The sequence below is a fragment of the Zea mays genome, chromosome 1, assembly GCF_902167145.1.
Source record: "Zea mays cultivar B73 chromosome 1, Zm-B73-REFERENCE-NAM-5.0, whole genome shotgun sequence".
Classification (NCBI taxonomy): Eukaryota; Viridiplantae; Streptophyta; class Magnoliopsida; order Poales; family Poaceae; genus Zea; species Zea mays.
Window position 1 is genome coordinate 23,595,633 of NC_050096.1, and position 72,089 is coordinate 23,667,721.

Genomic DNA, 72,089 nt, shown 5'->3' on the forward strand with positions numbered 1-72,089 from the left:
GGGATGGTGCTTCGTTTCGGGAGTCTCGAGTTCATGTCCCTCGACGGCAGCTACGACATGATACTCCTTCCACCGCCGTGCGACAACAACAGTGGCGGCCGACAACCCGCCTGCCGGCGGCGGAATCGGCGACGTCTTCCCCGCATGGTGGGAGAGCAACCTTCAAGCTCACCCCGTCCTCTCCCCCGCCGACGGAGGAGGAGGCGGGGCAACCAAGGCCAAGCAGGAGACAGCGCCTCGTCGGCTGTCGAGCGAGTCGACGGCCCCGGCACCCCAACGGGGGGCGCACCGGGCGTCGACCTCGCGTTTGAGACGAAGGCGAGCGCCGTCTCCCCACGACATGCCAATCCCGAGCAAGCGGACGAAGCCAGCACGCTCGCGAAAAGCTTGCTGGACGTCACCCTCGTACCTGAGACGACGGCGCAGTCAGTCCCCGACGCGACCTTATCGCCGCCCGTCGACCTAAAGGTACCGATCGGTTCCCATCCCGCGTCTTTCGGATTCAGCCTCAACCCGTCTAGCGACTTCGCTTTGGCGGGCGCTCTCGTAGAGGCAAATCCAGACCCTCTGGGGTTTCGTGTGCGGTCATCTTGGGACCGGCTGACGGACGTCTCGACCCATTTCGAGGAAGACGACGAACCCAGCATCTGTTGGGATTTCTCTGGACTTGGCAACCCCAGTGCCATGTGGGACTTCATGACCGCATGCGACTACTGCCTTTCCGACTATTCCGACGGTAGCCGTAGCCTCGGCGACGAGGACAGCGGCCCAAGTCGCGAATGCTTCCACGTCGATCTAGGGGGTCCCCCCGAAGGCAACCATCTCGGCATGCCGGAGGACGGTGACCTCCCTAGGCCGGTGCCTCGCGTTGACATCCCACGGGAGCTAGCTATGGTCCCCATTCAGGCGGGGGGTCATGACCCACAGCTCGAGCAAATCCGCGGGGTGCAGGCTAGGCTCGACGAGGGAGCAGGAGCGCTTGAGCCGATCCGTCGGGACGTCGGGCAGGCATGGGCGGGCCAACCTCCGGCTGGAGAAATACGTCATCTACCCCAGGGCTTCCAGCACCGCATCACCGACGACGTCAGGGTCAGGCCACCGCCCGCATCCAGTGGGGTCGGCCAGAACCTGGCGGCAGCAGCAATGCTTCTTCGCGCGATGCCGGAGCCATCAACCACCGAGGGGCGGAGAATCCAGGGAGAGCTCAAGAATCTCCTGGAAGGCGCCGCGGTCCGACGGGCCGAGAGCTCCGCCTCCCGAAGGCAGGGGTACCCCTCAGAACCTCACGCCGCGACTTCCCGATTCATGCGGGAAGCCTCGGTCTACACCGGGCGCACGCGCAACACCGCGCCTGCGGCCCCGGGTCGCCTCGGCAACGAGCACCATCACCGCGACCGACGGGCCCACCTCGATGAGAGGGTGCGCCGAGGCTACCACCCCAGGCGTGGGGGACGCTACGACAGCGGGGAGGATCGGAGTCCCTCGTCCAAACCACCCGGTCCGCAAGCCTTCAGCCGAGCCATCCGACGGGCGCCGTTCCTGACCCGGTTCCGACCCCCGACTACTATCACAAAGTACTCGGGGGAGACGAGACCGGAACTGTGGCTCGCGGACTACCGTCTGGCCTGCCAACTGGGTGGAACGGACGATGACAACCTCATCATCCGCAACCTCCCCCTGTTCCTCTCCGACTTCGCTCGCGCCTGGTTGGAGCACCTGCCTCCGGGGCAGATCTCCAACTGGGACGACCTAGTCCAAGCTTTCGCCGGCAATTTCCAGGGCACGTATGTGCGCCCCGGGAATTCCTGGGACCTCCGAAGCTGCCGACAGCAGCCGAGAGAGTCTCTCCGAGACTACATCCGGCGATTCTCGAAGCAGCGCACCGAGCTGCCCAACATCACCGACTCGGATGTCATCGGCGCGTTCCTCGCTGGCACCACCTGCCGCGACCTGGTGAGCAAGCTGGGCCGCAAGACCCCCACCAGGGCGAGCGAGCTGATGGACATCGCCACCAAGTTCGCCTCCGGCCAGGAGGCGGTCGAGGCTATCTTCCGAAAGGACAAGCAGCCCCAGGGCCGCCCATCGGACGGTACTCCCGAGGCGTCAACTCAGCACGGCGCCAAGAAGAAGGGCAACAAGAAGTCGCAAGCGAAACGTGACGCCACCGACGCGGACCTTGTCGCCGCCGCCGAGTACAAGAACCCTCGGAAGCCCCCCGGAGGTGCCAACCTCTTCGACAAGATGCTCAAGAAGTCGTGCCCCTATCACCAGGGACCCGTCAAGCACACCCTTGAGGAGTGTGTCATGCTTCGGCGCCACTTCCACAGGGCCGGGCCACCCGCGGAGGGTGGCAAGGCCCGCAACGACGACAAGAAGGAAGATCACCAGGCAGGAGAGTTCCCCGAGGTCCGCGACTACTTCATGATCTATGGTGGGCAAGCGGCGAACGCCTCGGCTCGGCACCGCAAGTAAGAGCGCCGGGAGGTCTGCTCGGTCAAGGTGGTGGCGCCAGTCTATCTAGACTGGTCCGACAAGCCCATCACCTTCGACCGAGACGATCACCCCGACCATGTGCCAAGCCCGGGGAAATACCCGCTCGTCGTCGACCCCGTCATCGGCGACGTCAGGCTCACCAAGGTCCTCATGGACGGAGGCAGCAGCCTCAACATCATCTACGCCGAGACCCTCAGGCTCCTGTGTGTTGATCTGTCCTCTGTCCGGGCAGGCGCGGCGCCCTTCCATGGGATCATCCCCGGGAAGCGCGTCCGACCCCTCGGACAGCTCGACCTTCCCGTCTGCTTCGAAACACCCTCCAACTTCCAAAGGGAGACCCTGATGTTCGAGGTGGTCGGGTTCCGAGGAACCTACCACGCGGTACTAGGGAGGCCATGCTACGCGAAGTTCATGGTCGTCCCCAACTACACTTACCTGAAGCTCAAGATGCCGGGCCCCAACGGGGTCATCACCGTCGGCCCTACGTACAAACACGCGTTCGAATGCGACGTGGAGTGCGTGGAGTCCGCCGAGGCCCTCGCTGAGTCCGAGGCCATCATCGCCGACCTGGAGAGCCTCTCTAAGGAGGTGACAGACGTGAAGCGTCACGTCGGCAATTTTGAGCCAGCGGAGACGGTTAAGTCCGTCCCCCTCGACCCCAGCGGCGACACCTCCAAGCAGATCCGGATCAGCTCCGGGTTCGATCCCAAATAGGAAGCAGTGCTCGTCGACTTTCTCCGCGCGAACGCCGATGTCTTCGCGTGAAGTCCCTCGGACATGCCTGGCATACCGAGGGATGTCGCCGAGCACTCCCTGGACATCCGAGCTGGAGCCCGACCCGTCAAGTAGCCGCTGTGCCGATTCGACGAGGGGAAGCGCAGAGCCATAGGCGAGGAGATCCACAAGCTAATGGCGGCAGGGTTCATCAAAGAGGTATTCCATCCCGAATGGCTTGCCAACCCTGTGCTTGTGAGAAAGAAAGGGGGGAAATGGCGGATGTGTGTAGACTACACTGGTCTCAACAAAGCATGTCCGAAGGTTCCCTACCCTCTGCCTCGCATCGACCAAATCGTGGATTCCACTGCTGGGTGCGAAACCCTATCTTTCCTCGATGCCTACTCAGGGTATCATCAAATCAGGATGAAAGAGTCCGACCAGCTCGCGACTTCTTTCATCACACCCTTCGGCATGTACTGCTATGTCACCAAGCCGTTCAGTTTGAGGAATGCGGGCGCGACGTACCAGCGGTGCATGAACCATGTGTTCTGCAAACGCATTGGCCGCACGGTCGAGGCCTACATCGATGACATTGTAGTCAAGACAAGGAAAGCCTCCGACCTCCTTTCCGACCTTGGAGCGACATTCCGATGTCTCAAGGCGAAAGGCGTCAAGCTCAATCCCGAAAAGTGTGTCTTCGGGGTGCCCCGAGGCATGCTCTTGGGGTTCATCGTCTCCGAGCGTGGCATCGAAGCCAACCCGGAGAAGATCGCAGCCATTACCAGCATGGGGCCCATCAAGAACTTGAAAGGCGTACAGAGGGTCATGGGATGCCTCGCGGCTTTGAGCCGCTTCGTCTCACGCCTCGGCGAAAGAGGTCTACCTCTGTACCGCCTCTTAAGGAAGGCCGAGTGCTTCACTTGGACCCCTGAGGCCGAGGAAGCCCTCGGGAACCTGAAGGCGCTCCTCACAAAGGCGCCTATCTTGGTGCCCCCAGCTGCCGGAGAAGCCCTCCTGGTCTATGTCGCCGCGACCACTCAGGTGGTTAGCGCCGCAATTGTGGTCAAGATGCAAGAAGAGGGGCATACGTTGCCTGTTCAAAGGCCAGTCTACTTCGTCAGCGAGGTACTGTCCGAAACCAAGATCCGCTACCCACAAGTTCAGAAGCTGCTGTACACAGTGATCCTAACGCGACAGAAGCTGCGACACTACTTCGAGTCTCATCCGGTAACTGTGGTGTCATCCTTCCCCCTGGGAGAGATCATCCAGTGCCGAGAGGCCTCGGGTAGGATTGCAAAGTGGGCGGTGGAGATCATGGGCGAGACAATCTCGTTCGCTCCCCGGAAAGCCATTAAGTCCCAGGTCTTGGCGGACTTCGTGGCTGAATGGGTCGACACCCAGCTACCGACGGCTCCGATCCAACCGAAGCTCTGGACCATGTTCTTCGACGGGTCGCTGATGAAGACAGGAGCCGGCGCAGGCCTACTCTTCATCTCACCCCTCGGAAAGCATCTACGCTACGTGCTACGCCTCCACTTCCCGGCGTCCAACAATGTGGCCGAATATGAGGCTCTGGTCAACGGGTTGCGGATCGCCATCGAGCTAGGGGTCCGACGCCTCGACGCTCGCGGCGACTCGCAGCTCGTCATCGACCAAGTCATGAAGAACTCCCATTGCCGCGACCCGAAGATGGAGGCCTACTGTGATGAGGTTCGGCGCCTGGAAGACAAGTTCTACGGGCTCGAGCTCAACCACATCGCTCGGCGCTACAACGAGACTGTGGACGAACTGGCTAAAATAGCCTCGGGGCGAACGACGGTTCCCTCGGACGTCTTCTCCCGAGACCTGCATCAACCCTCCGTCAAGATCGACGACACGCCCGAGCCCGAGGCACCCTCGGCCCAGCCCAAGGCACCCTCGGTCCAGCCTGAGGCACCCTCGGCCCAGCCCGAGGCACCCTCGGATCAGCCCGAGGCAACCTCGGATCATCCCGAGGCATCCTCGGCTCGGTCCGAGGCATCCTCGACTCAGTCCGAGGTACCCTCGGCCCCCGAGGGTGAGGCACTGCGCGTCGAGGAGGAGCGAAGCGGGGTCGCGCCTAATCGAAACTGGCAGACCCCGTACCTGCAATATCTCCACCGAGGAGAGCTACCCCTCGACCGAGCCGAGGCTCGGCGGGTGGCGCGGCGCGCCAAGTCGTTCGTCTTGCTGGGAGATGAGAAGGAGCTCTACCACCGCAGCCCCTCAGGCAGCCTCCAGCGATGCATCTCCATCGCCGAAGGTCAGGAACTCCTGCGAGAGATACACTCGGGGGCTTGTGGCCATCACGCAGCGCCTCGAGCCCTTGTCGGGAACGCTTTCCGGCAAGGCTTCTACTGGCCGACGGTGGTGGCCGACGCTACCAGAATCGTCCGCACCTACGAAGGGTGCCAGTTCTACGCAAGGCAGACCCACCTGCCCGATCAGGCTCTGCAGACGATACCCATCACCTGGCCTTTTGCTGTGTGGGGTCTGGACCTCGTCGGCCCCTTGCAGAAGGCACCCGGGGGCTACACGCACCTGTTGGTCGCCATCGACAAAATCTCCAAGTGGATCGAGGTCTGACCCCTGAACAGCATCAGGTCCGAGCAGGCGGTGGCATTCTTCACCAACATCATCCATCGCTTCGGAGTCCCGAACTCCATCATCACCGACAACGGCACCCAGTTCACCGGTAGAAAGTTCCTGGACTTCTGCGAGGATCATCACATTCGGGTGGACTAGGCCGCCGTGGCTCACCCCATGTCAAATGGGCAAGTAGAGCGTGCCAACGGCATGATTCTACAAGGGCTCAAGCCTCGGATCTATAACGACCTCAACAAGTTCGGCAAGCGATGGATGAAGGAACTCCCCTCGGTGGTCTGGAGTCTGAGGACAACGCCAAGCCAAGCCACGGGCTTCACGCCATTCTTCCTAGTCTACGGGGTCGAGGCCGTCTTGCCCACAGACCTGGAATACGGCTCCCCGAGGGCGAGGGCCTACACCGACCAAAGCAACCAAGTCAGCCGAGAAAACTCGCTGGACCAGCTGGAGGAGGCTCGGGACCAGGCCTTGCTACACTCGGCGCGGTACCAGCAGTCCCTGCGACGCTACCACGCCCGAGGGGTTCGGTCCCGAGACCTCCAGGTGGGCAACCTGGTGCTTCGGCTGCGGCAAGACGCCCGAGGGCGGCACAAGCTCATGCCTCCCTGAGAGGGGCCATTTGTCATCGCCAAGGTTCTGAAGCCCGGAACATACAAGCTGGCCAACTGTCAAGGCGAGGTCTACGGCAACGCCTGGAACATCCAACAGCTACGTCGCTTCTACCCTTAAGATGTTTTCAAGTTGGTCATATACCTCGCACCCACGCAAAGTTTAGTCATCAAGGAAGGGTCGGCCTCGCCTCGGCAAAGCCCGACCCTCCCTCGGGGGCTAAAAGGGGGGGGAACCCCCTCTGCGTCCAAATTTTCCTCGAAAAAAGATCTTTTCTGCCAGAATGTCTTTCGCGCTTTTTGGCTACTTCGAAAGTGGATCCTAAAAACGACGGAGTACACGTAAGCAGTCAAGGCTGACCGAGCCGAGGGACTCCTACGCCTCCGGGATACGGATACCTCACTCGTCACCTTCTGCGATAAGTAACTCACGTTCGGATAAGTGATTCTGCGGACCGAACAAGTCTTCACGTTCGAAAGCTCTTCTACCGAAGCGATCCTTCGAGCCTTCTCGACTGCGTCGGTGACAGAGCCCCATGGACGGGTAAGAGTGCGTGTAAGCGGCAAGGCCGACCGAGCCGAGGGACTCCTACGCCTCCGGGATACGGATACCTCACTCATCACCTTCTGCAAGAAGCAACTCTTGCTCGCACAAACATTTCTGTTACCGACAAAAAAAGTCCAGATACTCGAAACGAAAGGAAAAGAGACGCAGCTTTACAACACGGCGAGGGTGTGTTTAGGCCCCGGCGGTCGCAGGAAACACACACTACAAGACAATCCGATCCTGCAGGCTCGGATCTTGACGGCTGAAGGGAGCAGCAGCACCCTCGGCATCGACGACACCTTCGGCAAGGGCCGACCTAGCCTCGAACGGCGACGTGGTCCGAGGATCTCCACTCTGGAGGACGATGTCATCACCACGCCCGGGCCATCGCTGCCAGGGTCTTCTCCGGGAATCCGGCCCGAGCAGGCGGCTCGGCCGGTCACCCCGGGGCCTCGGCCAGCTGCCCTCCAAGGACGTCAGCCCGACCCGAGGCCTCGGCTGGTCAATTCCGGCGTCGGTCCCGCTAACGGACGACCCGGCCAGGCTCCGGCCAACCAGGTTTTCTTTTCGAGCCAACTCTGCCTCTGTCCATGTTGACGCCGCTACCCCTGGCCTCGGCTCATCGAAGAGCGGCCGAGGGGTTCCTTAACTAAGTGAGAGAAGCCTCGGACAACAAGGTCGACCGAGCCGAGGGACTCCTACGCCTCCGGGATACGGATACCTCACTCGTCACCTGTACACGGGGCGACTCACGCTTGGTGAAGCGGTTCAGACAACCAACAGGCGAGTCTTAGTGCTCGAAAAGGAGGAAAAAACACGGCTCCGTGCCGAAATCACATACATGTTCAGGCCCCGACAGCCACAATGAACAAAAACACTGGCATCCAAGGTGCCATTACAAACGGAACCCCGTTTCCGTCTCCGCGGGTACGAACAACCCCACAAGATTGGGGAACCCGCGGGGCGATCGCGGGCCGACGGGCGGCTCGCCGCCGCCCGATCCGGCAACAGCGACAACAACCCCCGTCCCGGGCGACGAAGCAACTTCAGCAGCGGCTTCGGGGCGGGCGCTACGGCAGAAGGACTCTCACCCACCGAGGACGAGAGCCAGCCATTCAGGCCGGGAGACGGAGACCCAGGGCTACTGGCGGAGTTGGCAATCTCATCGGTAGAGAAGCCATCTCCGGCTGCCGACGCCTCGAAGTGCGCCGGCAGGTCTTCGCCCTTGCCAGAACCGCCCAGAACATGGGCGCCGCCCTCGCGGTACGCGGTGCAACCGTCGTCCGGACGGAGGACGTAATGCTGCGCCCTGGCTGAGTGGCGGCGGTCCGCCTTTCCCGGCATGGCTGGAGGAAGCCTCCGCGAGGCTGGAGGGTGCCCTTCTCCCCCAGACGCCAGGGGAAGAAAAGGGTAACCGACCCACGCGGAGGCAGCCCCCCGACTCGCCTCATCCTCCACCTCAGTCTAGATGACGAAAATCCTTGAGGCTGAGGCAGGGGCAGAGGCCGCGGCCCGGCTCGCTTCCCCCCACCATCAAGCTGGAGGTCACCGTCTTGGGTGACCGCCGGCGGAGGGGTGCAGCCGGGCTGCATGATGAAAATCCTTGAAGCCGAACGATGGCTGAAAGGTACCAACTCCCGCAGAGTTGCGTTCCCCCAACGACGAGGCGGAAAGACGGCGGATCTCCCCCATCTGGGGGCTTGGAAGGTGGAAAGACACGACGCATAAGGGAGCGCGAAGACACGGTCGCCTTCCAAGGGGGTCACCCTCCTTTTAAGGGCGGTTCTCCCTACTCGCGTCCCCAGCCGTCACGGGTTGAGTCTTCTTCACACACTCCAAGGTCCTCCCCTGCGGCACGGGGGCTGGGTCCCACACGTCATGCAAGCCGGCTCAGAGCAGAAGAAGCCAAACCACCGCGCGCGGTGCGCACAACCGCCCAGCGATTACAGGCGACCCTCCACTTTTGCCCAGACCAGCGGGCGAAAGGGTGGGCGGCCATGCAGGCGGCATGCAACCGCGCCAGGTGGGTGCGCTTCTCCGACTCCCAACACGCCCGGCATGGAGGCCCACGCGTCATGCAACCGGCGCGCCGAATGCTTCGTGCATGCAACTGCACCGCCACTTGCGCCACTACCGCGCCTCCTCGACTGCGGAACCAATACCACGATTCGAGGCCACCCAGCGCACGGCCCAGCGGCTCCAGCCTGGCGCGACGGTCAATATGGCCGAAGACGGGCCGGCAGTAATGGCGGCGGCAGGTGAGCAGGTGCAGCGGTCACGTCGTCAGCCAAGCTCACGTCCCATCCGGGGGCAGCGAGAGAACCCTCTCCCACGGCGTGAAGACAACGCGCCCGTGATCCGTTCCTCGAACGGCTCGCGCACGCGCAACGGTCGCCCCTCCAACCACTCGCCCCGTCGCATTAACTCCGCGGCGGGACACGCGGCGCCTCTGGCAGGAGAAGCGGGCGACGCTTCGCCTTCGCCATAATGACCGCGTCCAAAAAGGTACGCCGCGTCGTTCGATTTCGTATCCTTTTCCATTTTTCCTCTTTCTCTCCCTTGCAACAGGGACCGAGAAAGGGGGATACCCCGAAAAGGATCCTTCCCCGGGAAGGAACCAGGCCCCGAGCCCCCTACTGATCAGAGGTTCGAAGGCTAGCCCCCTGGAAGGGTTCAACAGCCGCCTCAGATCGCGTGGGCCTACACCCACTACTGGTCAGAGGTTCAAAGGTCAGCCCCTCGAAAGGGTTCAACGACCGCCTCAGGCTACTCGGGCTCCGAGCCCCCCTACTAATCAGAGGTTCGAAGGCTGGCCCCCCGGAAGGGTTTAACAGCCGCCTCAGATCGCGTGGGCCCTACACCCACTACTGGTCAGAGGTTCGAAGGCCGGCCCCTCGAAAGGGTTCAACGACCGCCTCAGGCTACTCGGGCTCCGCGCCCAATACTGATCAGGGGTTCAAAGGCTGGCCCCCGAAGGGTTCACAGCCGCCTCAGACACCGAGCGAGGGATGACCATGGGTACGTTTGATACATAACCAAGGCTCGGGTTGCGCTCCCGAGGTACCCTAGGACATTTCCGAGACCGGCGGGAACGATCTTGTAACAGAATCCCATCAGAGGGAGGCATCGAGCCCTCGGACCCCATCGCCAGGGGACCGGGTCTGGCAGATCACCCGCAGGTACTTTTGGGCGTGCCTCTGGACCCCTAGCCGACCCCTAACGAATGGGGCACGGACGTCCACTCGGATCACCCGCTTGCAGCTCAACGGAGACACCATGTTCGATGCTCATCGAGGGCAACATGGCGCTTTCCCCCCCCTCCTCCTTGCGGAAAGGCGACGCAGGGGCGTATGTAAAAAAGCTGAGTCTGTCCCTGATCGCCCTCTCGCCCTGTGCAGAGGCTCGGGGGCTGCTCTCGCAAACCCGGCTCCGGCCGAACCGTTGACAGCGTCAACATACCAGCCCGAGAACTTGGGACCCGACCGTACACCCGGGCTACGGCCAGCTCGCATGAGGGAACGACCAGACCAGCCGAAGCATTACACGAGGCATTAAGACCTCGAAGGAGTGAAACCACTCCTCCGAGGCCTCGGGGGCTACACCCGGCGGGTGCGCTCGCGCACACCCACCGGAACAAAACGCAACCGAGAAAGGCTGGTCCCCTTGCAAAAAAGTGCGACGAAAGCCTCCAAGCGAGTGCAAACACTCCCTTCGAGGCTCGGGAGCTACTGTCGGGGACCATAATTAGGGGTACCCTCAAGGCTCCTAATTCTCAGCTGGTAACCCCCATCAGCACAAAGCTGCAAAGGCCTGATGGGTGCGATTAAGTCAGGGATCAGTCCATTCGAGGGACACGATCACGCCTCGCCCGAGCCTAGCCTCGGACAAGGGCAGCCGACCCCGGAGGATTTCCGCCTCGCCCAAGGCCCCCCTTCAGCGGCGAACATATTCCCGGCTCGCCCGAGGCCCTGCCTTCGCTAAGAAGCAACCCTGACCAAATCGCCGCACCGACTGACCAAGTCGCAGGAGCATTAAATGCAAAGGTGGCCTGACACCCTTATCCTGACGCGTGCCCCCCAGCCGGCAGAGCCGAAGTGACCGCCGTCACTTCGCCGCTCCACTGACCGGCCTGACAGAAGGACAGCGCCGCCTGCGCCACTCCGACTGCAGTGCCACTTGACAAAGTAAGACTAACAGGCAGTCAGGCCCTGCCGGAGGCACCATAGGAAGCTCCGCTTCGCCCGACCCAGGGCTCGGACTCGGGCTAAGTCCCGGAAGACGACGAACTCCGCTCCGCCCGACCTAGGGCTCGGACTCGGGCTAAGTCCCGGAAGACGGCGAACTCCGCCCGACCCAGGGCTCGGACTCGGGCTAAGTCCCGGAAGACGGCGAACTCCGCTCCGCCCGACCCAGGGCTCGGACTCGGGCTAAGTCCCGGAAGACGGCGAACTCCGCCCGACCCAGGGCTCGGACTCGGGCTAAGTCCCGGAAGACGGCGAACTCCGCCCGACCCAAGGCTCGGACTTGGGCTCGGCCCCAGAAGACGACGATCTCCGCCTCGCCCGACCCAGGGCTCGGACTTGGGCTCGGCCCCGGAAGACGGCGAACTCCGCCCGACCCAGGGCTCGGACTTGGGCTCGGCCCCAGAAGACGACGATCTCCGCCTCGCCCGACCCAGGGCTCGGACTTGGGCTCGGCCCCAGAAGACGACGAACTCCGCTTCGCCCGACCCCAGGGCTCGGACTCCGCCTCGGCACCAGCCGGCAATCTCCGCCTCGCCCGACCCAGGGGCTCGGACTCGACCTCGGCTTCGGAGGAGCTTCCACATCGCCCAACCTAGGGCGCAGACCAGCCACGTCAACAGGAGGCGCCATCATCACCCTACCCCGAGCTGACTCGGGCCGCCGGGAACAAGATCGGCGTCCCATCTGGCTCGCTCCGCCAGATAGGCAATGATGGTGCCCCGCATGCTCTGTGACGACGACGGCTCTCAGCCCCCTTACGGAAGCAAGAGGACGTCAGCAAGGACTCAACCGCTCCGACAGCTGTCCCTCCGCCAAGCTCCATCGCTGGGTGCCAAGACCTCTCCGGCTGGGTGCCACGACATCACACCAGCTGGGTGCCAAGACCTCTCCGGCTGGGTGCCAAGACCTCTCCGGCTGCCACAACGGCATGTACCTAGGGCGCTAGCTCACCTCCGCTAGACACGTAGCACTCTGCTACACCCCCCATTGTACACCTGGATCCTCTCCTTACGCCTATAAAAGGGAGGACCAGGGCCCTCTTAGAGAGGGTTGGCCGCGCGGGGACGAGGACGAGAATAGGCGCCCGCTTGGAGCCGCTCGCTCCCTCTCCCGCGTGGACGCTTGTAACCCCCTACTGCAAGCGCACCCGACCTGGGCGCGGGACGAACACGAAGGCCGCGGGATTCCCACCTCTCTCACGCCGGTCTCCGGCCGCCTCGCTCTCGCCCCTTCGCGCTCGCCCTCGCGCTCGACCCATCTGGGCTGGGGCACGCGGCGACATTCACTCGTCGGCCCAGGGACCCCCCGGTCTCGGAACGCCGACAAATATAAACTATCATTTTAGTTTACAAAACAAATAAGACTAATTAATCCATTTTAACACTTATTTTAGGAAAAAGCCCTATATTACTTTTAAACATTGTGACACGTAATATATCATCATTTATAAGAACTTGAATGTAAGGCTAAATCAAATTTTATGGGGAATATAATTAGACATATATTTATCTTTTATTTGTATTAAGAAACATATGGTGTACAATTTCTTTTAAATTTATATTTAAAAAGGCTATACTTAGATAACTATGTTAAACAATATTAAATTATCAAAACATGATATCTATTGCAAACGTCCTTTTATATTTATTTTATGTTCCTTATTTACAAAACTACACCTAATTAATTATAACAAACATAATACAAATTAATTTAAAACATATGTAAATTGTTGCAACTATCAATTAAAACTGATTAGTGCACTAACACAAAGCTATCTAAATACTATTTAATTTATTTGGATATTGAATACGTATAAATCGATTGTAGCAAACATAATTCAAATTTATTTGTGAAAACATGTAAATTATTGGACATGTAAATCAGTGTAAATCGGTGTAAATTTACAATGTTAACAAATTAATATTTAATTTATTTGAGTCTCACATGCGCATTAAAATAGGAAAAATTGTAGTAGTGGTCAGCTCAAAATTAAACGTAGACGATAGGGGGTAGCGTGTAAAAATTGGACCTTTCTTCTACCTTCGGATGACACACGAAGAGAGCAAAACACGGGATCGACTGGGACGTGACGATGCTTTGATGACGGTGAGCTGGTGAGACGATAGTGGGCACAGAACAGCACACGCATAGTGTCGGGGACCATAATTAGGGGTACCCCCAAGACCCCTAAATCTCAGCTGGTAACCCCCATCAGCACAAAGCTGCAAAGGCCTGATGGGTGCGATTAAGTCAAGGATCGGTCCATTCAAGGGACATGATCGTGCCTCGCCCGAGCCTAGCCTCGGGCAAGGGAAGCCGGCCCCAGAGAACCTATGTCTCGCCCGAGGACCCCCCCCTCCAGCAACGGGCACACTGTCAGCTCGCCCGAGGCCCAGTCTTCACCAAGAAGCAACCTTGGCCATATCGCCACACCGACCGACCAAATCGCAGGGGCATTTAATGCAAAGGTGGCCTGACACCTTTATCCTGACGCACGCCCACCAGTCGACGGCGCCGAAGTGACCGCAGTCACTTCGCCGCTCTACTGACCGGACTGATTAGAGGACAACGCCGCCTGCGCCGCTCCGGCTGCTGAGCCACCCGACAGAGTGAGGCTGACAGCAGCCAAGGTCGGCCTCGGGCGTCTTAGGAAACTCCGCCTCGCCCGACCCAGGGCTCGGACTCGGGCTCAGCCCCGGAAGACGGCGAACTCTGCTCCGCCCGACCCAGGGCTCGGACTCGGACTCAGCCCCGGAAGACGGCGAACTCCGCTCCGCCCGACCCAGGGCTCGGACTCGGGCTCAGCCCCGGAAGACGGCGAACTCCGCTCCGCCCGACCCAGGGCTCGGACTCGGGCTCAGCCCGGAAGACGGCGAACTCCGCTCCGCCCAACCCAGGGCTCGGACTCGGGCTTAGCCCCGGAAGACGGCGAACTCCGCTCCGCCCGACCCAGGGCTCGGACTCAGGCTCAGCCCCGGAAGACGGCGAACTCCGCTCCGCCCGACCCAGGGCTCGGACTCGGGCTTAGCCCCGGAAGACGGCGAACTCCGCTCCGCCCGACCCAGGGCTCAGACTCGGGCTCAGCCCCGGAAGACGGCGAACTCCGCTCCGCCCGACCCAGGGCTCGGACTCGGGCTTAGCCCCGGAAGACGGCAAACTCCGCCTCACCCGACCCCAGGGCTCGGACTCGGGCTCAGCCCCGGAAGACGGCAAACTCCGCCTCGCCCGACCCCAGGGCTCGGACATGGGCTCAGCCCCGGAAGACGACGAACTTCGCCTCGCCCGACCCGGGGGCTTGGCCTCGACCTCGACCTCGGAGGAGCCTCCACCTCGCCCAGCCTAGGGCATGGACCGACCACGTCAACAGGAAGCGCCATCATTACCCTACCCCGAGCTGACTCGGGCTACGGGGAACCAGACCGGTGTCCCATCTGGCTCGCTCCACCATGCGAGTAATGATGGCGTCCTGCATGCCCTGTGACGACGGCGGCTCTCAGCCCCCTTACGGAAGCAAGAGGACGTCAGCAAGGACTCGACAGCCCCAACAGCTGTCCTCTCGCCAGGCTCCAGCACTCCTCCGATGGCCACGACACCACGCGAACTGGGCGCCAAGACCTCTCCGGCTGCCACGATGGCATGTACTTAGGGCGCTAGCTCACCACCGCTAGACACGTTAGCACATTGCTACACTCCCCATTGTACACCTGGATCCTCTCCTTACGCCTATAAAAGGAAGGACCAGGGCCCTCTTACAGAAGGTTGGTCGGCCCGCGCGGAGAAGGACGGGACGGCGCTCGCGCAAGGCCGCTCGCTCCCGCTCCAGCGTGGACGCTTGTATCCCCCTACTGCAAGCGCACCCGACTCAGGCGTGGGGCTAACACGAAGGCCGCGGGATCCACTCTCTCACGCCTGCCTCCCTCCGGCTGCATCCTTTCCCCCCTTCGCGTTCCGCCTCGCGTCGACCCATCTGGGCTGGGGCACGCGGCGACGATTCACTCGTCGGTCTAGGGACCCCCCGGGTTTCGAAACGCCGACACATAGGGACTTCAGCGCGACAACGGTGTGGCCACCGACCAGCACAGCAGCTCGGCACGACGACGACGGGTAATCAAACACGGTTGCTGGCGTTGAGGGGCAGGTCTCCACCAACAGATGGAACGATCAGGCCTTGGCGACGAGCGTGTGGTGCTGCGAACTCCACGGCCACGTTTCGACGAAGCTCCGGCGGCCGACGAGGAACTGGCATGCGACGCAGGTGGCAGACATAGAGTTGGCAGTAACGGTTCCTCGCGGGGGCAGCAGACTTGAGGCGTGGGAGAGGGAAGGCTGGGATGGGTCGGCGTGGCGCGGGAACGATGATTTATAGGGGCGAGGAGAGAGCGAGCCGGGGGAAGAAGAAACGGTGGCTGGTCTTCATCAATGGCCATCAATGGCGGCCGTTACCTCCATTGAAGGAGAGAGGACGTGGGGAGGGAAAAGGGGAGAAGAAACGGCAGCCGTTTCCGGCTTGGGGACTCGGGTCGCGGTCGGTGCGCTGCTCGACGGGGCATCGGGATGGCGGGGTCCTTGCTCGGCTCCTGGGCTGCTGCGCGGTCGCGGCAAGGTCTTCGGGTCGCGTCGTCCTGGGTGCGGTCAGGCAGGGGCGCGCGCAGCTCAGTCTTCGGCAGGGCTGCTCGGCATCGGTCTGAGCGGGCGTGGGCAGGGACGCTGGTGCGCAGGGCGACGACGGCCTGGGCGCGGGAGAGAGAAGCGAGGAGATGCGGCGGCTGCTCGGGAGATTGAGGAGGCAGCGCAGCTGTCCAAGATACGTATTGCAGAAGAAAAGGTGGGATGGGAGAGAGAAGGCGGGTCCCACTCGTCATTCAAACCAAAGGGGAAACAGTTCTAGGCTGAGTCTGCATGGGCCAAAGTGGCCAGCGGCCGAGCGTTCGTTTGTTGTTTTTTTTATTTTTTTTTAATTTCGAAATTCATTTTATTTTATTTTTTAGAATAGGTTATTCATTAATAAATATATTTTAGTTATTTCAAAAGTATAATAAATCTAATAATAATATTTTAATAAATGAAATTCATAATATATAATCTGTCAGCAATTGCTATTATTTAAATGAATTGGGCCTCACAAAAGAAAATAAATTAAAATAAATTTCTTGCAATTCATTAACAAACAAAGAAATCATGCACTGATAATGAATGCATCAAACGTTTGGCAAATTTTTATCTTATCAAGAAATTGTTTGATTTGTTTATATCACCATTTTTATTATTTATAAACATATTTTTTTTGTTTCTATTGAAAACTAATACAACAAACTGGGTTGTTTTCATTTGACGGATTTAGGGTGTTACAGGGAGGTGACGGGACAAACCCGAAAGTCGTTCTTCCGCCACGTGAGGAAGACGTCGTCGATTCCGCCGCCGGCGGGCGGGTTGTCGACCGCCATTGTCGCTGTCGCGCGGTGGGGGAAGGAGTATCATATCGTAGCTGTCGTCGAGGGACATGAACTCAAGACTCCCGAAACGGAGCACCGTCCCGGGCTGGAAAGGTTGCTGGAGACTACCCATCTGGAGCTTGACGGGAAGCTGTTCGTCAACACGCAGCAGGCCCCTACCTGGCGCGCCAACTGTCGGCGTTTCGACCCCGGGGGGTCCCTGGACCGATGAGTAAATTGTCGCCGTGTGCCCCAGCCCAGATGGGTCGGTGAGAGACGGAGCGCGAAGGGGGGAAAAAGCCGGAGGAAGACAGGCGTAAAAGGGGAACCCGCGGCCTTCGTGTTTGTCCCGCGCCCAGGTCGGGTGCGCTTGCAGTAGGGGGTTACAAGCGTCCACGCGGGAGGGAGCGAGAGGCTTACGCGAGCGTCGTCCCGTCCTTCCCCGCGCGGCCAACCCTCTGTAAGAGGGCCCTGGACCTTCCTTTTATAGGCGTAAGGAGGGGTCCAGGTGTACAATTGGGAGGTGTAGCAGTGTGCTAACGTGTCTAGCAGAGAGAAGCTAGTGCCCTAAGTACATGCCGTCGTGGCAGCCGGAGAGGATTTGGCACCCTGTTCGTGTGATGTCGTGGCCGTCGGAGGAGCGCTGGAGCCTGGCGGAAAGACAGCTATTGGGGCTGTCGAGTCCTTGCTGACGTCTCCTTGCTTCCGTAAGAGGGCTGAGAGCCGCCGTCGTCATGGAGCATGCGGGGCGCCATCATTACTTGTTTACCGGGGCGAGCTAGATGGAACGCCGGTCTTGTTCCTCGTAGCCTGAGCTAGCTAGGGGTAGGGTAATGATGGCCCCTCCTGTGACGTGGTCGGTCCGAGCCCTGGGTTGGGCGAGGCGGAGGCTCCTCCGAGGTCGAGGTCGAGTCTGTCTTCCGAGGTCGGGGTCGAGTCCGAGCCCTTGGGTCGGGCGAGACGGAGACCGTCGGCTGAGGCCGAGGTCGAGTCCGAGCCCTGGGTCGGGCGAGGCGGAGTTCGTCGTCTTCCGGGGCCGAGGCCGAGTCCGAGCCCTGGGTCGGGCGAGGCGGAGTTCGTTGTCTTCCGGGGCCGAGCCCGAGTCCGAGCCCTGGGTCGGGCGAGGCGGAGTTCGTCGTCTTCCGGGGCCGCGCCCGAGTCCGAGCCCTGGGTCGGGCGAGGCGGAGTTCGTCGTCTTCCGGGGCCGAGCCCGAGTCCGAGCCCTGGGTCGGGCGAGGCAGAGTTCGTCGTCTTCCGGGACCGAGCCCGAGTCCGAGCCCTGGGTCGGGCAAGGCAGAGTTTCTTATGGCGCCCGAGGCCAGACTTGGCTGCTGTCAGCCTCACTTTGTCGAGTGGCACAGCAGTCGGAGTGGCGTAGGCGGCGCTAACCTCTTGTCAGGCCGGTCAGTGGAGCGGCGAAGTGACTGCGGTCACTTCGGCTCTGTCGGCTGAAGGGTGCGCGTCAGGATAAAGTGTCTGGCCACCTTTGCATTAAATGTTCCTGCGATACGGTCGGTCGGCGTGGTGACTTGGCCAAGGTTGCTTCTTGGCGAAGACTGGGCCTCGGGCGAGCCGAAGGTGTGTCCGTTGCTTGAGGGGGTCCTCGGGCGAGACGTGAATCCTCCGGGGTCGGCTGCCCTTGCCCGAGGCTGGGCTCGGGCGAGTCGAGATCGTGTCTCTTGAGTGGACCGAGCCTTGACTTAATTGTACCCATCAGGCCTTTGCAGCTTTGTGCTGATGGGGGTTACCAGCTGAGATTAGGAGTCTTGAGGATACCCCTAATTATGGTCCCCGACACATAGTGAAAATATATCTTCTCCACAGACTTATGGAGTCTAAAAAAGTTGCTGAAGCACAAAAAGTCGTTTCTAAGAGAACGCGCGGCTTAAAAATTACATCACAAGTATCTCCGAAGCTACAAAAAGTCGTTCTACGGAACGCAGTGTAAGTTTGCCGAAGCTACAAAAAGTCGTTCCTAAGGGAGCGCAGTGTAAGTTTTCTGCTCAAAAGTCGTTCCAAAGGGAATGCAGAGCCAAATACCGCCGAAATATAAGGCGAAGCGCGAAAAATCAACGTGAATACCGCCGAAATAGAAGGCGAAGAAGTTCAAAAGACGTTCCTAAGGGAATGCAGAACTTACAGCGAAAAGTCAGCGCTGATACACCGAAAAATAAGCGGTGAAGCCGAAAAATAAACGACAAAGAAATTATATATTCCACTATGGGGATATGTGTGTGTCTTCGGCACAAATATCATTTTGCATAGCATAACATCATCACATCATTTTGTATAACATAACATCATACATCATATTGCATCAATGGCACAAGAAGGGGATACAATGTTGACCTTCGGAGAATGCTTTGAAAAAGTGAAATTGTGCTAAGGCACAAAATAAGTTTTGAAGAGATACAGCTTCATTAGTTCTGATATGGAGGGAAAAATCTATTGTTGACGAAGCATTAATGTTTTGGCAACGCTTGGACGACTTTTTATTATGAAGTACTCTGATGAGGAGGAAAAAATCCATAATTGACGAAGCATTAATGAATTTGCGACGATTGGAGGATTTCTCACGAAACATAAAAGATCTTCTTTACGAAGCATGAAAAGAAGGGAAGGTGTTTTTCGCCGAAGGCTCAAAAACGGTATGTACATAAAAGTTTCATGCATCGTAAAGAAATAAATTACAAAACTATTCATATATTACATTCAAAACCCATGAGCACCAAATATTACAAACATAGTTCAGCAAATATTACATTAATATTCTAGCAATGTTTTTACAATAGCTATTTTTATTCTCTCAAAACTTTATCTGCAGCTTCGGTCAGTAGTTGGGTAACAACTTCGTCTACAATAGTTTCAGCCATGCTAATAATTTCTGCTGATTCCTTTGCCTCTGGGTCGGCCAATGACTCGAAGGGCTCGGGAGGAGGAGATAGTTCAGCTGCGGTAGAAAACGTAAATCAGTTCGAAGTCAGAAAAATAAACAATAAAGTTAAAACCCATTAAGCAATACCTATCCGCCTTTCGAGTTCCGCAGCCTTTTCAGCTGCCTTCGTTGCTTCCCTAGTGTCATGAGTATCTTTTTCGCTCTTCTTTAATATTTCATGGGCCATCCCTCGGCCGCTATTTTCCCAGATGTCAGTAAAAAAATTTCCGCCTACTAAGCTTGCTTCGGCCAAGGGGTCCTTCGTATTGTCAACCGATAAAGCAGCTTCGGCTTGGGCCAAAGTTTTCACATGACCGCAACCTGACTTCTCCAAAATAGCTGCAATTCCCCTCGCACTAGAGAAGGCACATACGTCCCCACGGTCACTCAAAATCTCCTCAAAGGCTTCGGCCTCGCTGCTGATCCATTCAATTGGGCCTTCGGGATCGCCCCATATGAAGTTATCTTCGCTTGAATATGCGCCAACGTTGGCGAAGCTAGTTTTTATCTTCTTCACACATTCCATAGATTTTTCATAACATCTTTCTTTTGATGAGCGAAGTTCTGCAACTGTTTTCTCCCAATAATTTTTCCAGTAATCACTGACATCTCGGTCAGCTTCGGCAATAGCGCATTTCAATTTGGCTTCGGCCAGTTGCTTTTGGAGGTTTTCAATCTCGTTCCTTTGGATTTCAGATTGGGTCTTGTAGTTAGCTTCATCCTCCTTTACCTTGTCTACCAATGTAAGTAGAATTTTATCTTTTTCCAAAGCTTCGTTCCTCAGCTTAATAACCTCTATTCGAAGGTTGTTGAGAGCAATAGTGCAGCTCTCGTCTTCGGCATTCTTTTGCGCCCTTAAGGTGTTACTAAGTATTAAACCCTATATGAAAAGAATTAGTATAAGAGCAAAAGAGTAATTCGAAATTCATAAACTTCCAAATATACAATTTTTGTACCTTCAGACTGTTATATGCGAGGCTATCTGCAAGATCGTCCTTCGTCATGGCGCAGAGGCCAGCTTCAAGCTTCGGGAACCCCATACTTCTGGCCATCTCCCGGCAGACAGATAATTCTTTGTTGTCTGGGAGGCAGTATAAGAAGTCATCTTCGTTTGTGCCATTGAACACTAAGGCCCCTTTCGGATACTTCAGTTCTCGGGCATAGTGTTTAGCTTCAAAAATCTCTTCATCAGATAATCTTTTTCCCAAAGCGTGACGTATAATATAATCAAGAACTTCGAAAGGTGCTTCAGGAATAGGAGTGGCAGCTTTTTCAGGTAGAATTTGTTCTACAGCTTCTTTTTCCGCTGCCTTTTCTCTGGTTTCCAAGGATTTCTCCTTGGCGGGCTTTGAAGGCCCAGCTTTGGTCTCGGCCTGGCTCTTTGTAGCTTCGGTTTCGGTCAGCTTTGTCTCAGTCCGTGCTTTTGAAGCCTCGGCAGTTTTCCCTGGAGTAGAGCTTGAAGTTTTTATCGTCTCCAGCACATCTAGTACACTGGCCATCCTTTTCCTCTTGGGGGTCGTTGTAAGACCTTTTTGTGCCTTCGACACTGTCACTTCTGCCGAAGGGCTTAGAACTTCTAATATTTTCGTCCCCTCGACTCATGTCTCTTCAATATTATCGGCCTTCGGCTCAGCTAATTTGGCTAAGGATGCCTTCGGCATTGCAGCCGGCTCTTCAATCTTTTGCGTGGGAGGAGCAGGCTCTTTCGCTTCAGTAGCTGAAGAGGTCTCACCGCCAAATTTGGGCACGGTGGCCAGTTCAATGTAGCGCGGTCGGTGGGTAAGGACCTTCAGCTTTTTCCTCTTCGGCGTAGGCTCGCTTGGAGTAGCCGAAGCAGTAGTCTTCCCAGAAGTTGTACCCTTTCTTTTCTGCCCCCGCGGTGGGTAGTGGTAATCAGGGTACACAAATCCAATAGCATCAAAAACTCTATTTAGCCTTTTCTTTTTTCGGCTCCCAAAGGCCGCTGATAGTATTTTCAACCACACTTCAGCCAGTCGTCGTCTGGTTCGATAAATTGGTCTCTAAACCTGAAGGTATATTTCAATCGAACCAAACCACCTTCGCTAGAGTTAGTAATGGTTTCCTTTGGCATTTCCCAGCTGTCTATCAGTGGCCATATTCTGTAGGCCATGTGCTCTTGGACTAAGTCCCTTGTCCCAATAAATGCGCAGACTGTGCTGAAGGCCCTTTGGCATGCTTCGGCTACCTCATCAATCTCTACCTTCGATTTTTGGAGGCCGAAGCGCGACCAGATGGGGTGCATGATGATTTCTTTAATATCTTCTCTTGCTTTTAAATCATTCTTCACGTAAAACCACTCCTCCATCCAGGCTACAGGCCATCTCTTCCGAAAGGTAGGTACTGGGTAGCTTGACCCAGAACGAGCAACGAAGCTATAGCAACCAAAATCGTTATGATACTGTTCCTTACCCCAGGGCTTCGTCTCATATGAAAGTTCGTGCATGCTGCAGAAACATTTTGCACTTGGCTCCAAACCTTGACTCCTCACGGCCAAGACGAAGATCCCCATTCTGATAATTGCTTCGGGGGTAATCTGGTGAAGGAAAATCTCATATATCTTTAAAACTTCAACCACAAATCTGCTTAAGGGGAACCGAAGCCCAGCCTTGAAGAAGCTTCGGTAGATTACGGCTTCATTTTCTTCAGGAACAGGAACAGTCCTGTCTCCGTTGTCAGCCCTCACAATAGATATATCTCGAAATTACCTTCCTCTCATGTTATCAAGATGACTCTGTCTAATAGTTGATTTCCCAAAGACTGCGTGACTTGGTCGCCAGGGCCGATCTTCGGAGTCTTCGTCCCCACTTTCCGCATCATAACTGTCGCTGTCATCGGTATCTTCAGATAAGCCCTCTAGAATTTATTTTGTAATCTTTTCTGTATTTGTCTTTGCAATTGACTCAATGAATCCAGCAATCTTTTCCTCAAGAAGCTTCTCCTCTTTGGTTAGCTTCGTTTCAGCAACTGTCTTCTTGTCTTGAGACATCTTCTCTTCGGAAATGGTAAAAATGTGTTCTTAAAGCCGAAGCTTAGAAAATCTAAAAAACCAAGCAAGCGTTGGTAGGCAAGAGCTAAGAAATTGAGCAAACAAAACAGGCGGCAAGTAGCGTAGCAAATGTGCTCGGGGTGAGTTCTTATTTATATGCCCAGCGCGCTACAAGTTGGAGGGCCTCGTCTGTCATTGACTGTTGCTATTCTAGCAAAGGGAAGATGTTTTTTCGGACCTTCGGCTTAGGGCCTTCGTCTATATCGTAATCTGAATTCGTTATTCTAACAAATTAACCTTGCGAGGGGCTACTGTTGGGGGCCTTCGTCTTCCGAAGGTCCTCAAAAACATGGTTTAACAATGTTTCTGGAGTATAATATATGAACAGGTACCTTCGGACTCGGATCAGAACCACAATATGAAGAAGTACAAAAAAAGCGAAGGTTGGCGCAGAGCCGAAGCTGTGCGCAGGGGAGCTTCAGCATGATAGCAGAAAGGGGAACCGACTTAAAAGGGAAAAGGCTATTTAGACCTCGATGGATTACTATAGAGTCATTAGCAAATGTAAAGGGCATGAGTGTAATTTTACATGGGCTGCGTCCCGTGCCTATAAATAGGTGAACAGTGCTCCTGTACTGTTCACGCTGACTTGGCATTTGCTTTTGCGTCACGCTTGTACTTTTGCCTTCTTTCAAGCTGAAGGTACATTTATAACTTGATATCATTTCTATTTTTCCATGATAATAAAATAGAAATAAGCTGATAATGATACATAAATGTTCATGTTATCTTTCACATTTCGTGTGATTCTCTTTTCATTATCGTATGTTGTAATGATGAAGGTATGTCATTCATGACCTTCGTCCGAAGATCATTATATCCCAAGGGAAATAATGCTTCGATGGACGAATGGCATTAACGTTTAATGTTCTTTGTGTTGCCTTGTTCTTAACTCATAGCATTTGAGAACAAGTCTCGAACAAATATGATGCCAACTAGTGTGTAGGACATCCAAGAGCTAAGAAACAAGTCATACATGCTAGAGTAGCAACTTCAAGTGATCAAAGTGTCCCAAGTGCCACAAATCGAGTAGTGAGCTTTGAGATAGCCATTCCTTATGGGAATGTGATAGTGCATTTGGGTTTGAGTTGCAAGAGGAGTGTATTGTAATCTTGAGCCTTGGAGCAAAGCCCTTGTAAAGCGGACAAGAGCCTCCAAGTTGTGGAGAGCCTAGCGGAGACTTTGTCTCAATCTAGCAAAGTGAAAGGGGACTCAAGTTTGATTTTGGTGACCACTTGAGTGTGGAAAGGGTTAAAATAGACCTAGTTCTTAGTGGACTCCTCAATAGAGACATAGGTTTCATTTGAAAACCAAACTCCGGTAAACAAATTATTGTGCCTCTTTGTGTCTTGCTTTTGCAATTTGTTGTCTTTCTTCCCTAAGCTCTACGTGCCTTAAGCTTTATACTGTTGCTAAGATCTTTCCGCTCTTATATTTGTTAGCAACATATTGCACTTGAACTTATCACAGACTACCCTTTGTCCTAACACTCAGAATTACATATATCAAATCAAGTTTTGGTTGTTTTGAGTTAAATTTCAGATTTCGCTTATTCACTCCTCTTTAGGTGACTTTCAGCTCCTAGTCACAAGCACTATATTAAAGAGAATAAAGCCGACACACTCGTACTTCCGCAAAACCCTACTTACCAAACTCAGAAGGGACTAGATCTCGCATCTAGCGCCCTAGTGATCGAAAATCGTTTAACCTACATGTGGCTTCTGTAGATCTTAACATTTTTACGTCGTCGACTATCAATGCTCTGCTTAGACTCTAATGCCCAAGGAAGAGAAGGAGTGACGAGCCAACTCGAAGGTGCACAACGTTATGATCTCATCTCACCCACTGCGACCCTAACTACCATCAAGATCCACCTCTGGTTCGAAGGTATGGTACTCTCTCTCCCTCGTCTACCTCACTAATATATGAACTATAATCTTCGAGCTATGAATTAGATGGTTAAAGTGGAGAATCAACTAAATCCTTATGACGTGAGGTCTATCATAGCGATTCAAATATTCGATTTTTTTTAGAATGTTTCAAAAGAGCCAGAGTACTTTAAATATACAATTTATTTAGTGCGGCTTGTTTCGACTTTAATCCAACTCGTTTTTTATAGTATTTTGCCTATATGTACAGCGATTGCGAGGCAGCCGAACAATAAACCCCGCCGAGACCCAACCCCCTATTTACACCTCGTCACTTGCCAAGTTGACATCGCCTCCGGGCAAGGCCCATCAAGCTTCGTCGCTCCTCCGTTACTTCCGCCCATGGCCAAGCGACTCTTCCACTCCTGCCGCTCGCCGTCTGCCGCAGCCGCGGTCAGCCCCACGACGACACTCCTCCCGACAGCTCACCCGCCCGTTGTTCCGGCTCCATCGGGCGGTGCGTGCTGCCCGCGCCGCGTGCCTCGGCGGGGGCGGGCCCAGACACCTGCAGCCTGTGGCGCCGGGGGCTGCACCGTCGACTACGGCGCCGACGACCTCCCTCCGGCGCGTGGAACGCCAGCGTACCGCTGGCTGAAGAGCTCCCGATGGCACGTCATCGAGGCCGCCAACGCGTACGCCTCCGACGGCGACGGCGACGACACGCCCCGCCTGAAGATCGACGCGCGGCGCCGGGTGCGGCACTCGCGCCGCCGCCGCCGCCGCAGGGTGCTCCACCGGAGGCTGGCAGGCCCGGCGAGCTGGTCGTCGGGCGACAGCGGGTGGTTCAGCAGCGACGACGACGAGCCGTTCGGCGCGGGGTCGGCGCTGCACGTGGCGGCGTCGTCGAGCACCACAACGGAGTCCTCGTCGACGGGCGCGAGACAGAACAGCGCCGGCGCCGCGAGGGGGGAGGGGGAGGCTGCGGCCGCGTCGCTGGCCGGGGGCTTCGCGGTGGTGAAGCGCTCCGACGACCCGCGCGCCGACTTCCGGCGGTCCATGGCGGAGATGGTCGTGGGCCGCGGCATCTACGACGCCGACGGCCTCGAGCGCCTGCTCCGCTGCTTCCTGGCGCTCAACGACCGACGCCACCGTCCCGACATCGTGGCGGCGTTCGGCGACGTGTGGGAGGCCGTCTTATCCGACCTGCCGTCGCAGTCCCACTCCCACGGCACCGCTGCCGCTGCCACCTCCGCCATGTCTCACCCCTAGAGGCCTAGACTAGCGTGCTCATCGACATCATCGTCATTGCGCTCGCGCGCACGTAGGTCTATTCCATTAGGTGAAGCAACTACTCTATTATATGTAAAAAAATGCGATTATAATGTTCACGTAATGCGGCTGTAAATTAAGCTTTCTTGTGCGGGTTTGCGGCACCGGCTCCTTTCGGCCTTCTCCTGCTGCATGTTTCAGTTCACCTGTGGAAAATCTGTGTCAACACGACACGACCCTGGTGTCTGAGACTGACCTGATGTGATGTGACCTGGAGTGAGTGTATGACACTATTTCTCGATCCCAATCCACCTCTGCTTTCTCCTTTCACTGAATTTTATTTTTTGCGTACACATTTCGTGCAGGCTGACCGCGGCGCAGACACAGAAATCTATCTACTCGACCTCAGCTGCTGGTGTACTTCACTACTTTGTTGGACAAACGCAAACCCCTACCCCAGGCACAGTCAGAAGGCAGCCATGGCCCAAACCACCCCCAACATGGACATGGATGTGACGCGCACTCGCGCGCAAGCTTCCATTTGGTGCGTGGAGTTGGCTTGGCGCTTGGCTCCATATTTTGGCGGTGGGGGGACAGAGTAATTTGTTCACTCTTTGGTGATTTGCTGTATTGTATTCCTGCCAGCACATTCGGTTAAACGTTCTTAGGATTATGACATGTAAGAGTTCATTAAGAGACTGCATAAATATTGACATGTCTTTAAAATCAATTGGAGTCTCGTTCTACAGAAAACACTCACTTCTCACACGTCCGGGCATCATTCACTTGCCGGAAAAGAAAACGCTGTGCGGAAAGAAAGCAAACAGTTGACGCGATGTGATTTGATGCGGCATACTCCACATTTTACTGATAGCTAGGCTAGGACGTACAGTACGTACTACTCCCCCCTCCCCGGCACTTTGTGAGTGAAATTGGATTCGAAGATCTCAAAGCGTCTTTATTCACGCGAGCCTTGACCTGGCGGAGCTCGGATTCTCCTGCACAGCTTTTGAGCTAGGTTTGTTCGGTTCCTTTCAGCGCCCAGATAAACACCGTGGATGATCTATAGCTAAATCCCTACTACATATAGAGTGAGGAAGCAGTGCAGTGCTAGTTGTTTTCCCAAAAACGAGGAAGAATTAGTGAATTCTTGCTGCACTGAATCGGTGCTAGTAGAGCTCAGTATTTATTCGGTCTGTCCTCGCCTACTAGTAGAAGTTTTGTACAGCCAATGCTCATCACCTGAAGAGGCTGATGCAGTGATGCAGTAATAAATGGATGACCGGAATGTTTTGCACCAACGGCCAAATGCATGTTAGTTTCGAATTTCGAATTTTTGTTTGTTATGTCGGCAGTTGACTTTGCTCCATGCATTTATGCACTCGCACCGTCCCTGAAGTAGCTGAAGGACACGAGGAGTGCACGTCTGGTTGTTTTTTTAAAAGAAGTAAATAAATAAATGTAACTAAATCTAAAAGAAGAAGTACCAAAATAAATACTACTGTTAGGTTTTAATTATTAACTTATCTGGGAACGTGAGTATAGATATTAGTTTTACAACTTAATCGAATTTGAAATCAAAGAGTTTGTTTTTTTTTTAAAAAAAAGCGGCACGTACTATTTTTTGGACTGAGGCACTGAGGGACAGACCAGGATCCACTGATCCAGGACTGACTGAGGTTCCCCCGTTGTACAGTACGTTCCCACGAATATATTCCAGCTCGACCATGATCCCATCCAGTCGTCCTGGATGCTCGATCCAGTTCTGTACAGTCTCTAGCCGATACTCTACGACGCGTGTTCTGGACTCCGCGTATTGGCACGCGCCTGGCTCTGGAGCAGTATTTTGGTTTGGTTCTGCAAAATTTATTGCTGGTGTGACAGGGCAGACAGCCCTACTACCATCTTGCCAACGCCAGACTGAAATGTCCATACTAAAACGTACTCTGCTTGTTACTAGGACCATCTCATCTTGAATCACCGCATATATTAACTTTATTTAAGATTATATTTAGTTGCTTATATGTAAGAGTCACAACTCACAACCGGCATAAGTGGATGCAAAATAAATTATTTTAATACTACTTCCTACGTTTCTTTTTAGTTGTCGCTGGATAGTTCAATTTTGCATTATCCAGTGACAACTAAAACGAAACGGAGAGAGTGTTAACCTGCATCCACACATACACTTAAAATTATCGTATATGCCTGGCCAGGGCAGCGCCAGCCTGCGTATGGACGCGCAGCCATCTAATCAGGTGTATTGAAAATCCAAATAGTGTAGTTTACAAAAACAGAGTTTTAGATGACCATATAACTATATAAGTGAATTCTCTGTAGCTGTATTTACTGAGCCGCGACCGGAGCTGCAGCACCGGCCACATATCCGCCCCTGCATGTAACTATATAAACTATGGTAGCCCCCTTCCATCCCTTTTTGTATTGTGGTGTTTACATCACCACCAAAAATTACTCTATTGTTTACCTCGCCCAGTTGCCCTCACGTGACTCTTATCTTAATACTAGTCGGTTGCCCGTGCGTTGCGACGGCTTACAACAATACTCACGTAAACTATCCACCAAAAAAAATTCAAGATTTTTTATTGATTGTCTCCGCTCTCCGTATAATATTTTTTGATTGACTAACTGATGTTATTGTTTACTCCATATAATATATCATGGTACAACACGACCAATGAAGTGAGCGTTATAAGAGAGTTCACAACGACTGACTGAACGAACAGAGATTATAAAATGACATAATTCCACCATACAGAGACCAAATAAGAGAAAGTTTGTGAGCTCAAGTTTCTAAAATAAGTCACATGAACTCAAACTTATAAAAAAGATAGATCGAAATATGGAGTGATTGCTAAAGTCAGGCATCAATAAAAACCAGATGTGCTCCATATAAATTATGCTACTTCGTAGCAATTACTAACGTTTAAAACCAACAAATAACCTTTTATTTTACTGTTAGTGTGACAAATCATTGTTGATCCATCCAATTCATCAACCTCAAACACCATGGAGTCCATTGCACCAATGTGGTCTCAGAAACAACCTAATGCTTGCAAGAGCCAAAAACATTGTGTCGTGCTTGGGCTGTAGCCTCGACCCGTAGTGCTGGCCCAGCCCGACACGATTATATTTTTTATTTAAAAAACGTATATACATATATACAATTTATACTCAATATTAAAAACATCTGAGCAGGATGTTCTACTGGTTAGACAGCTTCACCTAGTGTTTTCGCCCTTGTTCTATCAGGGCACGGGTTCCGAACCCCACCTCATGCACCGCTTTTTAATATTTTACGCTAATTTAATCAAATGGGCCGACAGACTGGTCCGTCACAGTCAGCAGAGCAGACCAGCATGACGTGCATGGGCCAGAGTTGTGGCCCGCGAGCGTCTGGCCCATGCTGGGCCGCCGTTTGGCCATAGATAGGCGTGCAACAAATTAATTTGAAATAACTGTGAGAGATTATTTATAAAAAGATGACGCATGACGACCGTTGAAACTGGTGCTTTAAGTATAGTATAGACTATAGAAAATGTGGTCGTCTCCTTCCATCACTCCTTATACATTTAACTAAACACACCCTAATTCAACTGCTGCAGACGGGTAAGTAGGTACACAGTACAGTGATACACTGGCATCGGCAACGCGGTTCCATTTGTCCAGCAGGCGGGAACGGCCGGCCTTCCTTTACGTACGTACGTGATTGCTCAGGTCGACCAAAACTCAAAAGATGTTGGCGGTGTGACCACTGACCACCACAGGGCAGCACAACAAGCCACAGCGGCCGTGCATGAGGAGGGCCCCAAGCCACGCGTTGGATTAGACCAAATCGTCGCTGCTATAGGTCCCTCGAGGCCTTCCATATTTTAGGACAGGTTTGGTGATCATAGATCAAGAGAAGATCTATGTAGATGAATTCCTTTGATATTCAAAAATAAATAACAAGATGATTTCTTTCTATAAATCCTTCCGCGATCACTAGTCACATCATGTAGAAAACCGTTGGCGATGCGAGTGCCCTCCCCCTGTTTTTGAGGGGCTCGTTCAGGATGGGGTGCCATCAAGCATCATGGTGCGGCTAGTTCGACATCGCTTCCGAAGCGGATACTAGTACTAACTAAACTTACTAGGAGAAGTATTATGGCGACGCTAGCGTCGGATATGGGATTTTGTTATAGTTATAGGGCATGCCAAGTTAAAAAAACATGTATAATTCAGTAATATACATTTAGAAATTCAATAAGGAATGATAAGATGGGTGCTATAATTTGGTATTCAATGTAAACTAGAATAAAAATAATTCTTATATTTACAAATTAGATTCGTCACTTGTATGGATAGTGTCGGGTTGGTCCGTGCTCCGTTGATAGGTGGGTCAGGTTGGATTGTGTTTTTTTTCTTTGGGTCGGGTTTTTTTCAGATTCGGTCTGAGTTTGGGTCAAAATCATGGCTCGTGTCCGACCCATAGATTGTTGAAGGTAAAAAATTGTGGTTCATACCCACCCATTGCATTGGATGGGTCGAGTGGCTGATGCTCATGTCTATGTAAAACATAGTTTTGTAATGTAGATATGTGATATCCTAGCCCAAGTGGATTGTTTAATATTTTGGTCCAAGGCCTAATAGAATTAATGGAGTACTCATACCAATAAGGTATGCCTTCTTTTTCGGAAGCTAAGTGTGTTTGGCCTAGAGCAATCTTGAGATGGGTGATCGATCGAGAAGTTTTTCTAGGTGCGCTCGAGTGAGGAAAAGGTGCGTACAAAAGACCCATGTTGCTTTGTGAGGATAATCAATGATTCTAGAGGGTTGTCATGAGTAAGTACCGCCGATCTGGAGTGACCGGAGTGTTACAAATGATATCAGAGCCGACTATCGCGGTTTCATGGGCGTGTGTGGGCTAGGGATTCGGGCATATGACACATGGCGTATGTGGGCCCGCAGTGATCACATGACATGGTATATGATGACACTGGACACAGGAACGTGGCCTAGAGAGGGGGTTCCTGGCTTGGGGTTGACCGACGAGAACATCAACCTTGTAAGGGGGGATTGTGATATTGTGGCATAGGTGGATTGTGTGAGATCATGGTACAAGGCTAAATAGAATTAATGGAGTACTCATACCAACAAGGTGCATATTCTTTTTCAAAGGCCCACTTGGGTTAAACGTGCTTGGCCGTAGAACAATCTTGAAATTGGTGACCGCCCGAGAAGTTTTTCCGGGTGCGCACGAGTCAGGACAAAGTGCACACAAAAGACTCATATTGATTTGTGGGATGGTCTATGATTCTATATGGCTATCAGAAGTAAGTATCGCCAATCCAGAGTGGACGAGGTATTACAAGTTACTACAGTTTATAGAGTGAAGTTAGAAATATATGATGCAATAGGACTTGAGATAGGAGAGTTGTTGGAGATACTTGTTTGATGCATAACGATCTGAGGGGATTGAATAGCTAGCATATAATCTCTTGCTGATAAAAATGACTAAGAAATTTTTTTGTATGTTCTTTAATCCTCTTCAATCCCACATGCATTCAAACAAGCCAATTTTTTTCTTTTTTAGCCCTACTTTTGAAAAATATTTACGTTTGGACCCCCAGAAATTTTATATGCAAGTTTGGACCCGATACTCGCGCAATAGGCTGTGGCGCCGAGGTAACACAGCTTGGCGCCACAGCCTATGGCGCCGATGAAGCGTCCCGATCCTTTGGGAGTCAAATGTGATACAATTACTAGTCCCAGGAGGCTAGTAAACACATTTCTTACTTCAAATAGTACAGAGTTAAGATAAAGGTTATTACAATACCGGGGTACAAGCTCGAGAGAGCCAAAATAAGAAGCGCAGTAGGAAAATATACTAGCCCAAGCCACAGGCAGAACTGGGTGCAGACACAACCCTTTCAATCAAGCATAGCAGAAAAGAAGTCTTCGGCTGCTGAAAACATAAATAAATCTGGGTGAATACACTAGGTATTCCGCAAGCCCACCCCGCTCCCGTAAAGAGAAAGAGACCTATATCATACATGCTTTATTTGGTGGAGCTGGACTCACTCACATTTTCTTAGAGAAAGGCAGTTGTTGTAAGGTTTTTCCCAAAGACTTAAAAGTAGTGAAAGTCGCCTAGAAGGGGGGTGAATAGGGCGAAACTGAAATTTACAAAGTTAATCACAACTACAAGCCGGGTTAGCGTTAGAAATATAATCGAGTCTGCGAGAGAGGGTGCAAAACAAATCGCAAGTGAATAAAGAGTGTGACACGCAGATTTGTTTTACCGAGGTTTGGTTCTCGCAAACCTACTCCCCGTTGAGGAGGCCACAAATGTCGGGTCTTTTCAACCCCTTCTCTCTCTCAAACGGTCCCTCGGACCGAGTGAGCTTTCTCTTCTCAAATCAACCGGGAATAAAACTTCCCCGCAAGGACCACCACACAATTGGTGTCTCTTGCCTTGGTTACAAGTGAGTATTGATCTCAAGAAAGAATGAGAAAGAAGAAAGCAATCCAAGCGCAAGAGCTCAAAAGAGCACAACAAATCACTCTCACTTAACACTAAAGCTTTTGTGGAATTGGGAGAGGATTTGATCACTTGGGTGTGTCTTGTATTGAATGCCTAGCTCTTGTAAGTAGTTGGAAGGTGGAAAACTTGGATGTCTTTGAATGTGGGGTGGTTGGGGGTATTTATAACCCCAACCACCAAACTAGCCGTTTGGTGGAGGCTGCTGTCGCATGGCGCACCGGACAGTCCGGTGCGCCACCGGACAGTGTTCGGTGCGCCAGCCACGTCACCAGGCCGTTGGGTTCCGACTGTTGGAGCTCTGACTGCTGGGCCCGCTTGGATGTCCGGTGGCACACCGGACATGTACTGTAGAGTGTCCGGTGCGCCACTTCGCGCGTGCCTGACTTCTGCGCGCTCTGGCGCACATTAATTGCTTCTGCAGGTGACTGTTGGCGCGAAGTAGTCGTTGCTCCGCTGGCTCACCGGACAGTCCGGTGTGCACCGGACATGTCCGGTGAATTATAGCAGAGCAGATTCCCGAAGCTGGCGAGTTCAGAGTCGCTCTCCTCTGGAGCACCGGACACTGTCCGGTGTGCACCGGACATGTCCGGTGAATTATAGCGAAGCGCCTCTGAAAATTCCCGAAGGTGCGAAGTTTGACTTGGAGTCCCCTGGTGCACCGGACACTGTCCGGTGGTGCACCGGACAGTCCGGTGCGCCAGACCAGGGCTGCCTTCGGTTATCCCTTGCTCTTTTTGTTGAACCCATTTCTTGGTCTTTTTATTGGCTAAGTGTGAACCTTTGGCACCTGTATAACTTTAGAGACTAGAGCAAACTAGTTAGTCCAATTATTTGTGTTGGACAATTCAACCACCAAAATCAATTAGGAAAATAGGTGTAAGCCTAATTCCCTTTCAATCTCCCCCTTTTTGGTGATTGATGCCAACACAAACCAAAGCAACTATAGAAATGCATAATTGAACTAGTTTGCATAATGTAAGTGCAAAGGTTGCTTGAAATTGAGCCAATATAAATTCTTATAGGATATGCATGGATTGTTTCTTTAATTTTTGACATTTTGGACCACGCTTGCACCACATGTTTTGTTTTTGCAAATTCTTTTGTAAATCCTTTTCAAGGTTCTTTTGCAAATAGTCAAAGGTAAATGAATAAGATTTTGCGAAGCATTTTCAAGATTTGAAATTTTCTCCCCCTGTTTCAAATGTTTTTCCTTTGACTTAAACAAAACTCCCCCTTAATGAAATTCTCCTCTTAGTGTTCGAGAGGGTTTTAAGATATTGATTTTGAAAATATTACTCTCTCCCCTTTTTGAACACAAGGAGATACCAAATTTAAAATCATATCATTTGAAAAACTCTTTTTAAAATTAGTGGTGGTGCGGTCCTTTTGCTTTGGGCTAATACTTTCTCCCCCTTTGGCATGAATCGCCAAAAATGGATACTTGAGTGAGATATAAGCCCTTTTAAGCTACTTTCTCCCCTTTGGCAAATAAAATATGAGTGAAGATTATACCAAAGCCGGAGTCCTTTTGCTTTGGACTCATGCTCTCTCCCCCAAAGATGGAGAGTGGCTCGGAGCGACGGCGAAGGATGAGTTACGGAGTGGAAGCCTTTGTCTTCGCCGAAGACTCCAATTTCCTTTCAATACACCTATGACTTGGTTTGAAATAGACTTGAAAACACATTAGTCATAGCATATGAAAGAGACATGATCAAAGGTATATGAATGAGCTATGTGTGCAATTTAACGAAAGAAGTTCCTAGAATCAAGAATATTTAGCTCATGCCTAAGTTTGTTAAAAGTTTGTTCATCTAGTGGCTTGGTAAAGATATCAGCTAATTGATCTTTAGTATTGATGTACGAAATCTCGATATCTCCCTTTTGTTGGTGATCCCTTAAAAAGTGATACCGAATGGCTATGTGTTTAGTGCGGCTATGCTCAACGGGATTATCCGCCATGCGGATTGCACTCTCATTATCACATAGAAGAGGAACTTTGGTTAATTTGTAACCATAGTCCCTAAGGGTTTGCCTCATCCAAAGTAGTTACGCGCAACAATGGCCTGCGGCAATGTACTCGGCTTCGGCGGTAGAAAGAGCTACGGAATTTTGCTTCTTTGAAGCTCAAGACACCAAGGATCTTCCCAAGAACTAGCAAGTCCCCGATATGCTCTTTCTATTAATTTTACACCCCACCCAATCGGCATCCGAATAACCAATCAAATCAAATGTGGATCCCTTAGGATACTAAAGCCCAAACTTAGGACTATAAACTAAATATCTCAAGATTCATTTTACGGCCGTAAGGTGAGCTTCCTTAGGGTCAGCTTGGAATCTTGCACACATGCATACGGAAAGCATAATATCCGGTCGAGATGCACATAAATAGAGTAAAGAGCCTATCATCGATCGGTATACCTTTTGATCCACGGACCTACCTTCCGTGTCAAGGTTGAGATGCCCATTGGTTCCCATGGGTGTCTTGATGGGCTTGGCATCCTTCATCCCAAACTTGTTTAGAATATCTTGAGTATACTTCGTTTGGCTTAGGAAGGTGCCCTCTTGGAGTTGCTTCACTTGAAATCCCAAGAAGTACTTCAACTCCCCCATCATAGACATCTCGAATTTTTGTGTCATGATCCTACTAAATTCTTCACATGTAGACTCGTTAGTAGACCCAAATATAATATCATCAACATAAATTTGGCATATAAACAAGTCATTCTCAAGAGTTTTAGTGAATAAAGTAGGATCGGCTTTTCCGACTTTGAATCCATTAGTGATGAGGAAATCTCTAAGGCATTCATACCATGCTCTTGGAGCTTACTTGAGCCCATAAAGCGCCTTAGAGAGTTTATAGACATGGTTAGGGTACTCACTATCTTCAAAGCCGGGAGGTTGCTCAACATAGACCTCTTCCTTGATTGGTCCATTGAGGAAGGCACTCTTCATGTCCATTTGATAAAGCTTGAAGCCATGGTAAGTAGCATAGGCCAATAATATACGAATTGACTCAAGCCTAGCTATGGGTGCATAGGTTTCACCGAAATCCAAACCTTCGACTTGGGAGTATCCCTTGGCCACAAGTCGGGCTTTGTTCCTTGTCACCACACCATGCTCGTCTTGCTTGTTGCGGAACACCCATTTGGTTCCTACAACATTTTGATTAGGACGTGGAACCAAATGACATACCTCATTCCGAGTGAAGTTGTTGAGCTCCTCTTGCATCGCCACCACCCAATCCGAATCTTGAAGTGCTTCCTCTACCTTATGTGGCTCAATAGAGGAAACAAAAGAGTAATGCTCACAAAAATGTGCAACACGAGATCTAGTGGTTACCCCCTTATGGATGTCGCCGAGGATGGTGTCGACGGGGTGATCTCGTTGGATTGCTTGGTGGACTCTTGGATGTGGCGGCCTTGGTTCTTCATCCTCCTTGTCTTGATTATTTGCATCTCCCCCTTGATCATTGCTGTCATCTTGAGGTGGCTCATTTGCTTGATCTTTTCTTTCATCAACTTGAGCATCATCCTCATTTTGAGTTGGTGGAGATGCTTGCGTGGAGGAGGATGGTTGATCTTGTGTATTTGGAGGCTCTTCGGATTCTTTAGGACACACATCCCCAATGGACATGTTCCTTAGCGCGATGCATGGAGCCTCTTCATCACCTATCTCATCAAGATCAACTTGCTCTACTTGAGAGCCATTAGTCTCATCAAACACAACGTCACAAGAAACTTCAACTTGTCCAGAGGACTTGTTAAAGACTCTATATGCCCTTGTGTTTGAATCATATCCTAGTAAAAAGCCTTCTACAGTCTTAGGAGCAAATTTAGATTTTCTACCTCTCTTAACAAGTATAAAGCATTTGCTACCAAAGACTCTAAAATATGAAATATTGGGCTTTTTACCGGTTAGGAGTTCGTATGATGTCTTCTTGAGGATTCGGTGTAGATATAACCAGTTGATGGCGTAGCAGGCGGTGTTGATCGCCTCGGCCCAAAACCGATCCGAAGTCTTGTACTCATCAAGCATGGTTCTTGCCATGTCCAATAGAGTTCTATTCTTCCTCTCCACTACACCATTTTGTTGTGGGGTGTAGGGGGAAGAGAACTCATGCTTGATTCCCTCCTCCTCAAGGAAGCCTTCAATTTGTGAGTTCTTGAACTTCGTCCCGTTGTCGCTTCTTATTTTCTTGATCCTTAAGCCGAACTCATTTTGAGCCCGTCTCAAGAATCCCTTTAATGTCTCTTGGGTATGAGATTTTTCCTGCAAAAAGAATACCCAAGTGAAGCGAGAAAAATCATCCACAATAACTAAACAGTACTTACTCCCGCCGATGCTTATGTAAGCTATCGGGCCGAATAGGTCCATGTGTAGGAGCTCCAGTGGCCTGTCAGTCGTCATGATGTTCTTGTGTGGATGATGAGTACCAACTTGCTTTCCTGCTTGGCATGCGCTACAAATCATGTCTTTCTCAAAATGAACATTTGTTAATCCTAGAATGTGCTCTCCCTTTAGAAGCTTATGAAGATTCTTCATCCCAACATGGGCTAGTTGGCGGTGCCAGAGCCAACCCATGTTAGTCTTAGCAATTAAGCAAGTGTCGAGTTTAGCTCTATCAAAATCTACCAAGTATAGCTGACCCTCTAACACTCCTTTAAATGCTACTGAATCATCACTTCTTCTAAAGACAATGACACCTACATCAGTAAATAGACAGTTGTAGCCCATTTGACATAATTGAGAAACAGAAAGCAAATTGTAATCTAAAGAATCTACAAGAAAAACATTGGAAATAGAGTGGTCAGGAGATATAGCAATTTTACCCAATCCTTTGACCAAACCTTGGTTTCCATCCCCGAATGTGATAGCTCGTTGGGGATCTTGGTTTTTCTCATAGGAGGAGAACATCTTCTTCTCCCCTGTCAAGTGGTTTGTGCACCCGCTGTCGATGATCCAACTTGAGCCCCTGGATGCATAAACCTACAAAACAATTTTAGTTCTTGACTTTAGGTACCCAAATGGTTTTGGGTCCTTTGGCATTAGACACAAGAACTTTGGGTACCCAAACACAAGTCTTTGACCCCTTGTGCTTGCCCCCAACATATTTGGCAACTACCTTGTCGGATTTGTTAGTTAACACATATGATGCATCAAAAGTTTTAAATGAAATGTCATGATCATTTGATGTACTAGGAGTTTTCTTCTTAGGCAACTTAGCACGTGTTGGTTGCCTAGAACTAAATGTCTCACCCTTATACATAAAAGCGTGGTTAGGGCCAGAGTGAGACTTCCTAGAGTGAATTCTCCTAATTTTGCTCTCAGGATAACCGGCAGGGTACAAAATGTAACCCTCGTTATCCTGAGGCATGGGAGCCTTGCCCTTAACAAAATTAGACAATTTCTTAGGAGGGGCATTAAGTTTGACACTGCCTCCCTGTTGGAAGCCAATGCCATCCTTAATGCCAGGGCATCTCCCACTATAAAGCATACTACGAGCAAATTTAAATTTTTCATTTTCAAGTTCATGCTCGGCAATTTTAGCATCTAATTTTGCTATATGATCATTTTGTTGTTTAATTAGAGCCATGTGATCATGTATAGCATAAATATCAACATCTCTACATCTAGTACAAATAGAAGTATGTTCAACGGTAGATGTAGAGGGTTTGCAAGATTTTAATTCTACAACCTTAGCATGTAATATATCATTTTTACTTCTAAGGTCGGAAATGGTAGCATTGCAAACATCAAAATCTTTAGCCTTAGCAAGCAATTTTTCATTTTCATCTCTAAGGCTAGCAAGAGAAATGTTTAATTCTTCAATCTTAGCAAGCAAATCATCATTATCATTTCTAAGATTGGGAATTGAAACATTACAAGCAATAGAATCAACCTTAGCTAACAAATTAGCATTCTCATTTCTAAGGTTGTCTATAGTCTCATGGAAAGTGCTTAGCTCACTAGATAATTTTTCACATTTTTCAACTTCTAGAGCATAAGCATTTTTAACTTTAACATGCTTTTTGTTTTCCTTGATTAGGAAGTCCTCTTGGGAGTCCAAGAGATCATCCTTCTCATGGATGGCACTAATTAATTCATTTAATTTCTCTTTTTGATGCATGTTTAAGTTGGCAAAAAGAGTACGCAAATTATCTTCCTCATCACTAGCATTATCATCGCTAGAGGATTCATATCTAGTGGAGGATTTAGATTTAACCTTTTTCTTTTTGCCGTCCTTTGCCATGAGGCACTTGTGGCCGACGTTGGGGAAGAGAAGTCCCTTGGTGACGGCGATGTTGGCGGCGTCCTCGTCAGAGGAGGAGTCGCTAGAGCTTTCGTCGGAGTCCCACTCGCGACAAACATGGGCATCGCCGCCCTTCTTCTTGTAGTACCTTTTCTTCTCCTTTCTTCTTCCCTTCTTGTCGTCGCCCCTGTCACTGTCACTAGATAGTGGACATTTTGCAATAAAATGACCGGGCTTACCACATTTGTAGCATACTTTCTTGGAGCAGGGTTTGTAGTCCTTCCCCTCCTTTGTTTGAGGATTTGGCGGAAGCTCTTGATGACGAGCGCCATTTCCTCGTTGTCGAGCTTTGAGGCGTCGATTGGTTGTCTACTTGGTGTAGACTCCTTCTTCTTCTCCTCTATTGCCTTAAATGCCACCGGTTGTGCTTCGGACGTGGAGGGATCATCTAGCTCGTTGATCTTCTTTGAGCCCTTGATCATATACTCAAAGCTCACAAAATTCCGGATTACTTCCTCGGGAGTCATTAGTGTATATCTAGGATTACCACGAATTAATTGAACTTGAGTAGGGTTAAGGAAAATAAGTGATCTAAGAATAACCTTAACCATCTCGTGGTCATCCCATTTTTTGCTCCCGAGGTTGCGCACTTGATTCACCAAGGTTTTGAGCCGGTTGTACATGTCTTGAGGCTCCTCCCCTTGGCGAAGACGGAAGCGACCGAGCTCCCCCTCGATCGTCTCCCGCTTGGTGATCTTGGTTAGCTCATCTCCTTCGTGCGCGGTCTTGAGCACGTCCCAAACTTCCTTGGCGTTATTTAATCCTTGCACCTTGTTATACTCCTCTCGACTTAGAGAGGCGAGGAGTATAGTTGTGGCTTGGGAGTTGAAGTGCTCGATTTGGGCCACCTCGTCCTCATCATAATCCTCATCCCCTACGGATGGTACCTGTGCTCCAAACTCAACAACATTCCATATACTTTTGTGGAGTGAGGTTAGGTGAAATTTCATTAAATCACTCCACCTAGCATAATCTTCACCGTCAAAGGTTGGCGGTTTGCCTAATGGAACGGAAAGTAATGGAGTATGTCTAGAAGTGCGAGGATAGTGTAAGGGGATCTTACTAAACTTCTTGCGCTCATGGCGCTTAGAAGTTATGGAGGGCGCGTCGGAGCCAGAGGTGGAAGGTGATGAAGTATCGGTCTCGTAGTAGACCACCTTCCTCATCTTATTTTTCTTGTCGCCACTCTGATGCGACTTGTGGGAAGAGGCTTTCTTCTCCTTCCCCTTCCCTTTGTTGCGGGACTCTTCCGATGTAGCCTTCCCGTGGCTTGTAGTGGGCTTTTCGCCGGTCTCCATCTCCTTCTTGGCGTGATCTCCCGACATCACTTCGAGCGGTTAGGCTCTAATGAAGCACCGGGTTCTGATACCAATTGAAAGTCGCCTAGAGGGGGGTGAATAGGGCGAACCTGAAATTTACAAAGTTAATCACAACTACAAGTCGGGTTAGCGTTAGAAATATAATCGAGTCGGCGAGAGAGGGTGCAAAACAAATCACGAGCGAATAAAGAGTGTGACACGCGGATTTGTTTTACCGAGGTTCGGTTCTCGCAAACCTACTCCCCGTTGAGGAGGCCACAAAGGCCGGGACTTTTTCAACCCCTTCCCTCTCTCAAACGGTCCCTCGGACCGAGTGAGCTTTCTCTTCTCAAATCAACCGGGAATAAAACTTCCCCGCAAGGACCACCACACAATTGGTGTCACTTGCCTTGGTTACAAGTGAGTATTGATCTCAAGAAAGAATGAGAAAGAAGAAAGCAATCCAAGCGCAAGAGCTCAAAAGAACACAACAAATCACTCTCACTTAATGAAAGGGAATTAGGCTTACACCTAGTTCCTAAATAATTTTGGTGGTTGAATTTGCCCAACACAAATAATTGGACTAACTAGTTTGCCCAAGTGTGTAGATTATACAGGTGTAAAAGGTTCACCCTCAGCCAATAAAAAGACCAAGTTTTGGATTCAATAAAGGAGCAAAGGGGCAACCGAAGGCACCCCTGGTCTGGCGCACCGGACTGTCCGGTGTGCCACCGGACAGTGAACAGTACCTGTCCGGTGCACCAGGGGACTCAGACTCAAACTCTTCACCTTCGGGAATTTCCAAGGCGACACGGCTATAATTCACCGGACTGTCCGGTGTACACCGGACAGTGTCCGGTGCGCCAAGGGAGGTCGGCCTCAGGAACTCGCCAGCTTCGGGAAACGCCAACGGCTAGTCCGCTAAAATTCACCGGACTGTCCGGTGTGCACCGGACTGTCCGGTGCGCTTCCGAAGCAACGGTCATCTCCGCGCCAACGGCTCTCTGCCGCGCATTGAATGCGCCCTCTGCGCGCGCAGAAGTCAGAATCGCCCATGCTGGCACACCGGACATCAAACAGTACCTGTCCGGTGTGCACCGGACACCCAGGCGGGCCCACAAGTCAGAAGCTCCAACGGTCAGAATCCAACGGCAGTGATGACGTGGCAGGGGGCACCAGACTGTCCGGTGTGCACCGGACTGTCCGGTGCGCCATCGAACAGACAGCCTTCCAACGGCCACTTTTGGTGGTTGGGGCTATAAATACCCCAACCACCCCACCATTCATTGCATCCAAGTTTTCCACTTTTCAACTACTACAAGAGCTCTAGCATTCAATTCTAGACACACTAAAGAGATCAAATCCTCTCCAATTCCACACAAAGCCCTAGTGACTAGTGAGAGTGATTTGCCGTGTTCATTTGAGCTCTTGCGCTTGGATTGCTTCTTTTCTTTCTCACTTGTTCTTGAGATCACAACTCCATTGTAATCAAGGCAAGAGGCACCAATTGTGTGGTGGCCCTTGCGGGGAAGTTTTGTTCCCGGCTTTGATTTGAGAAGAGAAGCTCACTCGGTCCGAGGGACCGTTTGAGAGAGGGAAGGGTTGAAAGAGACCCGGCCTTTGTGGCCTCCTCAACGGGGAGTAGGTTTGCAAGAACCGAACCTCGGTAAAACAAATCTCCGTGTCTCACTTACTTATTCGCTTGGGATTTGTTTTGCGCCCTCTCTCGCGGACTCGTTTATATTTCTAACGCTAACCCGGCTTGTAGTTGTGTTTATATTTGTAAATTTCAGTTTCGCCCTATTCACCCCCCCTCTAGGCGACTATCAATTGGTATCAGAGCCCGGTGCTTCATTAGAGCCTAACCGCTCGAAGTGATGTCGGGAGATCACGCCAAGAAGGAGATGGAGACCGGCGAAAAGCCCACTACAAGCCACGGGAGCACTTCATCGGAAGAGTCCCGCACCAAAAGGAGGGAGAAAAAGAAGAGCTCCTCCAACAAAGGGAAGGAGAAGAAATCTTCTTCTCACCACAAAGAGAAGAAGGAAAAATCTTCTTCCCACAAGCCGCATCGGAAAGGCGACAAGCACAAGAGGATGAGGAAGGTGGTCTACTACGAGACCGACACTTCATCAACATCGACCTCCGACTCCGATGCACCCTCCGTCACTTCTAAGCGCCAAGAGCGCAAGAAGTATAGTAAGATCCCCCTACGCTACCCTCGCATTTCCAAACATACACCTTTACTTTCCGTCCCATTAGGCAAACCACCAACTTTTGATGGTGAAGATTACGCAAGGTGGAGCGATTTAATGCGATTTCATCTAACCTCGCTCCACAAGAGTATATGGGATGTTGTTGAGTTTGGTGCACAGGTACCGTCGGTAGGGGATGAGGACTATGATGAGGATGAGGTGGCCCAAATCGAGCACTTCAACTCTCAAGCAACAACAATACTCCTCGCCTCTCTAAGTAGAGAAGAGTATAACAAAGTACAAGGGTTGAAGAGCGCCAAGGAGATTTGGGATTTACTCAAGACCGCGCATGAAGGTGATGAGCTCACCAAGATCACCAAGCGGGAAACGATTGAGGGGGAGCTCGGTCGGTTCCGGCTTCGCAAAGGGGAGGAGCCACAACACATGTACAATCGGCTCAAGACCTTGGTAAACCAAGCGCGCAACCTCGGGAGCGTAAAGTGGGATGACCACGAGGTGGTTAAGGTTATTCTAAGATCACTCATTTTCCTTAACCCTACTCAAGTTCAATTAATTCGTGGTAATCCTAGATATACTAAAATGACCCCCGAGGAAGTTATCGGGAATTTTGTAAGTTTTGAGTGCATGATCGAAGGCTCGAGAAAGATCAACGAGCTTGACGAACCCACCACATCCGAAGCCCAACCCGTCGCATTCAAGGCGACGGAAGAAAAGAAGGAGGAGTCTACACCAAGTCGACAACCCATAGACGCCTCCAAGCTCGACAATGAGGAAATGGCGCTCGTCATCAAGAGCTTCCGCCAAATCCTCAAGCAAAGGAGGGGAAAGGATTACAAGTCCCGCTCCAAGAAGGTTTGCTACAAGTGTGGTAAGCCCGGTCATTTTATTGCTAAATGTCCTATATCTAGTGACAGTGACCGAGGCGACGACAAGAAGGGGAGAAGAAAGGAGAAGAAGAGGTATTACAAGAAAAAGGGCGGCGATGCCCATGTTTGTCGCGAGTGGGACTCCGACGAGAGCTCAAGCGACTCCTCCGACGACGAGGACGCCGCCAACATCGCCGTCACCAAGGGACTCCTCTTCCCCAACGTCGGCCACAAGTGCCTCATGGCAAAGGACGGCAAAAAGAAGGTTAAATCTAAATCCTCCACTAAATATGAATCCTCTAGTGATGACAATGCTAGTGATGAGGAAGATAATTTGCGCACCCTTTTTGCCAACCTTAACATAGCTCAAAAGGAAAAATTAAATGAATTGGTTAGTGCTATTCATGAAAAGGATGACCTTTTGGATTCCCAAGAGGACCTCCTTATTAAGGAAAACAAGAAACATGTTAAGGTAAAAAATGCTTATGCTCTAGAAATTGAAAAATGTGAAAAATTATCTAGTGAGCTAAGCACTTGCCGTGAGATGATTGACAATCTTAGGAATGAAAATGCTAGTTTAAGTGCTAAGGTTGATTCACATGTTTGCAATGTTTCAACTTCAAATCCTAGAGATGATAATGTTGATTTACTTGCTAGGATTGATGAGTTGAATGCTTCCCTAGCTAGCCTTAAAATTGAAAATGAGAAATTGCTTGTTAAGGCTAAAGATCTTGATGTTTGCAATGCTACTATTTCCGACCTTAGAACTAAAAATGACATATTACAAGCTAAGGTTGTAGAATTAAAATCTTGCAAACCCTCTACATCTATTGTTGAGCATGTATCTATTTGTACTAGATGTAGAAATATTGATATTGATGCTATTCATGATCATATGGCTTTAATTAAACAACAAAATGATCATATAGCAAAACTAGATGCTAAAATTGCCGAGCACAACTTGGAAAATGAGAAATTTAAATTTGCTCGTAGCATGCTTTATAATGGGAGACGCCCGGGCATCAAGGATGGCATTGGCTTCCAAAGGGGAGACAATGTCAAAATTAGTGCCCCTCCTAAAAGATTGTCAAATTTTGTTAAGGGCAAGGCTCCCATGCCTCAGGATAATGAGGGTTACATTTTATACCCTGCCGGTTATCCCGAGGATAAAATTAGGAAAATTCATTCTAGGAAGTCTTACTCTAGTTCTAACCATGCTTTTATGTATAAGAGTGAGACATCTAGTTCTAGGCAACCAACCCGTGCCAAGTTGCCTAAGAAGAAAATTCCTAATGCATCAAATGATCATGCCATTTCTTTTAAAACTTTTGATGCTTCTTATGTGCTTACAAGCAAATCCGGCAAGGTAGTTGCCAAATTTGTTGGGGGCAAACACAAGGGCTCCAAGACTTGTGTTTGGGTACCCAAAGTTCTTGTATCTAATGCCAAAGGACCCAAAACAGTTTGGGTACCTAAAGTCAAGAACTAAATTTGTTTGGTAGGTTTATGCATCCGGGGGCTCAAGTTGGATACTCGACAGCGGGTGCACAAACCACATGACAGGGGAGAAAAGGATGTTCTCCTCATATGAGAAAAACCAAGATCCCCAACGAGCTATCACATTCGGGGATGGAAATCAAGGTTTGGTCAAAGGACTTGGTAAAATTGCTATATCTCCTGACCATTCTATTTCCAATGTTTTTCTTGTTGATTCTTTAGATTACAACTTGCTTTCTGTTTCCCAATTATGTCAAATGGGCTACAACTGTCTATTCACTGATGTAGGTGTCACTGTCTTTAGAAGGAGTGATGATTCAATAGCATTTAAGGGAGTGTTGGAGGGTCAGCTATACTTGGTAGATTTTGATAGAGCTGAACTCGACACTTGCTTAATTGCTAAGACTAACATGGGTTGGCTCTGGCACCGCCGACTAGCCCATGTTGGGATGAAGAATCTTCATAAGCTTCTAAAGGGAGAACACATTTTAGGATTAACAAATGTTCATTTTGAGAAAGACAGGATTTGTAGCGCATGCCAGGCGGGGAAGCAAGTTGGAGTCCATCATCCACACAAGAACATCATGACGACCGACAGGCCGCTTGAGCTACTCCACATGGATCTATTCGGCCCGATTGCTTACATAAGCATCGGCGGGAGTAAGTATTGTCTTGTAATAGTGGATGATTATTCTCGCTTCACTTGGGTATTCTTTTTACAGGAAAAATCTCAAACCCAAGAAACCTTAAAGGGATTCTTGAGACGGGCTCAAAATGAGTTCGGCTTAAGGATCAAGAAAATAAGAAGCGACAACGGAACGGAGTTCAAGAACTCACAAATTGAAGGCTTTCTTGAGGAGGAGGGCATCAAGCATGAGTTCTCCTCTCCCTACACGCCACAACAAAATGGTGTAGTGGAAAGGAAGAATCGAACTCTATTGGATATGGCAAGAACCATGCTTGATGAGTACAAGACACCGGACCGGTTTTGGGCCGAAGCGGTCAACACCGCCTGTTACGCCATCAACCGGTTATATCTTCACCGAATCCTCAAGAAGACATCATATGAACTCCTAACCGGTAAAAAGCCCAACATTTCATACTTTAGAGTTTTTGGTAGCAAATGCTTTATCCTTGTTAAAAGAGGTAGAAAATCTAAATTTGCTCCTAAAACTGTAGAAGGCTTTTTACTTGGTTATGACTCAAACACAAGGGCATATAGGGTCTTTAACAAGTCCACTGGACTAGTTGAAGTCTCATGTGACGTTGTGTTTGATGAAACTAATGGCTCTCAAGTAGAGCAAGTTGATCTTGATGAGATAGGTGATGAACAGGCTCCATGCATAGCGCTAAGGAACATGTCCATTGGGGATGTGTGTCCTAAGGAATCCGAAGAGCCCCCACATGCACAAGATCAATCGTCTTCCTCCATGCAAGCATCTCCACCAACTCAAAATGAGGATGAAGCTCAAGTTGATGAAGTAGAAGATCAAGCAAATGAGTCACCTCAAGATAATGGCAATGATCAAGGGGGAGATGAAAATAATCAAGAAAAGGAGGATGAGGAAGAACCAAGGCCGCCACACCCAAGAGTCCACCAAGCAATCCAACGAGATCACCCCGTCGACACCATCCTCGGCGACATTCATAAGGGGGTAACCACTCGATCTCGGGTTGCACATTTTTGTGAACATTACTCTTTTGTTTCCTCTATTGAGCCACACAGGATAGAGGAAGCACTTCAAGATTCGGATTGGGTGGTGGCAATGCAAGAGGAGCTCAACAATTTCACAAGGAACGAGGTATGGCATTTAGTTCCACGTCCTAACCAAAATGTTGTAGGAACCAAATGGGTCTTCCGCAACAAGCAAGATGAGCATGGTGTGGTGACAAGGAACAAGGCACGACTTGTGGCCAAGGGATATTCACAAGTCGAAGGTTTGGATTTCGGTGAAACCTATGCACCCGTAGCTAGGCTTGAGTCAATTCGCATATTATTAGCCTATGCTACTTACCATGGCTTTAAGCTTTATCAAATGGACGTGAAAAGTGCCTTCCTCAACGGACCAATCAAGGAAGAGGTCTATGTTGAGCAACCTCCCGGCTTTGAAGATAGTAAGTACCCTAACCATGTCTATAGGCTCTCTAAGGCGCTTTATGGGCTCAAGCAAGCCCCAAGAGCATGGTATGAATGTCTTAGAGATTTCCTTATTTCTAATGGTTTCAAAGTCGGCAAAGCCGATCCTACACTCTTTACTAAAACTCTTGAAAATGACTTGTTTGTATGCCAAATTTATGTTGATGATATTATATTTGGGTCTACTAACGAGTCTACATGTGAAGAGTTTAGTAGGATCATGACACAGAAATTCGAGATGTCGATGATGGGGGAGTTGAAGTATTTTCTAGGATTCCAAGTCAAGCAACTCCAAGAGGGCACCTTCATTTGCCAAACGAAGTACACTCAAGACATTCTAACCAAGTTTGGAATGAAGGATGCCAAGCCCATCAAGACACCCATGGGAACCAATGGGCATCTCGACCTCGACACGGGAGGTAAATCCGTCGATCAAAAGGTATACCGGTCAATGATTGGTTCATTGCTTTATTTATGTGCATCTCGACCGGACATTATGCTTTCCGTTTGCATGTGTGCAAGATTCCAATCCGACCCTAAGGAATCACACCTTACGGCCGTAAAACGAATCTTGAGATATTTGGCTTATACTCCTAAGTTTGGGCTTTGGTACCCTCGGGGATCCACATTTGATTTGATTGGTTATTCGGATGCCGATTGGGCGGGGTGTAAAATTAATAGGAAGAGCACATCGGGGACTTGCCAGTTCTTGGGAAGATCCTTGGTGTCTTGGGCTTCAAAGAAGCAAAATTCGGTCGCTCTTTCCACCGCCGAAGCCGAGTACATTGCCGCAGGTCATTGTTGCGCGCAATTGCTTTGGATGAGGCAAACCCTGCGGGACTACGGTTACAAATTAACCAAAGTCCCTTTGCTATGTGATAATGAGAGTGCAATCAAAATGGCCGACAATCCCATCGAGCATAGCCGCACTAAGCACATAGCCATTCGGTATCATTTTCTTCGGGATCACCAACAAAAGGGAGATATCGAGATTTCTTACATTAATACTAAAGATCAATTAGCCGATATCTTTACCAAGCCTCTTGATGAACAAACCTTTACCAGACTTAGGCATGAGCTAAATATTCTTGATTCTAGAAATTTCTTCTGCTAGATTGCACACATAGCTCATTTGAATACCTTTGATCATATCTCTTTTATATGCTATGACTAATGTGTCTTCAAGTCTATTTCAAACCAAGTCATAGGTATATTGAAAGGGAATTGGAGTCTTCGGCGAAGACAAAGGCTTCCACTCCGTAACTCATACTTCGCCATCACTCCAAGCATCTCTCTATTCTTTGGGGAGAAATGAGAATTCAAAGCAAAAGGACTTCGTCTTTGGTATAATCTTAACTCATTTACTTATGACCAAAGGGGAAGATAGTACCTGAGGGCTCTAATGATTCCGTTTTTGGCGATTCATGCCAAAAAGGGGGAGAAATGAGCCCAAAGCAAAAGGACCGCACCACCACCAAATTCAAAAACTTAGTGCTTTTCAAAAAGTATTTTTCAATTAGTATCCTATTGTGTTCAAAAGGAAAAGAAAATTAGTTTTTCAAAAATGTATATCAAAACCCTCTTGAACACTAAGAGGAGGATTTAATTTAGGGGGAGTTTTGTTTAGTCAAAGGAAAAGCATTTGAAACAGGGGGAGAAAATTTCAAATCTTGAAAATGCTTTACAAACCTTTTTTTTATTTACCTTTGACTATTTGCAAAAGAACTTTGAAAAGGATTTACAAAAGAGTTTGCAAAAACAAAACATATGGTGCAAGCGTGGTCCAAAATGTTAAATAAGAAAGAAACATTCCATGCATATCTTGTAAGTAGTTATATTGGCTAAATTCCAAGCAACCTTTACACTTACATTATGCAAACTAGTTCAATTATGCACTTCTATATTTGCTTTGGTTTGTGTTGGCATCAATCACCAAAAAGGGGGAGATTGAAAGGGAATTAGGCTTACACCTAGTTCCTAAATAATTTTGGTGGTTGAATTTGCCCAACACAAATAATTGGACTAACTAGTTTGCCCAAGTGTGTAGATTATACAGGTGTAAAAGGTTCACCCTCAGCCAATAAAAAGACCAAGTTTTGGATTCAATAAAGGAGCAAAGGGGCAACCGAAGGCACCCCTGGTCTGGCGCACCGGACTGTCCGGTGTGCCACCGGACAGTGAACAGTACCTGTCCGGTGCACCAGGGGACTCAAACTCAAACTCTTCACTTTCGGGAATTTCCAAGGCGACACGGCTATAATTCACCGGACTGTCCGGTGTACACCGGACAGTGTCCGGTGCGCCAAGGGAGGTCGGCCTCAGGAACTCGCCAGCTTCGGGAAACGCCAACGGCTAGTCCGCTAAAATTCACCGGACTGTCCGGTGTGCACCGGACTGTCCGGTGCGCCTCCGAAGCAACGGTCATCTCCGCGCCAACGGCTCTCTGCCGCGCATTGAATGCGCCCTCTGCGCGCGCAGAAGTCAGAATCGCCCATGCTGGCACACCGGACATCAAACAGTACCTGTCCGGTGTGCACCGGACACCCAGGCGGGCCCACAAGTCAGAAGCTCCAACGGTCAGAATCCAACGGCAGTGATGACGTGGCAGGGGGCACCGGACTGTCCGGTGTGCACCGGACTGTCCGGTGCGCCATCGAACAGACAGCCTTCCAACGACCACTTTTGGTGGTTGGGGCTATAAATACCCCAACCACCCCACCATTCATTGCATCCAAGTTTTCCACTTTTCAACTACTACAAGAGCTCTAGCATTCAATTCTAGACACACTAAAGAGATCAAATCCTCTCCAATTCCACACAAAGCCCTAGTGACTAGTGAGAGTGATTTGCCGTGTTCATTTGAGCTCTTGCGCTTGGATTGCTTCTTTTCTTTCTCACTTGTTCTTGAGATCACAACTCCATTGTAATCAAGGCAAGAGGCACCAATTGTGTGGTGGCCCTTGCGGGGAAGTTTTGTTCCCGGCTTTGATTTGAGAAGAGAAGCTCACTCGGTCCGAGGGACCGTTTGAGAGAGGGAAGGGTTGAAAGAGACCCGGCCTTTGTGGCCTCCTCAACGGGGAGTAGGTTTGCAAGAACCGAACCTCGGTAAAACAAATCTCCGTGTCTCACTTACTTATTCGCTTGGGATTTGTTTTGCGCCCTCTCTCGCGGACTCGTTTATATTTCTAACGCTAACCCGGCTTGTAGTTGTGTTTATATTTGTAAATTTCAGTTTCGCCCTATTCACCCCCCCTCTAGGCGACTATCACTTAACACTAAAGCTTTTGTGGAATTGTGAGAGGATTTGATCACTTGGGTGTGTCTTGTATTGAATGCCTAGCTCTTGTAAGTAGTTGGAAGGTGGAAAACTTGGATGTCTTTGAATGTGGGGTGGTTGGGGGTATTTATATCCCCAACCACCAAACTAGCCGTTTGGTGGAGGCTGCTGTCGCATGGCGCACCGGACAGTCCGGTGCGCCACCGGACAGTGTCTGGTGCGCCAGCCACGTCACCAGGCCGTTGGGTTCCGACCGTTGGAGCTCTGACTGCTGGGCCCGCCTGGATGTCTGGTGGCACACCGGACATGTACTGTAGAGTGTCCGGTGCGCCACTTCGCGCGTGCCTGACTTCTGCGCGCTCTGGCACGCATTAATTGCTTCTGCAGGTGACCGTTGGCGCGAAGTAGCCGTTGCTCTGCTGGCTCACCGGACAGTCCGGTGTGCACCGGACATGTCCGGTGAATTATAGCGGAGCGGATTCCTGAAGCTGGCGAGTTCAGAGTCGCTCTCCTCTGGAGCACCGGACACTGTCTGGTGTGCACCGGACATGTCCGGTGAATTATAGCGAAGCGCCTCTGAAAATTCCCGAAGGTGCGAAGTTTGACTTGGAGTCCCCTGGTGCACCGGACACTGTCCGGTGGTGCACCGGACACTGTCCGGTGGTGCACTGGACAGTCCGGTGCGCGCAGACCATGGCTGCCTTCGGTTATCCCTTGCTCTTTTTGTTGAACCCATTTCTTTGTCTTTTTATTGGCTAAGTGTGAACCTTTGGCACATGTATAACTTTAGAGACTAGAGCAAACTAGTTAGTCCAATTATTTGTGTTGGACAATTCAACCACCAAAATCAATTAGGAAAATAGGTGTAAGCCTAATTCCCTTTCAAGTAGCATGAATACTCAGCCGCCACTGAGCTTCCCGCTCCCGTGGCCTTGTTTTCTCTTTCCAAAACGCACTTACACATGTTTCCCTGTTTACGGAGGTTATAGAAAATCTCTAATTGTCATACCATACCAGACTCGTCCATACCAGTGGACACAGACTATTCGAATAGGTTTTCAACTCTGCGCAGAGGGGTACACTTTACCCACTAGCCCGGTTTCTGCGATATCACCGTCGCGAGACCCGAATGCCGGATCTCTTTCCTTCCCGTACGTCCTAACCTTAACGGTTATCCGGTAGGAGTCAGGCCACCACCATGTCCAAACCGGACAAAACTTTCCCCCTCCTTATCCTCCCGGTGCTCCCCAGCCTTCATAACCCTAGGGTTGGACCGCACGGGTTCAGATTGAGTGACTGCCCACACAGTCTCGAGTGGTTGTACTATTAAGGAGTACAGGTAGAGAAAATGACAAGCCGGTCCTTATTTGAGGGGACAATCCTTCTGCTCATGCCTAAACCAGCTGAGCCAACACCTTAGGCCCTCCCCTAAACCAGGGAGTCCCTGATCATCCCACTCCCAAGGTGATGAGGGTGAGTACCCTTCATCACACAACCTTTTCTTTAGGGAGAACTTATTTGAAATATCATATTCCCCTTTTCACCCAACCCACATTTCGTATCCGAAAAATGTATGTTAATGCAGGCCATCTCTTTGCTCACAATGCAAATATCCCACCCTGAATTCCTGGCCTAGGCAGTGGTAGAAAGAATAGGTAATTTATGCATCAAGGCAAGGATGGACTTGCCTTCGTCGAAGCTTTCCTGGCACAAAAGATCTACTTCCGGGAGATCGGGCTCCGGCCCTTCTTCCGGGGTTACGGGTTCCGGATGAGTGGTCCCCGCTTCCTCTAATAAAAACATTTAATAAAACAATACATCAACATAGGTTTTCCAATTGCAGTGTGTCATATGCTAACATTTTTATTACTTGTGACTTTTAGAAATTATTTGGATAATTTTTGGTGCATAAAATATCGAGGAAATACTATTTAAATGAGAAAAGGTTGAAGAAAAGAAAAAGGAAAGGAATTCCTTCTCAGGTGGGTCGGGGGGGGGGGGGGGGGGTTCGGCCCAGCCAGGCGCGGGGCACGCGCGCGCCGGCCCAGCTGCGGCCCAAGGGCGAGGGAGACGGCGCGAGCGCGCGGGAGCGACGACGACACTGCGGGCCCACACGTCAGCGAGAGCAAAGGGGGGAAACGGCGCCACGGTTCGACGGCGCGGGCGAACCGGCCGTCCGCGGGGGAGAAAACCCGGCCGCCGGTGGGCTCGGCTGCAATTCGCCGCCGGTGACCCGGTTCTTGGGCCACGGGGAGGTGCCTTAGCACGGGAAGGGGCTGGCGAACCTAGGGGTAGGCTTGATTTGGCTAAAGGGGATCAGAAGGGGGCTGTCTGCGGGGAGGTGGCGGAGCTCCGCAGCGGGGATCGCCGCCGGTGGTCTTTGGGCGAGGGATTGGGGCGGGGAAGTGGTGTTTTGAGTTCGCGGCAATGTGAGGAAGCTGCTAGGCTAACTTAATCGCTCGCTGGACCAACGGAGAGGGAGAGAGAAGAGGGGGAAGAACTCACCGGAGAGGGAGAAGACGGCGGCGCTTCGCGAATTGGGCTCGGGCAAGGGGAGGAGGGTGGTGGCCAAGGCCGGTGCGGGGAAGGAGCTGCCCAGGGCGACCTTTTTATAGGTGCCCGAGGGGAGGGGAGCGGCGGAGCTCGGCGGGTGCCGGTGAGGTGCACAGCGCCGGCATTAATGTCGCACAGCGGCGACGATTAGACTCCACGGCGGGGCGGTACTGGGCAAGGACGTGGTCAAGCGACGAGGACGGGGCGGTGCCGAACTCTTCCTGTGCGGCGAGGGGATGGGCGAGGGGACAGCGATGGAGGGGACGGCGGTGCGTCGTACGCGAGGAAGACGACGACGCGGCTGACCGGTGGGGCCGGCCTGCCAGCGTGAGGGAGCGCGCGAGAGGGAGGGGCTGGCAGGTGGGGCTAGCTTGCCAGAGAGAGAGAAGGAGGGGAGCGCGCAGGCGGCTTCGCGCGCGGGAGTGGGCCGGCTATTGGGCCGAAAGGAGGACGCGCGGGCGCGAGGGAGAGGGGAGGCGGCCGCGGCATGGGCCAAATTTGGCCCAGCAGGGGGGAAGCTTTTTCTTTTTCTTTTTATTTTCTATAACTCATTTTTATTTTTGTTCCTTTTCTTTTTGAACAAATCATTTAGTAGATAATCTAGGTGTTTGAAAATAAAATCTATGTGAGGTGCTTATGATCAAACAAAGTGTATGCATATGATGGGAAAATCTAAGGGAGTTTTGGGATAGAAAATAAGAAGGGGGGGTAGATTAGGGTTTCAAATCTGGGTTAGAATTTTGGGATGTTACAAACCTACCCCACTTAAAGGAATCTCGCCCTCGAGATTCAGACGGGGCTCGAGAAAAGGTAAGGGTATTCCTTCCTCAGAGAGTCCTCACTTTCCCAGGTGACTTTCTCTTCTCCATCTCTGCTCCACTGAACCTTACAGAGTCTCACTTCTGAGTTGCGGGTCCTTCTGACTGCTGAGTCGAGAATCTTCACTGGCTTTTCTCGGTACTGGAGGTCCTTTTGAATCTGAATTGCCTCTGCCTCGATGTGGTTTTCTGGTACTTGCAGGCATTTGCGGAGCTGGGACACATGGAACACATTGTGAATGTCTGACATGGATTCTGGTAGCTCAAGGCGGTATGCTGCGGGTCCCACTCGGCTAATGATGGGGTAGGGGCCGACGAAACGTGGTGCTAGTTTTCCTTTCATTTGGAACCTTTTGACACCACGCATGGGGGAGACCTTGAGATAAACAAAATCTCCTTCCTCAAATCTGAGTTCTCTTCGTCTGTTGTCTGCGTAACTTTTCTGTCGACTCTGAGCTTCAAGTAACCTCTTGCGGATCAAGGCAACTTTCTCTTCGACTTCTTTAACAAAGTCGGGTCCTTCAAGTGTCCTTTCCCCTACATTGGACCGCATTAGGGGGGTGTGGCATCTTCTTCCATACAGTGCTTCGAACGGTGACATTTTGATGCTGGCCTGATGGTTGTTGTTGTACGACAAACTGGACTCCCAATCCCTGTTGAATGTTAACACACAGGCTCTTAGTAAATCTTCGAGGATCTTGTTGACTCTTTCCGTTTGGCCATCTGACTGGGGTGATAAGCGGTGCGGAAATCTAACTTGGTGCCCATTGCTTGCTGAAGGCCTTTCCAAAATTTTGAGGTGAACTGCGTTCCTCTGTCTGACACTATCTTCCGCGGAATGCCATGGAGTCTGACTATCTCCTTAAGGTATATTTGGGCAAGGGCGGCTCCTCCAAAAGTGGTTTTTACTGGAACGAAGTGGGCCACCTTAGTGAGACAGTCGATTATTACCCAGATAGAATCATTCCCTTTTTGCGTTCTGGGGCAGTCCGGTTACGAAATCCATGCCTATTTCTTCCCACTTCCATTCAGGTACTGGGAGGGGTTGCAGCAGGCCTGCAGGCTTCTGGTGCTCGGCTTTTGTTCGCTGACAGGTGTCACACCGGGCCACATACTGTGCTATTTCCTTCTTCATCCCTTTCCACCAATATCTGGCTTTGAGGTCCAGGTACATCTTGGTGGTTCCGGGGTGGATGGAGTAAGCTGAATTGTGGGCTTCATTGAGCAGGACTTCCCGTGCTTCTCCTATTGGTACACACAGACGGTTCTTGAACCAAAGAACTCCTTGTTCATCTGTCCTAAGATCCGGAAGTTGCTCCTTGCGAGCTCTTCCCATAAGTCTGGATGTCTCTGCGTCCAGGCGTTGAGCCTTGCATATGAGGTCTTCTAGTATCGGCTTAACTTCCAGGCTACCGTTGTCTCCCAGACATGCATTTAGCTGAGCTGATTCCTTTTTCCAATCTTCTAAAAAGTTGGTCCCCTTTAATCCATAAGGTTTTCGGCTGAGGGCATCTGCTACCACGTTGGCCTTCCCGGGGTGGTAGTGGATTTCGAGGTCATAATCCTTGATCAATTCAAGCCATCTTCTTTGATGGAGGTTGAGGTCTGGCTGAGTGAAGATGTACTTCAGACTCTTGTGATCGGTGAAGATGTGGCATTTGTTCCCAATCAGATAGTGCCTCCATATTTTAAGGGCGTGCACTATGGTTGCCAACTCCAAGTCGTGGGTAGGGTAGTTCTGCTCGTGTGGCTTGAGTAAGCAGGACACATAGGCAATAACCTTCTCATTTTGCATCAAGACACACCCTAAGCCTTGTCTTGAAGCGTCACAGAAAATGACGAAATCCTGGTGTATATCTGGTAGTGTCAAAACGGGCGCGGTTGTAAGCTTCTCCTTGATGATCTGGAAACTTGAAAGGGAAATGTGCCCTTGGGCCATTTCTAAGTATTTTGGTGATTTAGTGTCCAACACAAGTGCCTAAGTGTAAAATGGTGGACAAAGTACAAATCAAGGATAAAGGTATGTTTCTCAGACTTAGTACATTGTTTTAGAGACTAATGTATTGTGTCTAAGTGCTGGAAACAGGAAAAATCGAATTGGAAGTGTCTTGGCTCGAGCAGCCAAGACTCTGCTCAGTCTGGGAGCACCGGACTGTCCGATGGTGCACCGGACAGTGTCCGGTGCGCCAGGCTGGCTCGAGCAAACTGGCCGCTCTCGAGAATTCACCGGCGACGTACGGCTATAATTCACCGGACTGTCCGGTGAGCCAACGGTCGGCCGCGCGATCTGCGCGGGACACGTGGCCGAGCCAACGGCTAGAAGGGGGCACCGGACTATCCGGTGTGCACCGGACATGTCCGGTGCACCAACGGCTCTCTGGCTGCCAACGGTCGGCTGCGCCATGTAAGGAAAGAAATCAGGCACCGGACAGTGTCCGGTGTGCACCGGACTGTCTGGTGCGCCAGACGACAGAAGGCAAGATTTGCCTTCCCAGATTGCTCTCAACGGCTCCTAGCTGCCTTGGGGCTATAAAAGGGACCCCTAGGCGCATGGAGGAGAACACCAAGCATCCTTTGAGCACTCTTGATCACTCACACATCATTCTTGCACACTTGTTCGACATTCTAGTGATTTGAGCTCCGTTCTAGTGTGCTAGTCTTTTGAGCTTAAGTCTGGGTCTTGTGTGTGTGTATTTGCTGTGATCTTTGTGACTTGTGTGAGTTGCTAATCCCTCCCTTACTCCATGCTTCTTTGTGAACATCTTTTGTAAGGGCGAGAGACTCCAAGTTGTGGAGATTCCTCGCGAACGGGATTAAGAAAAGCAAAGCAAAACACCGTGGTATTCAAGTGGGTCTTTGGACCGCTTGAGAGGGGTTGATTGCAACCCTCGTCCGTTGGGACGCCACAACGTGGAGTAGGCAAGCGTTGGTCTTGGCCGAACCACGGGATAAACCACTGTGTCATCTCTGTGATTGATATCTTGTGGTTATTGTGTTTTGTTGAGATTACTCTCTAGCCACTTGGAAATTATTGTGCTAACGCTTAACCAAGTTTTTTGTGGCTTTAAGTTTAAGTTTTACAGGATCACCTATTCACCCCCCCTCTAGGTGCTCTCAATTGGTATCAGAGCTGTTCTCTTCAAGAAGGGACTAATCGCCCGAAGAGATGGATCCTAAGGGAAAGGGGATGATGGTCAACAACAACGAGAAGGAGTCTATCTTCAATGAGCCGAAGGATGACAAGCCTATCGACTCGGGCTCGGGCCACAAGCGCAAAGACGGGAAGAAAAAGAAGACAAGGCGCATCAAGGAGATCGTCTACTACGACAGCGACGAATCTTCCTCTTCCCAAAAGGACGACGACGACTACGAGAAAAAGAAAACGGTCAATTCGAACTTTTCTTTTGATTACTCTCGTATTCCTCAAAGTACAAATGCTCATTTATTATCTATTCCACTTGGTAAACCTCCTCATTTTGATGGAGAGGACTATGGATTTTGGAGTCACAAAATGCGTAGTCACTTGTTCTCTCTCCATCCTAGTATATGGGAGATTGTAGAGAGTGGAATGCACTTTGATAGTACGGATAGTCCCATTTTCATTAATGAGCAAATTCATAAGAATGCACAAGCTACTACTGTTCTTCTAGCTTCATTGTGCAGGGATGAATATCACAAAGTGAGCGGCTTGGATAACGCCAAGCAAATTTGGGACACCCTCAAAATCTCTCATGAGGGGAACGACGTCACAATGCTCACCAAGATGGAATTGGTGGAGGGCGAACTCGAGAGATTCGCGATGATAAGGGGAGAAGAGCCAACCCAAACGTACAACCGGCTCAAGACCCTTGTCAACAAAATAAGAAGCTATGGAAGCACGCGATGGACGGATCACGACGTCGTCCGCCTAATGTTAAGGTCTTTTACTGTCCTTGATCCTCATCTTGTGAACAATATTCATGAGAATCCTAGGTACACCAAGATGACGCTCGAGGAGATACTTGGAAAGTTTGTAAGCGGGCGAATGATGATCAAGGAAGCAAGATACGTGGACGACGCATTGAATGGTCCAATCAATGAGCCTCAACCCCTTGCTATCAAGGCAACAAGAAGCAAGGAGACGCTACCTAGCAAGGTGGCACAAATTGAGGCGGCCGAACTTAATGATGAAGAGATGGCCCTCATCATCAAGAGATTCAAGACGGCGCTAAAAGGTCGCAAGGAGCACCCCAACAAGAACAAGATGAAGGGGAAGCGCTCCTGCTTCAAATGTGGTAAGATTGGTAATTTTATAGCTAATTGTCCCGACAATGATAGTGACCAGGAAAAGAAGAGTGGAAAGTGGGAAAAGAAGAAAAACTACAAGAAGGCAAAGGGCGAGGCACATCTTGGAAAGGAGTGGGATTCGGATTGCTCCTCGTCCGATTCCGACAATGAAGGACTCGCCGCCACCGCCTTCAACAAGTCATCCCTCTTCCCCAACGAGCGTCACACATGCCTTATGGCAAGGGAGAAGAAGGTATGTACTCGAAACTCTACTTATGCTTCTTCAAGTGAGGACGAATCTAGTGATGAGGATGAAATAGATTATTCATGTTTATTTAAGGGCCTAGATAGAACCAAGGTAGATAAAATTAATGAATTAATTGATGCCTTGAATGATAAAAATAGGCTTTTAGAAAAGCAAGAGGATTTGTTGTATGAAGAACATGACAAATTTGTAGAAGCACAAAAATCTCATGCTTTAGAAGTTAAAAGAAATGAAATGCTTTCTTGTGAATTATCTTCTTGCCATGAGATAATTTCTAGCTTAAGGAGCATTAATGATGATTTGAATGCTAAGTTAGAAATAGCTAGTAAATCAACATCTTGTGTAGAAATTGTTGAAACTTGCAATAGGTGTAAAGATTTTGACATAGATGCTTGTAATGAACACCTAGTTTCAATTTCCAAATTAAATGATGAAGTGGCTAGTCTTAATGCCCAACTTAAGACTAGCAAAAGTGAATTTGATAAGCTAAAATTTGCAAGGGATGCCTACACGATTGGTAGACACCCCTCAATTAAGGATGGACTTGGCTTCAAAAGGGAAGCCAAGAACTTAACAAGCCATAAGGTTCCCATCCCCGCCAAGGAGAAAGGGAAGGCTCCTATGGCAAGTAGTACTAAAAAGAATCATGCTTTTATGTATCATAATAGGAGACATGCTAGAAATGACTATAGAAGTCATGATTCACATGCTATGGTTGCTTCTAGTTCTACTTATATGCATGATAGAGATATGTCTAGGAGTTATGTTCATCATGTGCCTAGAAAGAATGTTGTTCATGTTTCTAGGAAAGTTATGGATGGTCCTTCTACAATATATCATGCTTTAAATGCTTCCTTTGCTATTTGTAGAAAGGATAGGAAGATAGTTGCTAGGAAATTAGGGGCAAAGTGCAAGGGTGATAAAACTTGCATTTGGGTCCCTAAGAAAATTGTGACTAACCTTGTAGGACCCAACAAGAGTTGGGTACCTAAGTCCCAAGCCTAAATTCGCCTTGCAGGTTTATGCATCCGGGGGTTCAAGCTGGATTATCGACTGCGGATGCACAAACCATATGACGGGAGAGAAGAAGATGTTCACCTCCTACGTCAAAAACAAGGATTCCCAAGATTCAATAATATTCGGTGATGGGAATCAAGGCAAGGTAAAAGGATTAGATAAAATTGCTATTTCAAATGAGCACTCTATCTCTAATGTGTTTTTAGTTGAGTCTCTTGGATATAACTTGCTATCTGTTAGTCAATTATGCAATATGGGATATAATTGTCTATTTACAAATGTAGATGTGTCTGTCTTTAGAAGAAGTGATGGTTCACTAGCTTTTAAGGGTGTATTAGACGACAAACTTTATTTAGTTGATTTTGCAAAAGAGGAGGCCGGTCTAGATGCATGCTTAATTGCTAAGACTAGCATGGGCTGGCTGTGGCATCGCCGCTTAGCACATGTGGGGATGAAGAACCTTCACAAGCTTCTAAAGGGAGAACACGTGATAGGTTTGACTAACGTGCAATTCGAAAAAGATAGACCTTGTTGAAAGGGAAATGTGCCCTTGGGCCATTTCTAAGTATTTTGGTGGTTTAGTGTCCAACACAAGTGCCTAAGTGTAAAATGGTGGACAAAGTACAAATCAAGGATAAAGTATGTTTCTCAGACTTAGTACATTGTTTTAGAGACTAATGTATTGTGTCTAAGTGCTGGAAACAGGAAAAGACCAATTGGAAAAGCCTTGGCTCGAGCAGCCAAGACTTTGCTCAGTCTGGAGCACCGGACTGTCCGGTGGTGCACCGGACAGTGTCCGGTGCGTCAGGCTGGCTCGAGGGAAAAGGCTGTTCTCGGGACTTCGACGGCGGTGTACGGCTATAATTCACCGGACTGTCCGGTGGTGCACCGGACTGTCCGGTGGGCCGTTCACAGGCGAACTCGTCGCTCTCGGGAATTCATCGGCGACGTACGGCTATAATTCACCGGACTGTCCGGTGTGCACCGGACTGTCCGGTGAGCCAACGGTCGGCCGCGCGATCTACGCGGGACACGTGGCCGAGCCAACGGCTAGAAGGGGGCACCGGACTGTCCGATGTGCACCGGACATGTCCGGTGCGCCAACGGCTCTCTGGCTGCCAACGGTCGACTGCGGCATTTATGGAAGGAAATCGGGCACCGGACAGTGTCCGGTGTGCACCGGACTGTCTTTTGCGCCAGTCGACAGAAGGCAAGAATTGCCTTCCCAGATTGCTCTCAACGGCTCCTAGCTGCCTTGGGGCTATAAAAGGGACCCCTAGGCGCATGGAAGAGAACACCAAGCATCCTTTGAGCACTATTGATCACTCACACATCATTCTTGCGCACTTGTTTGCCATTCTAGTGATTTGAGCCCCGTTCTAGTGTGCTAGTCTTTTGAGCTCAAGTCTGGGTATTGTGTGTGCGTATTTGCTGTGATCTTTGTGTCTTGTGTGAGTTGCTCATCCCTCCCTTACTCCGTGCTTCTTTGTGAACATCAAAAGTGTAAGGGTGAGAGGCTCCAAGTTGTGGAGATTCCTCGCAAACGGGATAAGAAAAGAAAAGCAAAACACCGTGGTATTCAAGTTGATCATTGGATCACTTGAGAGGAGTTGAGTGCAACTCTCGTCCATCGGGACGCCACAACATGGAGTAGGCAAGTTTTGTACTTGGCCGAACCACGGGATAAACCACTGTGTCATCTCTGTGTTGATCTCTTTGTGGTTATCGTATTGTGCAAGTTCTTCTCTCTAGCCACTTGGTGATTATTGTGCTAACACTTAACCAAGTTTTGTGGCTTAAGTTTTAAGTTTTACAGGATCACCTATTCACCCCCCTCTAGGTGCTCTCAATTGGTATCGGAGCCGTTCTCTTCACAAAGGGACTAACCGCCCGAAGAGATGGATCCTAAGGGGAAGGGAATCGTAATCAACGATAAAGAGAAGGAATCCTTCGTCAACGAGCCGAAGGACGACAAGCCTACCGACTCCGGCTCGGGCCATAGACGGAAGGAAGGGAAGAAGAAGAAGACGAGGCGCATCAAGGAGATCGTCTACTACGACGACAGCGATGAGTCTACTTCTTCCCAAAAGGACGATGACCACAACGACTACGAGAGAAGGAAACCGGTTAATTCGAACTTTTCTTTTGACTACTCTCGTATTCCGCAAAGTTCAAATTCACATTTGCTCTCCATTCCACTCGGCAAGCCTCCACACTTTGATGGAGAGGACTACGGATTTTGGAGCCACAAAATGCGTAGTCACCTATTCTCTCTCCATCCTAGTATATGGGAGATTGTAGAGAGTGGAATGCACTTTGATAGTTCGGATAGTCCCATGTTCATTAATGAGCAAATTCATAAGAATGCACAAGCTACTACTGTTCTTCTAGCTTCATTGTGCAGGGATGAATATCACAAAGTGAGCGGCTTGGATAATGCCAAGCAGATCTGGGACACCCTCAAGATTTCTCATGAGGGGAACGACGTCACCTTGCTCACCAAGATGGAGTTGGTGGAGGGTGAGCTTGGACGGTTCGTGATGATAAGGGGCGAGGAGCCGACACAAACATACAACCGGCTCAAGACCCTTATCAACAAAATAAGGAGCTATGGAAGCACGCGATGGACAGACCACGACGTCGTCCGCCTAATGCTAAGGTCCTTCACTGTTCTTGATCCTTATCTTGTGAACAATATTCGTGAGAATCCTAGGTACACCAAGATGACGCCCGAAGAGATACTTGGAAAGTTCGTAAGCGGGCGGATGATGATCAAGGAGGCTAGATACGTGGATGATGCATTGAATGGCCCAATCCAAGAGCCTCAAACTATCGCTCTCAAAGCAACGAAAAGCAAGGAGGCGTTACCGAGCAAGGTGGCGCAAATTGAGGCGGCCGGGCTTAATGATGAAGAAATGGCCCTCATCATCAAGCGCTTCAAGACGGCGCTAAGGGGTCGCAAGGAGCATTCAAACAAGACCAAGACGAAGGGGAAGCGCTCATGCTTCAAATGCGGTAAGATTGGTCATTTTATTGCTAACTGTCCCGACAATGATAGTGATCAGGATCAAGGGAACAAGAGGGAGAAGAAGAACTATAAGAAGGCAAAGGGCGAGGCGCATCTAGGCAAGGAGTGGGATTCGGACTGCTCTACGTCCGACTCCGACAACGAAGGACTCGCCGCCACCGCCTTCAACAAGTCATCTCTCTTTCCCAACGAGCATCACACATGCCTCATGGCTAAGGAGAAGAAAGTAAGTACTCGAAACTCTACTTATGCTTCTTCAAGTGAGGATGAGTCTAGTGATGATGATGAAATAGACTATTCATGCTTATTTAAGGGCTTAGATAGATCTAAGGTTGACAAGATTAATGAATTGATTGATGCTTTAAATGATAAGAATAGGCTTCTAGAAAAGCAAGAGGATCTTTTGTATGAAGAACATGATAAGTTTGTAGAGGCACAAAAATCCCTTGCATTAGAAATTAAGAGGAATGAAATGCTTGCTTGTGAGTTGTCTACATGCCATGATTCTATTTCTAGCTTAAAGAGCATAAATGATGATTTGAATGCTAAGTTAAAAATAACTAGTAAATCAACATCTGGTGTAGAAAATGATGTTATTTGCAATAGGTGTAAAGATTTTGATATTGATGCTTGTAGTGAACACATAGCCTCTATTGCAAAATTAAGTGATGAAGTTGCTAGTCTTAATACCCAACTTAAGACTAGCAAAAGTGAATTTGACAAATTAAAATTTGCAAGGGATGCCTACACAATTGGTAGACACCCCTCAATTAAGGATGGTCTTGGCTTCAAGAGGGAAGTCAAGAACTTAACAAACCATAAGGCTTCCATCTCCACAAAGGAGAAGGGGAAGGCCCCTATGGCGAGTAATGCTAAAAAGAACCATGCCTTCATGTACCATGATAGAAAATTTTCTAGAAATGATCATGATGATAGGAGTTGTAATGCTTATAATGCTTTTGACTCTCATGCCATGGTTGCTTCTAGTTCTTCCTATATGCATGGTAGAAATGTGTTTAGAAGAAATGTTGTTCATCATATGCCTAGGAGAAATGTTGTCAATATTCCTAGGAAAGTTAATGAACCTTCTACAATTTATCATGCTTGTGATGCTTCATTTGCAATTTGTAGAAAGGATAGAAAGGTGATTGCTAGGAAATTAGGGGCAAAATGCAAGGGAGATAAAACTTGCATTTGGGTCCCTAAGACAATTGTGACTAACCTTGTAGGACCCAACAAGAGTTGGGTACCTAAGTCCCAAGCCTAAATTTGCCATGCAGGTTTATGCATCCGGAGGTTCAAGCTGGATTATCGACAGCGGATGCACAAACCACATGACGGGGGAGAAGAAGATGTTTACCTCCTACGTCAAGAACAAGGATCCCCAAGATTCAATTATATTCGATGATGGGAATCAAGGCAAGGTGAAAGGATTAGGCAAAATTACAATATCGAATGAGCACTCTATATCTAATGTGTTTTTAGTTGAGTATCTTGGATATAATTTGTTATCTGTTAGTCAATTATGCAATATGGGATATAATTGTCTATTCACTAATGTAGATGTGTCTGTCTTTAGAAGAAGTGATGGTTCACTAGCTTTTAAGGGTGTATTAGACGGCAAACTTTATTTAGTTGATTTTGCAAAAGAGGAGGCCGGTCTAGATGCATGCTTAATAGCTAAGACTAGCATGGGCTGGTTGTGGCATCGCCGCTTAGCACATGTGGGGATGAAGAACCTTCACAAGCTTTTAAAGGGAGAACATGTGATAGGCTTAACTAACGTGCAATTCGAAAAAGATAGACCTTGTGCAGCATGTCAAGCAGGTAAACAGGTGGGAGGAGCACATCACAGCAAGAATGTGATGACCACATCAAGACCCCTGGAGCTGCTACATATGGACCTCTTCGGACCTGTCGCCTATCTAAGCATAGGGGGAAGTAAGTATGGTTTAGTTATTGTGGATGACTTTTCCCGCTTCACTTGGGTGTTCTTTTTGCAGGATAAGTCTGAAACCCAAGGGACCCTCAAGCGCTTCCTCAGGAGAGCTCAAAATGAGTTTGAGCTCAAGGTGAAGAAGATAAGGAGCGACAACGGGTCCGAATTCAAGAATCTTCAAGTGGAGGAGTTCCTTGAGGAGGAGGGGATCAAGCACGAGTTCTTCGCTCCCTACACACCACAGCAAAATGGTGTGGTAGAGAGGAAGAACAGGACGCTCATCGATATGGCGAGGACTATGCTTGGAGAGTTCAAGACCCCCGAGTGCTTTTGGTCGGAAGCCGTGAACACGGCTTCCCACGCCATCAACAGGGTCTACCTTCATCACCTCCTCAAGAAGACGTCGTATGAGCTGCTAACCGGCAACAAACCCAATGTATCGTACTTTCGTGTATTTGGGAGTAAATGCTACATTCTAGTGAAGAAGGGTAGGAATTCCAAATTTGCTCCCAAAGCTGTAGAAGGGTTTTTGTTAGGTTATGACTCAAATACAAAGGCGTATAGAGTCTTCAACAAATCATCAGGTTTGGTTGAAGTCTCTAGCGATGTTGTATTTGATGAGACTAATGGCTCTCCAAGAGAGCAAGTTGTTGATCTTGATGATGTAGATGAAGAAGACGTTCCAACGGCCGCAATACGCACCATGGCGATTGGAGAGGTGCGGCCACAGGAACAACATGAGCAAGATCAACCTTCCTCCTCAACTATGGTGCACCCAACTCAAGACGATGAACAGGTTCATCAAAAGGAGGCGTGTGATCAAGGGGGAGCACAAGATGATCATGTGATGGAGGAAGAAGAGCAACTGGCACCTCCAACCCAAGTTCGAGCGATGATTCAAAGGGATCATTCCGTCGACCAAATTCTGGGTGATATTAGCAAGGGAGTAACCACTCGATCTCGATTGGTTAATTTTTGTGAGCATTACTCCTTTGTCTCTTCTATTGAGCCTTTCAGGGTAGAAGAGGCCTTGCTAGATTCGGACTGGGTGTTGGCCATGCAAGAGGAGCTCAACAACTTCAAGCGCAATGAAGTTTGGACACTGGTGCCTCGTCCCAAGCAAAACGTTGTGGGAACCAAGTGGGTGTTCCGCAACAAACAGGACGAGCACGGGGTGGTGACGAGGAACAAGGCTCGACTTGTGGCAAAAGGTTATGCCCAAGTCGCAGGTTTGGACTTTGAGGAGACTTTTGCTCCTGTGGCTAGGCTAGAGTCCATTCGTATCTTGCTAGCATATGCCACTCACCATTCTTTCAGGTTGTTCCAAATGGATGTGAAGAGCGCTTTCCTCAACGGGCCAATCAAGGAGGAGGTGTACGTGGAGCAACCCCCTGGCTTGGAGGATGAACGGTACCCCGACCACGTGTGTAAGCTCTCTAAGGCGCTCTATGGACTTAAGCAAGCCCCAAGAGCATGGTATGAATGCCTTAGAGATTTTTTAATTGCTAATGCTTTCAAGGTTGGGAAAGCCGATCCAACTCTTTTTACCAAGACATGTGATGGTGATTTGTTTGTGTGCCAAATTTATGTCGATGACATAATATTTGGTTCTACTAACCAAAAGTCTTGTGAAGAGTTTAGCAGGGTAATGACGCAGAAATTCGAGATGTCGATGATGGGCGAGTTGAAATACTTCCTTGGGTTCCAAGTGAAGCAACTCAAGGACGGCACTTTCATCTCCCAAACGAAGTACACGCAAGACTTGCTAAAGCGGTTTGGGATGAAGGATGCCAAGCCCGCAAAGACACTGATGGGAACTGACGGACACACCGACCTCAACAAAGGAGGTAAGTCCGTTGATCAAAAAGCATACCGGTCCATGATAGGTTCTTTGCTTTATTTATGTGCTAGTATACCGGATATTATGCTTAGCGTATGCATGTGTGCTAGATTTCAATCCGATCCTAAGGAGTGCCACTTAGTGGCTGTGAAGCGAATTCTTCGATATTTAGTCGCTACGCCTTGTTTCGGGATCTGGTATCCAAAGGGGTCTAACTTTGACTTGATTGGGTACTCAGATTCCGACTATGCTGGATGTAAGGTCGATAGGAAGAGTACATCGGGGACGTGCCAATTCTTAGGAAGGTCCCTGGTGTCATGGAATTCTAAGAAACAAACCTCCGTTGCCCTATCCACCGCCGAGGCCGAGTATGTTGCCGCAGGACAGTGTTGCGCGCAACTACTTTGGATGAGGCAAACCCTCAGGGACTTTGGCTATAATCTGAGCAAAGTCCCACTCCTATGTGATAATGAGAGTGCTATCCGCATGGCGGAATATCCTGTTGAACACAGCCGCACAAAGCACATTGACATCCGACATCACTTTTTGAGAGACCACCAGCAAAAGGGAGATATCGAAGTGTTTCATGTTAGCACCGAGAACCAGCTAGCTGATATCTTCACTAAGCCTTTAGATGAAAAGACATTTTGCAGGCTGCGTAGTGAACTAAATGTCCTAGATTCGCGGAACTTGGATTGAATTGTAGCATACATGTGTTTATGCCTTTGATCATGTTCATTCTGCATTTTGTTGCTTATTGTGGTGCTCAAGTTGTACAAACACTCCCTGGACCTCACAAGTCCTTTTTGCAAGTGATGCACATATTTAGGGGGAGCTGTGCTACAACTTGACCCTTTGAGACTAACCATGTTCTTGAGTTTGGTTGTTTTAGCCTCAAAGGAGGATTGAAAGGGAAAAGGTGGACTTGGACCATGCAAGACTTCCACTGCACTCCGATGAAAAGAGTAACTTTTCCAAGTTCATCTTTATACTCTTATTGCCTTTGTGTTCTCATTTGATGATTTTGGTGAGGCAATGGGGTTAAAGGGCCAAGATTGATCCCGTTTTGGTGCTGGATGCCAAAGGGGGAGAAAATAAAGGCCAAAGCAATAGATGGATCAGCTACCACTTGAGAAATTTTGAAAATAGTAGATTAGAGCTTTTGGTTTGTCAAAACTCTTTTATTGTCTCTTATGTCAAAAGTTGGCCTCTTGTGGGGAGAAGTGTTGATTATGGGAAAATGGGGGAGTTTTTGGAATCCTTGATCAAATTTCTTTGGAAAACCTCTCTTTATGTCTCTACAAGTGGTTTTGACTTAGAGATAGGAATTTGAGTTTGATTTGCAAAAACAAACCAAGTGGTGGCATAGAGTGATCCATATATGTCAAATTTGAATCAAAATAATTTGAGTTCTTATTTGAAGTGATTTTGTACTTGTTCTACTTGCTTTATGTTGTGTTGGCATAAATCACCAAAAAGGGGGAGATTGAAAGGGAAATGTGCCCTTGGGCCATTTCTAAGTATTTTGGTGGTTTAGTGTCCAACACAAGTGCCTAAGTGTAAAATGGTGGACAAAGTACAAATCAAGGATAAAGGTATGTTTCTCAGACTTAGTCAATTGTTTTAGAGACTAATGTATTGTGTCTAAGTGTTGGAAACAGGAAAAGACCAATTGGAAAATCCTTGGCTCGAGAAGCCAAGACTTTGCTCAGTCTGGAGCACCGGACTGTCCGGTGGTGCACCGGACAGTGTCCGGTGCGCCAGGCTGGCTCGAGGGAAAAGGCTGTTCTCGGGACTTCGACGGCGGTGTACGGCTATAATTCACCGGACTGTCCGGTGGTGCACCGGACTGTCCGATGGGCCGTTCACAGGCGAACTCGTCGCTCTCGGGAATTCATCGGCGACGTACGGCTATAATTCACCGGACTGTCCGGTGTGCACCGGACTGTCCGGTGAGCCAACGGTCGGCAGGGCCAACGGTCGGCCGCGCGATCTGCGCGGGACACGTGGCCGAGCCAACGGCTAGAAGGGGGCACCGGACTGTCCGGTGTGCACCGGACATGTCCGGTGCGCCAACGGCTCTCTGTCTGCCAACGGTCGACTGCGCCATTTATGGAAGGAAATCGGGCACCGGACAGTGTCCGGTGTGCACCGGACTGTCCGGTGCGCCAGTCGACAGAAGGCAAGAATTGCCTTCCCAGATTGCTCTCAACGGCTCCTAGCTGCCTTGGGGCTATAAAAGGGACCCCTAGGCGCATGGAAGAGAACACCAAGCATCCTTTGAGCACTATTGATCACTCACACATCATTCTTGCGCACTTGTTTGCCATTCTAGTGATTTGAGCCCCGTTCTAGTGTGCTAGTCTTTTGAGCTCAAGTCTGGGTATTATGTGTGTGTATTTGCTGTGATCTTTGTGTCTTGTGTGAGTTGCTCATCCCTCCCTTACTTCGTGCTTCTTTGTGAACATCAAAAGTGTAAGGGCGAGAGGCTCCAAGTTGTGGAGATTCCTCGCAAACGGGATAAGAAAAGAAAAGCAAAACACCGTGGTATTCAAGTTGATCATTGGATCACTTGAGAGGAGTTGAGTGCAACTCTCGTCCGTCGGGACGCCACAACGTGGAGTAGGCAAGTTTTGTACTTGGCCGAACCATGGGATAAACCACTGTGTCATCTCTGTGTTGATCTCTTTGTGGTTATCGTATTGTGCAAGTTCTTCTCTCTAGCCACTTGGTGATTATTGTGCTAACACTTAACCAAGTTTTGTGGCTTAAGTTTTAAGTTTTACAGGATCACCTATTCACCCCCCTCTAGGTGCTCTCACTTGTGCAGCTTGTCAAACAGGTAAACAAGTGGGAGGAGCACATCACAACAAGAATGTGATGACCACTTCAAGACCTCTGGAGCTGCTACATATGGACCTCTTCGGACCCGTCGCCTATCTAAGCATAGGAGGAAGTAAGTACGGTCTAGTTATTGTTGATGACTTTTCCCGCTTCACTTGGGTGTTCTTTTTGCAGGATAAGTCTGAAACCCAAGGGACCCTCAAGCGCTTCCTAAGAAGAGCTCAAAACGAGTTTGAGCTCAAAGTGAAGAAGATAAGGAGCGACAATGGGTCCGAGTTCAAGAACCTTCAAGTGGAGGAATACCTTGAGGAGGAAGGGATCAAGCACGAGTTCTCCGCTCCCTACACACCACAGCAAAATGGTGTGGTAGAGAGGAAGAACATGACGCTTATAGACATGGCGAGGACGATGCTTGGAGAGTTCAAGACCCCCGAGCGCTTTTGGTCGGAAGCCGTGAATACGGCTTGCCACGCCATCAACAGGGTCTACCTTCATCGCCTCCTCAAGAAGACATCGTATGAGCTTCTAACCGGTAACAAACCCAATGTATCTTACTTTCGTGTATTTGGGAGCAAATGCTACATTCTAGTGAAGAAGGGTAGAAATTCTCAGTTTGCTCCCAAAGCTGTAGAAGGGTTTTTGTTAGGTTATGATTCAAATACAAAGGCGTATAGGGTCTTCAACAAATCATCGGGTTTAGTTGAAGTCTCTAGCGACGTTGTATTTGATGAGACTAATGGCTCTCCAAGAGAGCAAGTTGTTGATCTTGATGATGTAGATGAAGAAGATGTTCCGACGACCGCTATACGAACCATGGCGATTGGTGATGTACGACCACAGGAACAAAAGGAGCAAGATCAACCTTCTTCCTCAACAATGGTGCAACCCCCAACTCAAGATGATGAATAGGAGGCGTTTAATCAAGGGGGAGCACAAGATGATCATGTGATGGAGGAAGAAGCGCAACCTGCACCTCCAACCCAAGTTCGAGCGATGATTCAAAGGGATCATCCCATCGACCAAATTCTGGGTGATATTAGCAAGGGAGTAACTACTTGATCTCGATTAGTTAATTTTTGTGAGCATTACTCATTTGTCTCTTCTATTGAGCCTTTCAGGGTAGAAGAGGCCTTGCTAGATCCGGACTGGGTGTTGGCCATGCAAGAGGAGCTCAACAACTTCAAGAGGAATGAAGTTTGGACGTTGGTGCCTCGTCCTAAGCAAAATGTTGTGGGAACCAAGTGGGTTTTCCGCAACAAACAAGACGAGCACGGAGTGGTGACAAGGAACAAGGCTCGACTTGTGGCAAAAGGTTATGCCCAAGTCACAGGTTTGGACTTTGAGGAGACTTTTGCTCATGTGGCTAGGCTAGAGTCCATTCGTATCTTGCTAGCATATGCCGCTCACCATTCTTTCAGGTTGTTCCAAATGGATGTGAAGAGTGCTTTCCTCAACGGGCCAATCAAGGAGGAGGTGTACGTGGAGCAACCCCCTGGCTTCGAGGATGAACGGTACCCCGACCACGTGTGTAAGCTCTCTAAGGCGCTCTATGGACTTAAACAAGCCCCAAGAGCATGGTATGAATGCCTTAGAGACTTTTTAATTGCTAATGCTTTCAAGGTTGGAAAAGCCGATCCAACTCTTTTCACTAAGACATGTGATGGTGATTTGTTTGTGTGCCAAATTTATGTCGATGACATACTATTTGGTTCTACTAATAAAAAGTCTTGTGAAGAGTTTAGCAGGGTGATGACGCAGAAATTCGAGATGTCTATGATGGGCGAGTTGAACTACTTCCTTGGGTTCCAAGTGAAGCAACTCAAGGACGGCACCTTCATCTCTCAAACGAAGTACACACAAGACTTGCTGAAGCGGTTTGGGATGAAGGACACCAAGCCCGCAAAGACTCCGATGGGGACCGACGGACACACTGATCTCAACAAAGGAGGTAAGTCCGTTGATCAAAAGGCATACCGGTCAATGATAGGGTCATTACTTTACTTATGTGCTAGTAGACCGGATATTATGCTCAGAGTATGCATGTGTGCTAGATTTCAATCCGATCCTAAGGAGTGTCACTTAGTGGCGGTGAAGCGAATTCTTAGATATTTAGTTGCTACGCCTTGCTTCGGGATCTGGTATCCAAAGGGGTCTACCTTTGACTTAATTGGATATTCAGATTCCGACTATGCTGGATGTAAGGTCGATAGGAAGAGTACATCGGGGATGTGCCAATTCTTAGGAAGGTCCCTGGTGTCATGGAACTCTAAGAAACAAACTTCCGTTGCCCTATCCACCGCTGAGGCCGAGTATGTTGCCGCAGGACAGTGTTGCGCGCAACTACTTTGAATGAGGCAAACCCTCAGGGACTTTGGCTACAATCTGAGCAAAGTCCCACTCCTATGTGATAATGAGAGTGCTATCCGCATGGCGGACAATCCTGTTGAACACAGCCGCACAAAGCACATAGACATCCGGCATCACTTTTTGAGAGACCACCAGCAAAAGGGGGATATCGAGGTGTTCCATGTTAGCTCCGAGAACCAGCTAGCCGATATCTTTACCAAGCCTCTAGATGAGAAGACCTTTTGCAGGTTGCGTAGTGAGCTAAATGTCTTAGATTCGCGGAACCTGGATTGATTTATAGCATACATGTGTTTATGCCTTTGATCATGTTCCCTATGCATTTTGTTGCTTAGTTATGGTGCTCAAGTTGTACAAACATTCCCTGGACCTCACAAGTCCGTTGCAAAGTGATGCACATATTTAGGGGGAGATGTGTTACAACTTGACCCTTTGAGACTAACCATGTGCTTGAGTTTGCTGATTTTGTCTCAAAGAAGGATTGAAAGGAAAAAGGTGGACTTGGACCATGAAAGACTTCCTCTGCACTCCGATGAGAGGGTAACTTATTCCAAGTTCATCTCATGTACTCTTATTGCCTTTGCATTCGTATTGAAGATTTTGGTGAGGCAATGGGGTTCAAGGGCCAAGATTAATCCCATTTTGGTGCTTGATGCCAAAGGGGGAGTAAATAAAGGCCAAAACGATAAATGGATCAGCTACCACTTGAGAGATTTTGAAAATAGTAGAATAGAGCTCTTGGTTTGTCAAAACTCTTTTATTGTCTCTCTTGTCAAAAGTTGGCTTCTTGTGGGGAGAAGTGTTGATTATGGGAAAAAGGGGAGTTTTTGAAATCTTGAATCAATTTCACTTGGAATGACTCTCTTTATGTCTTAACATGTGTGTTTGACTTAGAGATAGAAATTTGAGTTTGATTTGCAAAAACAAACCAAGTGTTGGCAAAGAGTGATCCATATATGTCAAATTTGAATCAAAACAATTTGAGTTCTTATTTGAATTGATTTTGTATTTGTTCTACTTGCTTTATATTGTGTTGGCATAAATCACCAAAAAGGGGGAGATTGAAAGGGAAATGTGCCCTTGGGCCATTTCTAAGTATTTTGGTGATTTAGTGTCCAACACAAGTGCCTAAGTGTAAAATGGTGGACAAAGTACAAATCAAGGATAAAGGTATGTTTCTCAGACTTAGTACATTGTTTTAGAGACTA

The 72,089-nt window shown here is 49.5% G+C and overlaps 1 protein-coding gene across 1 annotated transcript; it reads left to right on the plus strand.

Moving 5' to 3' along the window:
* The first annotated feature begins 24,779 nt into the window (after nucleotides 1–24,779).
* Nucleotides 24,780–26,103, plus strand: LOC103632393 (OFP transcription factor). Its single transcript, XM_008654232.2, has one exon. The coding sequence runs from the start codon at nucleotides 24,936–24,938 to the stop codon at nucleotides 25,800–25,802; it is 867 nt and encodes a 288-aa protein (XP_008652454.1). The 5' UTR covers nucleotides 24,780–24,935; the 3' UTR covers nucleotides 25,803–26,103.
* The last annotated feature ends 45,986 nt before the right edge of the window (nucleotides 26,104–72,089 follow it).

Excerpts from the sequence above, each read along its gene's own strand:
- LOC103632393 (XM_008654232.2), top strand. The coding sequence starts at position 24,936 with ATGGCCAAGCGACTCTTCCACTCCTGCCGCTCGCCGTCTGCCGCAGCC.